Source organism: Xenopus tropicalis, chromosome 10 (assembly GCF_000004195.4).
Source record: "Xenopus tropicalis strain Nigerian chromosome 10, UCB_Xtro_10.0, whole genome shotgun sequence".
Classification (NCBI taxonomy): domain Eukaryota; kingdom Metazoa; phylum Chordata; class Amphibia; order Anura; family Pipidae; genus Xenopus; species Xenopus tropicalis.
Genome location: NC_030686.2, coordinates 35149159 through 35221247, shown reverse-complemented (window position 1 = coordinate 35221247; position 72089 = coordinate 35149159).

Below are 72089 nucleotides of genomic sequence, written 5' to 3'. Positions count from 1 at the left end.
GATGGTGCCTATAGTAGCAGTGGGGGGATAATAGCCTCTGGGAAGGGACTGGGGCTGTGGGATAGCAGGTATAGTAGGGAGAGATGGTGCCTATAGTAGCACTGGGATAATAGCCTCTGGGAAGGGACTGGGGCTGTGGGATAGCAGGTATAGTAGGGAGAGATAGTGCCTATAGTAGCAGTGGGGGGATAATAGCCTCTGGGAATGGACTGGGGCTGTGGGATAGCAGGTATAGTAGGGAGAGATGGTGCCTATAGTAGCAGTGGGGATAATAGCCTCTGGGAAGGGACTGGGGCTGTGGGATAGCAGGTATAGTAGGGAGAGATGGTGCCTATAGTAGCAGTGGGGATAATAGCCTCTGGGAAGGGACTGGGGCTGTGGGATAGCAGGTATAGTAGGGAGAGATGGTGCCTATAGTAGCAGTGGGGGGATAATAGCCTCTGGGAAGGGACTGTGGCTGTGGGATAGCAGGTATAGTAGGGAGAGATGGTGCCTATAGTAGCAGTGGGATAATAGCCTCTGGGAAGGGACTGTGGCTGTGGGATAGCAGGTATAGTAGGGAGAGATGGTGCCTATAGTAGCAGTGGGGGGATAATAGCCTCTGGGAAGGGACTGGGGCTGTGGGATAGCAGGTATAGTAGGGAGAGATGGTGCCTATAGTAGCAGTGGGATAATAGCCTCTGGAAAGGGACTGGGGCTGTGGGATAGCAGGTACAGTAGGGAGAGATGGTGTCTGTGGGTGGGTGGTATAGGACAGTGAGATGACATTTGCTGTGGCTCAATTCCAACTGAGGGCCCTTAGGTTTGACAGTACTGTTTTATATTAATAAGGGGGTTACAGCACCTGTAGTGTCCTATTCCCACCAAGGTGGCCACAAAGGTTATGTTAAAAGGATATGTGTGTTGTTCAATGAGAATGGAAAATCTTGAGTTATTTTTTTTGTGTTGAAATCCGATGAGAGCTTGTGATGCATTTCCACTCTAGATGGAATGTTTTACCATTTTAATGCAAAAAAAGCAGATTGGTTGCCATTAGCATGTGAATACTGCACGGAGACTTCTATGAATTGAAATTCTTTGCGCTCTTTTCTACAGGAAAACACTCGACTTTTTTTTTCTTTCTTTTATTTTTCTCAATTTCCTGTCTGTGTGCTGCTGTGTTTTTTTTTTTTGTGAAGGTGCTAAACCCAAGCAAGGAGTGTAATGTACTGCATGTCTTTGTCAAGTTAATTAGGTCAAACCAGAAAAAAAAAAGATACTTATCAAAAACAATGCAGAAAAATCTCAAGGGTTTGGTTTATTTTGGGTCAACACAAAAGGCAGTTTGGTCAACTGAAAAATTCACAGAAATAGGTTTATGCATTTTAATCTCATCAGATATTTATTGCTCTAATTCTGGTGACAGATTTGTTTTAAAGATACAGTATTCTGTTATAATCACCATGTCTGTGAGTACAGAGTAGGAAATAGTATTATTTTTATGGGTTAGGTGTCAGGGACGGATATAGATAATAAATAATGTCTGTAAAGCACTGCAGAATATCCACCTTATATAATAAAGAATAGTTATAAATACTATTATATTATAGTGTTTTAGGAAGACAAATAGACATATATAAATAAAATACATTATTAACAATTGTTTAACAATTTTACAATATTCATTGTTACAATTTAAGTATCAAAATTAAAATATATTTTGTGCATATTGTGTTTTACCACTGAGATTCTGTCTATCATTTTAACACAGGGTGCTCTCTACCTTAGGCAGCCACTGGTGCCACAGATCCTATCTGATATCCATTGTAAGCAGCAGTCCTGCCCTGCTTTATGGCTGAGATTCTAGCTATCTGTATAACAGAGCATTCTGTCACAGTGGCACAGATCCTATCTGATCCCCATTGTAAGCAGCAGTCCTGCCCTGCTTTATGGCTAAGATTCTAGCTATCTGTATAACAGAGCATTCTGTCACAGTGGCACAGACCCTATCTGATACCCATTGTAAGCAGCAGTCCTGCCCTGCTTTATGGCCAAGATTCTAGCTATTTTTATAACATTATTCTCTCACAGTAGCACAAGCCCTGCTGATACACCAGCAGAGTCCTGTCTCGTTTACACCCTGACAGGTATAGTATTATCCAGTCAGCGCACACACAAGGCAAATTTTAATGCAAAGACATTTTGGCACTGCTGTTCCCCCCCGTGTGGGCAGTGATGGGCTGATGCTGGCCCTGTCAGTCTGCATACAAGATGGGGTGGATGGCAGCCTGTGGTGCTGTATAATAATGGTTATACATTTGATAATGCTTTTCTATGAGCCAGTATTTTATATATTATATAAGATGTAATATATACAATATAAATGTTTATATTTATTTATATTTGTATAAATATATCTCTAGAGCAGAGCTCCCATTTCAACCCTGCAAATCCTTTGTTCCACTTGTGTGTACACTGTCCTGACTGAATTCTGACCCCTTGTGTGAGTAAATATCCCTCCCAGCAACAAAAAACAAATCAAAACAAAAGAATTTTCATCTCCTCTGTAAGCTTGAGAAACAAACAAATGCCCAGGAAACCTTCACACCTGTTTGCCTGCTTGAGATCAGGAATGATCGTTGTGACCAGGTGATCACTGACCAATCTGGTAAATCAAGGACCTCCATGTATTTGTGAGTGGGGTCCCTCACTGCTGTGGCCCTGTGTGTGTACAAATATATCCAAAATAATTACTAAAGATCAATACTGAACTTCTTACATCAGACATTCTGAGAATCTGCTTAATAAGATACAGAATACACAGTAGTATTTGATTTAGATAGTGTCCTTGTTTCTTGTGACGTAGACAGGTTTAAAAATTGCTCGGTTCAAGGCATATTGGCCATTGAATACTTTTTACAGTTGAAAGCACTAAAGAACAAAACGGTTTTTTTTATAAGATCTCTTACATTTTATTCTTCATTTTATGTATTTCACCTTTGACGACAAGTATAATTTATAGATGTAGGGAATGGCCATGGAAGCCAAATGTGCACCATTGTTGTTAGCATGGTGGGATTTCTGAGGATTTATTGCTGTACACCAGTAATGTATTTATGTATGTATATCTTTATAAAGCACTACTTATGTACGTATCGCTGTACAGTAGAATACATTAATACAAACAGGGGGTTATTAAGATAATAATAGATAAATACAAAGTATAACAATAAATACAAATAACCACATGAGCAACATGTTGCTCACCAACCCCTTGGATGTTGCTCTCAGTGCCCCCAAACCAGGGAGTTATTTTTGAATTCCTGACTTGGTGGTGAGTTTTGGTTGAATAAATACAAGATTTACTACCAAATAAAGCCCCTGTAAGCTGATAGTGTGCATAGAGGCTACCTAATAGCCAATCTTAAGGTGGCCATACACGTAAAGATCCGCTCACCTTGCAAGGTCGCCAAGTGAGCGGATCTTCTCCTGATATCCCCACCTATGGGTGGGCGATATTGGGGGCATTTAGGCTAATTCGGTACATGCGGCGGCGCGATGGATGGCCCTGGGGCAAAAACGATCGAATTATAATGACTGGAATAGGCACAGTCGGTTGGGACTGAATTTTTTAACCTGCTCGATCGATATCTGGCTGATTTCAGGCCAGATATCGGTTGGGCAGGCCAGTCGTTGTTTCCCCTACAAGGGCCAATAAGCTGCCCATATCACCAGCTACAAACGGCCCGTGTATGGCCACCTTTAGCCCTTATTTGGCGCCGCCATTAACTTTTATGCTGCTTGTGTTGCTCTCCAAGTCTTTTTACATTTGACTGTGGCTCAGGAGTAAAAAATGTTGGGGGCCCCTGCTTTACACTTATATAGAAATGTGTTGATGTGCTTTCGGATTTCCGATGCCTGCCACCTACTCTAATTCTCTCCTACTCCTAGAACCACTGCCAACTATGATCAACTCTCCTAATTGTCAAGTGAGCATTTGGAAATGATGCCCCTGAGATTCAAAAGCCCCCCACCAGCACACTAAATAGTGACTGTCTGGCATCTTACAGCAAACTAAATATATGTATAGTATAAAACATACTTACTATAACCTAAGTTTTTTTTAACCAAGAACATAAGTTCTTTTTAACCAAGTTTATCCCAAATTCATAACTCCATATTGACCAAATCGAGCTCCACTATGCTGCCCCTGGGGAGTCAATGTAGGATACAATGTAAAAGGGTACTGTTCTGTATTTAGAACATGTATGCTATAAAAACCTTCAAACGTTGAAGCAGAAAATATCCCTTCAGGAAAGGAAGTTCTCTCCCTTCATTCTCTGTCCCTGCCAAGGGACATCTTGCAGAGCTTGGAGTCTGTATCCCCAATCGAAGGAGGAAATGCCAGAGCTGAAAGGAGATTTCGGCACCAAGGTGAATCACAACCGTAGAACAGAACGGAAGTGACTAATCCTGAAGTGGTTTAATCATTAAAACATAAAGCATTTTTCATGTTTTTCTATGAGCTCATCCATGTCTGCTGGAATCTTCTTGTGTTTACAAGATGGATTTATGGATTGTGATTTGCTATAACTAGCTTTCTGTAATTACTAACAGGTCATTAATGTAGAGATCAATTAGCATTGAAACAATTGGAAATTTAATGTGATTTAAGTATTGATCCTGGGTAGGGCAGATGATTTAAATGGGGAATTGTCATAAATACATTGCACCCACAATGTAAAGGTAAAATCTGTTTCTACAATAGATTTCAGTATTTATTCTCATGTTTTTTCACATAGGACTTTTCGTTCCATAACTTTTACTTTCCTGTATGAGTGTTAGTAACATTGCAATACAGCGCTGTGGTGCATTCTTTCTCTGGAAAGGATCACCCAACAGGTTAATGGTTTTATTGGGGGGTACCCAACAGGTTTCACCTGAAAACCATGGAACCTGCAACCTATGAGCTATGGTTATTCTCTTTGCCAGTGTATTTAGCCAGTACTTGAAACTGCCCCCAAGTTCAGATTGATCTGCTATAGTACCAGATGGTATCCTAGTGGTCCCAAATTCCCATAAGCCCTTACATATTTCTGTCATAAGCCTTAATAAATATTTGGCACTGTCTCCATCCAATTATTGTGAGAGTGAACCCTGGATGTCGGGCATTGGGCTCTAAGGGCTCTGGCACACAGGGAGATTAGTCGCCTGCGACAAATCTCCCTGTTCGCGGGTGACTAATCTCCTGAATCGCCATCCCACCGGCGACAATGTAAGTCGCCGGTGGGATGGCACACGCTGCGCAGGCGATTTCGGCAAATCGCCGAAGTTGACTCGCGAGGCATTTTCAGCAATTTGCCGAAATCGCGCCGCCGCGTGTGCCATCCCACAGGCGACTTAAATTGTCGCCGGTGTGATGGCAAGTGATGGCAACTCGGGGAGATTAGTCGCCCGCGAACAGGGAGATTTGTTGCGGGCGACTAATCTCCCCGTGTGCCAGAGCCCTAAAGGGCCCAGTCTGACACCGACTGCCCCTGCAACTTCTGACTGTTGGCAGAAGCACTTATTATCAGTTAAGGTGTCCATACATAAATTGGAAGTTTATTGGCCCAATTATGGGGCAAGATATCTGATCTAATTGTTGGCCCCAGGGGCAATGATCATATCAGCTCTATCTGACAGTGTATAGCCTGCTTAAGCTGCATGCTAAGGAATTACTGTTCTTTTATCTTCCCGCTATTCCTGCCAATACTTCATTTCTGCTGCTTACATCTCCCCGCATCCATCGCTACTCATATTCTACTATGCTAAGTGACCTCAACAATACCTGTTCCAATAATTACCAGCAATTTACCATTGCCGTGTTGCTTCTCTGCTTATTCTCCTGTCTTATATTTTTTTCCATCATAATAAAGACTTGGTTATAAGGGTGAAGACCCACGGAGCTACTTAGTTGCAGCTACTTTTCACAGCTACTAAACACCCAATACTGAGAATTGCCTCTGCTAAAACACACGTAGAGACAATTATCAGTAAATGATCAGCATTGTCTATTTTAGTAGCCACGACAAGAAGCTGCTACTAGTAGCTCTGTGCGTCTTCACCCTTACTGTTCTTACAGTCTACTATTGGGACCTAATCCAGCAGTGTTTCTGGTCTCTAGGGAAAAAATAGTTAAATTCCCATGACTACAGGTGCTGGGATGGAACTTCTGCACGTATGTTCATGCAAGGGTATCTGTATCACTTTATACCTCCAAATCCAACCAGAACTATAATCATTATTGACTCCCAGCTTAGCCTGAACCTGACACACATCTCCATTAGTATTGCTAGAACTCCTTGCTTTGGGTTTTGATGTGGCTCTATGTCTCCAGCGCTCAGGAAATGAAACCTACACAGTATCAATTTGTACATCATCATTCACCATGGCTTCGCTTTATATTTCACTATTATTAAAATCAGCTTTCCCCCCATGAGCAAGGGGCACCAGAAAGTGATCATTTCTTCTCTAATGAGAGAGATCCTGCCCCGGAGGCCAGTAACTGAGAAAGGATGTGGAAACTGCTTCACTAAACTGAACTTTTTATGACATCGCTACCAGATTCTCATCTGGAGAATGAATTCCTTAAAGGGAAAATGAAGTTAAAAAGATGCGGCTGCTGAAAAGAATAACACGTGGCCATAGTGGCAGATATGGATGTCATATTTTCCATATGTTCATTATATATTTTATATACAGGCTTCCTCTCAGCAAAGTGGGGGAAGCTATTTCCATTGCGATACTAGACATACCTATAGTCTCACTTCCTGGAAGTGAGGTTACTAGTAGGACACTTATTCCTCCGTCTATTAAAAGCTACATAGCTCTAATATTACAAGCCAAGTCATAGAAACATCTTTATGTTCTGTACATGGACATGTATTTGTGTTCCGTATAGTTTATACTTCCCTTACATTCAGAGTATCAGATTTTCCAGTCTACCATGGAGTCTTGTACAAGACTGAAACTGTCAGCGGAGTCCAGGGAAACTAAACCAAGAAAAACAATATACAATGCCCCCCCCCCATTATTCATAATAAATAAACAAAATGGCTCACTACAGAACAAGGAGAGAAAACTACCCCCCCATAAACAAACAGGGCAGATGGAATTTACACCCACCTCCATGCAAGCAGAAAGGAATGTGTCCTGCTGTAAAAGACCCCATAGATAATCATTTTATCACTTTGGCTTTTTAGCAGAGGGGCCTGTTCGTCGCTGTGTATCAGGTTTATCCGCTGATGTATCTGGGTGGAGCCAGGACATATGATAAATATAGGTAATCACATTATATATAGTATATATAGATAGTATATAAATATAGACAGTATATACTGTATATACTATACAAAGTATAGTATTCATAGATATTTGGTGCAAAAAAATGATTTCATAATATCATGTTATTTTCTGTATTTTTGTGATAAAAATTGACTGTTGTTAAACCTTTTGCATATTATATAAAGGATAACTATTTTCTAATACTACCACTGTGCTTGTGATTATTTGTGTCTATTTGTATTTGGAGCCAGGACATATGTCAGAAGTAAACCTAGAACCCCAGCACTGCAAGGCTGCAATAGTATCCACTGCACCTCTGAATGTTATCTCAAACTTACCCCATATATTATTATTATTTACACTATAGGGGTCACACACTATCTGTAAGGCAGGGTGCAAGGAGCAAAAAAAAAAAGTTTAATTTGGTTTTTACACTTTGCACCCTGCTTTATTTCAGAGCACAGTGATCTACATGTGCCCAGTGGCATAACCATAGAGGAAGCAAACTCCCTGGTCGCGGTAGGTGGCCTGGGGGATAGGGGGCCCTGGATCTGCTTTATCTCTAAGGTGGCCATACACGTAGCAATAGCGATCTTTTGTGCAACCATTGCACCCTCCATTGACGTTCAGGGCTGAATCGTCAGATATGAAGGTAGAAACAATAGAAATTCTACCTCCACCTGGCGATTCAGCCCTAAACATTAATTTTGTTCAAAATCTTTTAACCTGCCTGATCAGCGAGACGACCAATATCCGAAGCCTTCGCGATATTGGTCAAATCGTTGAACTGCCATATCGTACGAACCAAGGTTTCGTGTATGCCCAGTGCGTGTATGGCCGACTTTAGTCATAGAAATCCCCCCTCCCCAGCTGCACTTACCTACACAAGTGCGAGCGAGCAGGGAGTGGGTGGACGCAATCGATTTGGTAGGAGGATGAAGAGAGAGCTGGGTTAAGTCTGTGAGCGCCGGGCCCCTCCGAAGATTTTTTCAAATAGTTGTTATGCCACTCCATTTGCCCTATGGATACAGTGCTATCTGCAATTGGCAGGACTGCATTTATGGGGGGTACATAGGCTTTGAATGAGGCACTATTCTTTAAGGGGATGCTGGGAGTTGTAGTTTACAAAATAACTGCAGAATGTCAGGCTTAGCATTCCTAGTTTTCCTGCATTGGTTCCATGGTCCCTTTTATCTGACTCTGCCCCTGCATATTTAGAAACAAAACATTTATATCCCAAAGTTTGTCTAAAACAAAATGTTTCCCTGTCCCACGAAACTGAAGCCTCATCCAATTTTCCATTGTCTGTCAGTAGTATGTGGCTGAAGGTTGGTCATTTCTTTTCTTTTTTTTTTTTTTTGGAAGTAACATAATTCCTCATAAAACGAACATGTCTTAAATTATCCACTTTTCCTGGATCTATCCAAACATTTGGAAACATTTAAGGTAGTGTTTATCGACTCTCTTGTGCGGTCTGCGAGACATGTCATGTTAAAATATAGGTTTAGATTCACAAATTCCATATTAAGAAAAAAGAAAAAAAAATGGAACATCAGCATTTTTTTTTTTCAAAGAAAAAGTTACTAAGATTTAGGAAATAAATCCAAAACAGTTAAAATAATATAGAATTTTATAAAATGGAGTTTTGAAAAATATGTATAATTGTAATAATAATTATTTATTAAAATCATCTTTCTCCAAAGAAATCAGTTTAAATATAACATGATGTCTCTTGATTTCTCCAGTTACCCTGCTATAGTTCCAGGGGTACCCAGGGCATAAATAAGCACTCACCCCAAATCTCCCCCTAACTGGTCTTCAGGCTGGGCCCCCTTAGCTCATAACAAGGTTACAGATATATAGAAACATTGGGGTAACAGTCACCCTGCTATAGTTCCAGGGGTACCCAGGGCACAAATAAGCACTCACCCCAAATCTCCCCCTAACTGGTCTTCAGGCTGGGCCCCCTTAGCTCATAACAAGGTTACAGATATATAGAAACATTGGGGTAACAGTCACCCTGCTATAGTTCCAGGGGTACCCAGGGCACAAATAAGCACTCACCCCAAATCTCCCCCTAACTGGCCTTCAGGCTGGGCCCCCTTAGCCCATAACAAGGTTACAGATATATAGAAACATTGGGGTAACAGTCACCCTGCTATAGTTACAGGGGTACCCAGGGCACAAATAAGCACTCACCCCAAATCTCCCCCTAACTGGCCTTCAGGCTGGGCCCCCTTAGCCCATAACAAGGTTACCGATATATAGAAACATTGGGGTAACAGTCACCCTGCTATAGTTCCAGGGGTACCCAGGGCACAAATAAGCACTCACCCCAAATCCCCCCCTAACTGGCCTTCAGGCTGGGCCCCCTTAGCCCATAACAAGGTTACAGATATATAGAAACATTGGGGTAACAGTCACCCTGCTATAGTTCCAGGGGTACCCAGGGCACAAATGAGCACTCACCCCAAATCTCCCCCTAACTGGCCTTCAGGCTGGGCCCCCTTAGCCCATAACAAGGTTACAGATATATAGAAACATTGGGGTAACGGTCACCCTGCTATAGTTACAGGGGTACCCAGGGCACAAATAAGCTCTCACCCCAAATCTCCCCCTAACTGGCCTTCAGGCTGGGCCCCCTTAGCCCATAACAAGGTTACAGATATATAGAAACATTGGGGTAACAGTCACCCTGCTATAGTTCCAGTGGTACCCAGGGCACAAATAAGCTCTCACCCCAAATCTCCCCCTAACTGGCCTTCAGGCTGGGCCCCCTTAGCTCATAACAAGGTTACAGATATATAGAAACATTGGGGTAACAGTCACCCTGATATAGTTCCAGGGGTACCCAGGGCACAAATAAATACTCATCTTAAATGCCCTAACCCAGGTATTGAGCTTCCATAGCATCATTGAGGTAACATATGCAAAGATATATACATTTAACCCTTTAATTGCCATTGTTTCTTGTGGTATTTTTTGAAAATAAGAGTTATGAAAGTCACCCTGACTGTAGAAAATCAAACAAACATTCAGTTCATTTTATTTGCCTATGTGCTTTCATTCTGTCTGTGTGTACAAACAGGCAATGATATATTGATTTTTTTTTTTAGATTTGTTCAGACTGTAAAGGGATAAAAGAAATATAAAAATTGCTTTTGTTGCTTGGGTTGAACCTTAGAGCCAGAGATTTAATTATTAATAAGCCAAAACTGAAATTAAGGAATTAATGGGTGGACACATTTTTCTATGGAGGTGGAGGTTACACTACAGTAAAGCTGCTTGTATCAGACGCCATATGGTGAGTTATATAGGCCTATAGACAGACTTGCAGACTGTAAGAATACAAAACAATAGTCTAAAAGTCATGATAGAACCATCTTTAAACACACACTAACGTACTTTGTGCAACTAACGTTCTTTGTGCAACTATTGCTTGTTATAAGCAAATCATTGAAGGCAGTCACATGTAGACATGAGGGACCCCTCTATAAATAAAGATGATCATTAGACAAGAACTTTGTTTTTGCATTTTAGATGCGATGTGTCTCTGTCATTTTAGAGAGAGCAGTATGTGACTGGGAGCTGGAAAAGGGCGTCCCTCTCCACCCATTGTTATTGTCTGTCTTTGACAGCGATTGGGCCCAGGGGCAGTAATTGAACTTCCCAAATAGTTAAATGTAGTGTGACTGTTTGACTTGGGGTGCCAATAAAAGCTGCTGACTCAGCCCAATATTGCCCAGCTCAAGGTGGACATACCGGGGAAAGATCCATTCATTTAGCAACCTCACCAATAGAGCAGATCTTTATGTGTATGCCCAGCTGGGGCTTCAGTTGCAATACTTCGACAACCAAATACCCCCCAAAACAGACCCGGACTGGCAATCTGTCGATTCTGGCAAATGCCAGAGGGGCTGCTGTAAGATGCCATAGACACTCAATATTTATTGGGCTGCTGGGGGGATGTTTGGGTCTCTGTGTACTTGAAATTACAGGGCCTATTTTAAATATTGGCAGTCAGTTCAGTTGTGTGTCGGTATGCCGACCAATGTGCAGTGTACTTTGCCATCAATGTTGCCCCTATGTTGGTGACACCATTCTGCCACACATCCATGCCAACATCCCCTTAGCCACCATGCCCTAGGATTCATCATCACTGTATCTCCTGATAAATTTGCCCTAATCAATCCCATCCCTCAGAGGTACAGTGGGCTCTTTCTTTAGAGCTAGGAAAATATTAGTTCCATTACAGTAACAGAGTATGGTGTTTTTACTCAAAACAGCACCCCCATAGATACTTGTACCTATAATTTAGTGATGTCATAGATGATGTCAAAGTCATGTCAAAACTTGATCCGTCTGATCGATCAGACAAAAGCCACAGGACCAAGCAACCTCACGCTGTGGCCAATTATGGTCTCTAGAGACCCATATATTAAATTAAAATAATTTTTGGAAAAGTCTGGAAATTGCTAATTCTGACCATCCATTCACTGATCTCAGGACACTTAAGAGGTTAAACCATTCTGGTGTCAGGGCACACACTGAACATGAAAACCATTGTCTGCCTCAGTAACCCAATCAGTTACAATAATTACCATTTTCAGGAAGCTTTTGATGACTAAACAAAAAAAATGCAAACTTATTTGCCTGAGGCTTAGAAAAAAGAAAAATCTCCATTCCACCCACTGTGCACACAGAAGGGCCACATTCACGGGAGATAATAGGAGTGATGTAACTTTTTTTTTATGTATTGCCATTTATTACAGGTATTATTTGTCTCTTAAAGACATTTTGACTCTTTTGTTAATCACATCACTTATTTTGCACAGGCTTAAAGGTCATGGGGTGACTGTATGTAATATTATTATTGCAACATATTGTGATACAATGATACTGTAATGCCGAATAAGTGTTACAGGTAGTGTCTGGGTGTATAACTGTATGCATGGTTATTATACATTATGTAAACTAATCCACATGTTGGGCTAAATCGGTTGATCAGATCTTTGATCAACCCAATTCCCAAGGCCAGGGATTACTATAGGCCTGTAGGCCAGATTTGGCCCTCAAAAGGGTTTTTATGGCCCCCTCTCTGCTTGAATACTCCATAGACTTCATTGTATGACATCATCATTTTCTGGCCCTTGGACATGCTCTATAAGAAATAATTGGGCCACTACATGTAATAAGTTGGACAGCACTGCCCTAAGCCAATGATTGGATGATCAATTGGGGCTGGTAAAGACATTGTACCAATTCACTTCTTGGTCAATAGGATTTTAAAACTTGCAAAATTGATTTCGGGCTGATTTCTGGGAAGACTTTATTCTGCTGTAAATCTGTATCTATGAGTCGGAGCTGACACATACAGCCTGCCTGACTTTATTCTGCTGTAAGTCTGTATCTATGAGTCGGAGCTGACACATACAGCCTGCCTGACCTTATTCTGCTGTAACTTACAGCAGAATAAGGTCAGGCAGGCTGTATGTGTCAGCTCCGACTCATAGATACAGACTTACAGCCTGTAAGTCTGTATCTATGAGTCGGAGCTGACACATACAGCCTGCCTGACTTTATTCTGCTGTAAGTCTGTATCTATGAGTCGGAGCTGACACAGACAGCCTGCCTGACCTTATTCTGCTGTAAGTCTGTATCTATGAGTCGGAGCTGACACATACAGCCTGCCTGACTTTATTCTGCTGTAAGTCTGTATCTATGAGTCGGAGCTGACACAGACAGCCTGCCTGACTTTATTCTGCTGTAAGTCTGTATCTATGAGTCGGAGCTGACACATACAGCCTGCCTGACTTTATTCTGCTGTAAGTCTGTATCTATGCATTTGAGCGGACACATACAGCCTGCCTGACTTTATTCTGCTGTAAGTCTGTATCTATGCATTTGAGCGGACACATACAGCCTGCCTGACTTTATTCTGCTATAAGTCTGTATCTATGCATTTGAGCGGACACATACAGCCTGCCTGACTTTATTCGGCATCTATGGTTTGGAGCTGACACTTAAACTGTAAATTATTTTTTATTGTAGGATTTTCACAAGGGTAAAAAAAGAGACATTCCTATTGGTACCAAGAAATACAGTCCCCCACACAAATATAAAAACAGACAATATTATAGTTTTTTTTTTACAATGCAGTGAGACTTTACACAACATTAAACAATGTTTGCAGTTTTGATGACAGTATCTCTTTCACCCCAACCTTGTGTAAACACCCCTCCTGTGTATCCAAGGGGCAGCACTAAAGCTAAATAGTCTATCAATTAACATAACCCTGAGTGCCATTTTCAGCTGTAATCTGAGCACATGAATTCTGCAGGATCCAGAAACAGGAGTGAACCATCAAACAAAAGGCTTCTGGAATGGAGATCAGTCAAAACCTTGATATATTTTACCATACAATGGGCAAGTTCTACAGCCACCCCCACAGGCCTGCTTGCTTTTCATTACTTGGAAATTACAAAGTGTTATCAGCCCATCAGGAGATGGTGATAGGGAAGAGGGTAGAGAAAAACAAAAAAACAAAACAAAAAAACAGTTCTCCAAATTGTGGGGCTGGCCACTTAAAATTCCTTTTAACTGGATTCATCTGAACTGATCTCGTTTAATAGATTTTTTTTAAAAATGTATTACATTGATTAAATAAGTAAAAAAGTAAAATCTTTCTCTGACTGCCTACCATATGAGTTATTATAAATGTATAATTCAGTATAAATAGAATATCAGCAGTGTGTTCCATCAAACAGATATTTATGTAGAAATGTGTGAATAGTCATTAATTATAAATAAGAGGTAAATAACTAAATAATCATTATATATATATATATATATATAATAAAGTGATGAATATAGAAAGACTTTTGGGAGGCAATAAAAGTAGGAATAGTACAAGTTGTGCTAATAATAAAGGAGGCACTATGTCAAAATATTTAGTTTTTTGGGCCAAAAAAAACAATTATTATTTACCCATAATTAAATGGAAAAACACTTAAATATTATTTATAGATATACAGGTATAGGATCAATTATATGGAACGCTTGGGACCTGGGGTTTACTAGATAAAGTATCTTTCTATAAGATAAAAATCTTTAAAACATTAAATAAACCCACTTAGATTGTAAGCTCTACGGGGCAGGGACCTCCTTCCTACTGTGTCTCATACCACATGGCACTTATATATATATATATATATATATATATATATATATATATTGTATTTATTTATTATATCGCTTGTCCTCCCTGTGTGTAATTTTGTATTCTGTGAGATTGTACAGCGCTGCGTACCCTTGTGGCACTTTATAAATAAAGTTATACATACATACATACATACAAAAGGATTGTTTTGCCCCTATTTGGATTAATGCAGCTTAGTTACCATCAAATACAAGGTACAGGTATGGGATCTGTTATCTGGAAACCTGTTATCCAGAAAGCTCGGAATTACGGAAAGCTCGTCTCCCATAGACTCCATTTTAATCAAATAATTCGAATTTTAAAACTGATTTCCTTTTTCTCTGTAGTAATAAAACAGTACCTTGTAATTGATCCCAACTAAGATATAATTACTCCTTATTGGGGGCAGAACAGTCCTATTGGGTTTATTTAATGATTAAATGATTCCCTTTTCTCTGTAATAATAAAACAGTACCTTGTAATTGATCCCAACTAAGATATAAATAATTCTTACTGGATGCAAAACAATCCTATTGGGTTTAATTAATGTTTTATTCTATTTTTTTAGTAGACTTAAGGTATGGAGATCCAAATTACGGAAAGACCCCTTATCTGGAATACCCTTGGTCCTGAGCATTCTGGATAATGGGTCCTATACCTGTACTGTTTTTTTGTTACATAAAAAATATATAATTATTTGCTTTTATTGGCCAAGATAAGACTTCCATAATATGGACATTTATATATATATATATATATATATATATTTTTTTTTTTTCCTATCACAATTCTGTATCTATCATCCAAGTATGTATCTATCTGTACCTCTCCTGTACCCTATAGCTATCTGTAATGCCCCATGAATCAAACAATTGCAAGCTCTCTGCCCCCCATGGTATGCAGGGCAAGCACAGGGATGTAAGAGGAGATGGGATCACTCAGCAGATCCCAAGCTGAATGTTTATGGCCTACCTCACTCAGATACAAATAAATCAGGCCTTTTGTAAATGCAATAAAACTATTGTTTAGTCTGATTGTTTCATACCTCAGAGCTGGGCTTTTCTGTGTTTCGGGCTTATTGCAGCAATAAACTGTCTAGACAGCAATTAACAAAAGTGTTTTCTTTTTAGCTGTTTGATGTCTTATGGAAAGGGGGAGATTGGTTATTTGCCTATTCTGTTCTGTACACACAGATACACAAATATACATGAATGCACCCACACACACACACACACACTGATTGTTAGAAAGGAAGTACTGTATGTTTTAGTCTGCATTCTGTAAATTAGCAATAATACATGTACGTCTGGCAAATATAGGTGCTATGGGGCCCCCACTAATATGCATAAGGTGAAAATGAGTGTTTAGGGATTGATTGCACCCTAAAATATGACCAACTGATGGAAATCAGTGTATGCTCTGCAGTACAAACTTGACCATTATCCCTGTTCATAAAAAAGAGAAAAAAAAAAATTAGAAACATACAAACAATGTTATGTGCACACAATAAGCTGTACCCTCATACTGTACTGTCTAAGGGAAACAATATGGCACCTCCCTCCCATATGTATAAATACAAATATACAGAGAAGGAATGTTCTGGGCACACAATAAGCTGTACCCTCATACTGTACTGTCTAAGGGAAACAATATGGCACCTCCCTCCCATATGTATAAATACAAATATACAGAGAAGGAATGTTCTGGGCTGTACCCTCATACTGTACTGTCTAAGGGAAACAATATGGGACCTCCCTCCCATATGTATAAATACAAATATACAGAGAAGGAATGTTCTGGGCACGCAATAAGCTGTACCCTCATATTGTACTGTCTAAGGGAAACAATATGGGACCTCCCTCCCATATGTATAAATACAAATATATAGAGAAGGAATGTTCTGGGCACACAATAAGCTGTACCCTCATACTGTACTGTCTAAGGGAAACAATATGGCACCTCCCTCCCATATGTATAAATACAAATATACAGAGAAGGAATGTTCTGGGCACACAATAAGCTGTACCCTCATACTGTACTGTCTAAGGGAAACAATATGGCACCTCCCTCCCATACGTATAAATACAAATATACAGAGAAGAAATGTTCTGGGCACACAATAAGCTGTACCCTCATACTGTACTGTCTAAGGGAAACAATATGGCACCTCCCTCCCATATGTATAAATACAAATATACAGAGAAGGAATGTTCTGGGCACACAATAAGCTGTACCCTCATACTGTACTGTCTAAGGGAAACAATATGGCACCTCCCTCCCATATGTATAAATACAAATATACAGAGAAGGAATGTTCTGGGGACACAATAAGCTGTACCCTCATACTGTACTGTCTAAGGGAAACAATATGGGACCTCCCTCCCATATGTATAAATACAAATATACAGAGAAGGAATGTTCTGGGCTGTACCCTCATACTGTACTGTCTAAGGGAAACAATATGGGACCTCCCTCCCATATGTATAAATACAAATATACAGAGAAGGAATGTTCTGGGCACGCAATAAGCTGTACCCTCATACTGTACTGTCTAAGGGAAACAATATGGGACCTCCCTCCCATATGTATAAATACAAATATACAGAGAAGGAATGTTCTGGGCACACAATAAGCTGTACCCTCATACTGTACTGTCTAAGGGAAACAATATGGCACCTCCCTCCCATATGTATAAATACAAATATACAGAGAAGGAATGTTCTGGGCACACAATAAGCTGTACCCTCATACTGTACTGTCTAAGGGAAACAATATGGCACCTCCCTCCCATATGTATAAATACAAATATACAGAGAAGGAATGTTCTGGGGACACAATAAGCTGTACCCTCATACTGTACTGTCTAAGGGAAACAATATGGCACCTCCCTCCCATATGTATAAATACAAATATACAGAGAAGGAATGTTCTGGGCACACAATAAGCTGTACCCTCATACTGTACTGTCTAAGGGAAACAATATGGGACCTCCCTCCCATATGTATAAATACAAATATACAGAGAAGGAATGTTCTGGGCACACAATAAGCTGTACCCTCATACTGTACTGTCTAAGGGAAACAATATGGCACCTCCCTCCCATATGTATAAATACAAATATACAGAGAAGGAATGTTCTGGGCACACAATAAGCTGTACCCTCATACTGTACTGTCTAAGGGAAACAATATGGCACCTCCCTCCCATATGTATAAATACAAATATACAGAGAAGGAATGTTCTGGGCACACAATAAGCTGTACCCTCATACTGTACTGTCTAAGGGAAACAATATGGCACCTCCCTCCCATATGTATATAAATAATGTAAATAATATAAATTGTTTGTGACCCCTTAAAATGATAGATTTGCCCAGCTCCATAGTATGATGGTACTCAGCACTAATACTTGAAACAGATCCAGAACATAAACCTCCAGCACACACAGAGCTATTCCCGTTCCCATGTGCTGAATCTCGGCCCCATTTTTGTTGTTTATTCCATGCAGTAGTTGTGCCCCCTCCCTTCTGCCTATGAATCCTTCTCACCGCATTAAAGAATCCAGGCCTGAATGATGTTGCAGCGTTACCAGTTGTCCCGGTGACAGGGCACTGGAAGTCCATTCACACATAGAACTAAGGACAAAACCATAAAAAGGCCTGTATTGTACTTCCAAAGTACACTCCTGCCCATCTGTGCTTAATGGTTCACTCATTTTCATAGAGAAGGGCAGTTATTAATTCACAGTTAAGAGAGGAAAGAGAAAAATACTTAGTGGGTTCCCATAATAAAACAAACAAATTATATATATATTTAAATTGCAGTTTCAGCAATCTTAAAATGAAATAAAATGTAACTAGAATACAATAAAATCAAATAGAAAACTAAATACTTTGTGCTTATAATTTACTTTCTTTACAAATAAAAATGCATGTAAAAGAAAATCTAATCCTAATTATTAAATTATTTACTATACAATTATTATTATCACATATTTATAAAGCGCCAACATATTTTGCAGCACTGGATAGTGATGGGCGAAAAGTTTGGCCAGGCATGGATTCGCGGCGAATTTCCGCGTTTCGCCATTGGTGGATTGTTTCGCAAAACGGATGAAAAATTTCGCCGCGGAAAAATTCCCCGCACGTCCAAAAATTGTCGCCGGCGTCAAAAAAGAATAGTCGCGGGCGACAAAATAATAGCCGCGGGCGACGAAACAATAGCCGTGCGACAAAACAATAGCCATGGGCGACGAAACAATAGCCGCGCGACAAAATAATAGCCACGTGCGACGAAACAATAGCCGTGCGACAAAACAATAGTTGCGGGCGACGAAACAATAGCCGTGCGACAAAACAATAGCCGCGGGCGACGAAACAATAGCCGCGCAACAAAATAATAGCCGCGCGACGAAACAATAGCCGTGCGACAAAACAATAGCCGCGGGTGAGGAAACAATAGCCGCGCAACAAAATAATAGCCGCGTGACGAAACAATAGCCGTGTGACAAAACAATAGCCGCGGGCGACGAAACAATAGCCGCGTGACAAAATAATAGCCGCGTGCGACGAAACAATAGCCGCGCGCGACAATTTTTTTGTCGCACGACATTTTCGCCATTTCGCGGATCTTTTGAAAGATTCGCAAATTTTTCGGCGAAGCGAAACAGAACAGATTCGCTCATCACTAGCACTGGACAATAAATGAGTGTATAGATTGAATGTACAGATGTACCGGTATGGGATCTGTTATCTGGAAACCTGTTATCCACAAATCTCAGAATTACGGAAAGTTAATCTCCTCTATTTTAATCAAATAATTAAAAATTTGAAAACACGTTTCTTTTTTCTCTGTTACAATAAAACAGCACTTTGTATTTGATCCCTGAGATATAATTAAATCTTATTGGAGGCAAAACAATCCTATTAGGATTCTTTAGTAGGCTTAAGGTATGGAGATCCAAATTAAAGAAAGATCCCTTATCTGGAAAACCCGAAGTCCCGAGCATTCTGGATAACAGGTCCCATACATAGAGCTGTCACCTTTTGGAAAAGAGTATGCGGGGGATTTTGCATAACGCTTTCTGCGAACGCTTTCTGTGCATGCAGTAATTTAACGAGGAATACGGGAGATTCCACAAAAACTAGGAGAAATGCATTGGGGAGATCCCAAAAAATAGAAGGGGGGATTATCAGCTCTGCATACCTGTACAGGCAAAGCAGTCAATAACCTATACAAGAGGTTAAGAGGGCCCTAGACCAAAACTAGCTTACACTCACAAAAGAGAAGGGGTTGAGACACAGGGTGGGAGATATAACAATATCAGTATTTATACATCTGTACATCACAACAAATATGCAGTATTCCAGTTGTTCTGTAGTCAAAACATACAGCAAATGGATATCGGTCAGGATTGGTGGGCCACCATATACACGCAGAGGACAATCTCATACAATTCTATCTGTGCATGAAATGTCAGCTACACAGCAGAGCAGAAATACAGTAGGTATATATAAATATATATATATGTTCATAGGTAGACAGATGCACACTGGGAACCTTTAAAAATTGCTTTTATTGAATTAATACATTACAGACCAGGTCAACGTTTCGGTCTCCTTCTAAGACCTTTATCAAGACCACTATAATAAAAGCAATTTTTAAAGGTTTCCGGTGTGCACCTGTCTACCTATAAACTTGTATCTAAATGCTCATTCGGTAGCACCCGGGTCGAATAGTTATTGGTGTGGGAGGGCTGAAATTGTCTGGATTTATATATATATATATATATATATATATATATATATATATATATCATCATACATCTTCTTGATGACGATCCTGTGGTGATCGAAACGCGTAGATGGTATGCTGAATTAAATCACTGACTTGATTGACGCTATAGCTGTGAGTGCTTTCTACTGTTGAGTTTTATATAGTTAAAAAGCCATACAGTAGAACAGATAAACAATAGCTAACCTATACATTAGACTGCCACATGTGCCATTAACCATATACAGTAGCTAAGCAATACAGTAACAATAAACAGATGTACAGTAACAACTATACAGTAGCAGGGGTACAGTAGCTAGGCTATACAGTAGAACAGATGTACAGTAACAGCTATACAGTAAAACAGATATACAGTAGATAGGCTATACAGTAAACAGATATGCAGTAGATAGGCTATACAGTAAACAGATATGCAGTAGATAGGCTATACAGTAGAACAGATATACAGTAGATAGGCTATACAGTAGAACAGATGTACAGGCAGAAAGAAAGTAGCTAAGGCATACAGTAGAAAAACTGTACAGCTTAACAGATATACAGTAGAAAAGCTATACAGTATAAAAAATTTACTGTAGCTATGCTATACAGATACAGAACAACAGCTGTACAGTAGCTAAGCTATACAATTGAACGTCAGTGCAGTAGATCAAAATATACATTAGCTAAACTATACATTAGACCAGCTATACAGAATTACACTGATAACTGAACCCAAGGATCCATGTACCCAAGGATTCCACAAATATTTAAGTGCTCATTGGGGTGAGTATGCTGAGTGTAAATGATAAACAGACTGCATATTCCCATTAGCCTACTTTAGAATATAAAACAATATACATGTATGGGATCCCTTATCCGGAAACCCGTTATCAAGTTCCGAATTATGGAAAGGCCATCTCCCATAGACTCCATTATAAGAAAATAATATACATGTACTATGGATAAAGGCAATTTGTGGATCAAGCAGGGTTCAAACTAACATCTACAGATGCACCATGTTGACCAGTATATGATACATCAGCAAATAAAGGAGTCAAGACCGAAACTGTATGGCCCCACATTTACTCTCTGTGCATTTAATTACATTTAGCGCAGAGTAAAGGGTAATACAGGTATAGGATCTTTTATCCAGAATGCTCGGGACCCAGGGCTTTCCATTTGGATCTCTATACCTTAAGTCTACTAAAAAATAATTTAAACATTATTTAAACCCAATAGGATTGTTTATCCTCCAATAGTTATTCATTATATCTTAGCTGGGATCAATTACAAGGTACTGTTTTATTATTACAGAGAAAAGGGAATCATTTAACCAATAAATAAACCCAATAGGGCTGTTCTGCCCCCAATAAGGGGTAATTATATCTTAGTTGGGATCAAGTACAGGTACTGTTTTATTATTACAGAGAAAAGGGAATCATTTAACCATTAAATAAACCCAATAGGACTGTTCTGCCCCAATAAGGGGTAATTATATCTTAGTTGGGATCAAGTACAGGTACTGTTTTATTATTACAGAGAAAAGGGAATCATTTAACCATGAAATAAACCCAATAGGACTGTTCTGCCTCCAATAGTGATAAATTATATCTTAGTTGGGATCAATTACAAGGTACTGTTTTATTATTATTAAAAATTGGACTTATTTTCTTTTAATGGAGTCTATGGGAGACGGCCTTTCCGTAATTCAGAACTTTCTGGATAATGGGTTTCTGGATAACGGATCCCATACCTGTACCATGTTCACAGAACAATAAAGGAAAGATTTATATTTAAAATTTTCATAGGCAATTTTGTCTTGTTTCTTTTCTTTTGTGTTTGTGGAATAAAGCAAATCTATGCTGAGCGGCTCAGTGGTCTGGGCAGATTTTGCCTGCATTATTTATGACCCCTTAACTGTTTACAGTTATGCAGTGAAATAAGAGGAATTCACCCAAAGAGCGCACATTCTGTTAATGCAAGTAAGAGATTTTATGGCAATAAAAAGTGTTTCTCCTTAATGGGAGGTAATACTTATATAAATACATTTACTCCTTTCTCTACTTTACATAAATAGCTCAAAAAGAGAAGCAGCTCATATTTCCCTGACACAATACAAGCAGACCCGGCTAAATGCTAATCCCCCAGCCCAATATACATATACTTTGTTTCATCCCAGAAAGGCAACAATAAGGCAGAACTGCACATTTGTTAAGGAAATGCTTCCAGGACAAGAATTCTCTTAGGACAAAGGGAAAACAGATGTGGAATTTGCGTGGAATTAAAACGCTCAGATAAGTGCAGATAAGGCAATGGCAGGTAATAGATACAGGTGCAGAAAGGCTCAAGAGTTCTGTTCTCAAAGTTTAGCAATATATTAAATAGAGCAAAATATCACGGAATAACACAGAAGGTGATTTTGTTCAAGGGTTTCCTAATTTTCTGTATAGGAGGTCCTAGTTCTTCTTGCAGATTCTCTCTTTCCTATCATTATTTATTTTCCATTCCCCAAATCCACCCAAATCACCTGCCACCAATCTCTGGTCAAACAGATCCATAGCAACAAGGCACATAGCCAAATGGCAGAGGGGATGTGGATTTGTACAAAACAATATGCAACCAGCTTTAGTGAAATGACTTGGCAAATACCAAGTGAGTTAGCAAAAGGAACAAGCAGTCTAACAAAGACACCTATTTTACTAATTACAATATAAAATGTGAAAAGCTATGTTATCTTTGCAAAGCAATTCTCTGGGAAGGGACTGTGGCCGTGGGATAACAGGTATAGTAGGGAGAGATGGTGCCTATAGTAGCAGTGGGGGGATAATAGCCTCTGGGAAGGGACTGGGGCTGTGGGATAGCAGGTATAGTAGGGAGAGATGGTGCCTATAGTAGCAGTGGGGGGATAATAGCCTCTGGGAAGGGACTGGGGCTGTGGGATAGCAGGTACAGTAGGGAGAGATGGTGTCTATAGTAGCAGTGGGGGGATAATAGCCTCTGGGAAGGGACTGGGGCTGTGGGATAGCAGGTATAGTAGGGAGAGATGGTGCCTATAGTAGCAGTGGGGGGATAATAGCCTCTGGGAAGGGACTGTGGCTGTGGGATAGCAGGTATAGTAGGGAGAGATGGTGCCTATAGTAGCAGTGGGGGGATAATAGCCTCTGGGAAGGGACTGTGGCTGTGGGATAGCAGGTATAGTAGGGGGAGATGGTGCCTATAGTAGCAGTGGGGGGATAATAGCCTCTGGGAAGGTACTGGGGCTGTGGGATAGCAGGTATAGTAGGGAGAAATGGTGCCTATAGTAGCAGTGGGGGGATAATAGCCTCTGGGAAGGGACTGGGGCTGTGGGATAGCAGGTATAGTAGGGAGAGATGGTGCCTATAGTAGCAGTGGGGGGATAATAGCCTCTGGGAAGGGACTGTGGCTGTGGGATAGCAGGTATAGTAGGGAGAGATGGTGCCTATAGTAGCAGTGGGGGGATAATAGCCTCTGGGAAGGGACTGGGGCTGTGGGATAGCAGGTATAGTAGGGAGAGATGGTGCCTATAGTAGCAATGGGGGGATAATAGCCTCTGGGAAGGGACTGTGGCTGTGGGATAGCAGGTATAGTAGGGAGAGATGGTGCCTATAGTAGCAGTGGGGGGATAATAGCCTCTGGGAAGGGACTGTGGCTGTGGGATAGCAGGTATAGTAGGGAGAGATGGTGCCTATAGTAGCAGTGGGGGGATAATAGCCTCTGGGAAGGGACTGGGGCTGTGGGATAGCAGGTATAGTAGGGAGAGATGGTGCCTATAGTAGCAGTGGGGGGATAATAGCCTCTGGGAAGGGACTATGGCTGTGGGATAGCAGGTATAGTAGGGAGAGATGGTGCCTATAGTAGCAGTGGGGGGATAATAGCCTCTGGGAAGGGACTGTGGCTGTGGGATAGCAGGTATAGTAGGGAGAGATGGTGCCTATAGTAGCAGTGGGGGGATAATAGCCCCATGGAAGGTACTGTGGCTGTGGGATAGCAGGTATAGTAGGGAGAGAGGGTGCCTATAGTAGCAGTGGGGGGATAATAGCCTCTGGGAAGGTACTGGGGCTGTGGGATAGCAGGTATAGTAGGGAGAGATGGTGCCTATAGTAGCAGTGGGGGGATAATAGCCTCTGGGAAGGGACTGTGGCTGTGGGATAGCAGGTATAGTAGGGAGAGATGGTGCCTATAGTAGCAGTAGGGGGGATAATAGCCTCTGGGAAGGGACTGTGGCTGTGGGATAGCAGGTATAGTAGGGAGAGATGGTGCCTATAGTAGCAGTGGGGGGATAATAGCCTCTGGGAAGGGACTGGGGCTGTGGGATAGCAGGTATAGTAGGGAGAGATGGTGCCTATAGTAGCAATGGGGGGATAATAGCCTCTGGGAAGGTACTGGGGCTGTGGGATAGCAGGTATAGTAGGGAGAGATGGTGCCTATAGAAGCAGTGGGGGGATAATAGCCTCTGGGAAGGGACTGGGGCTGTGGGATAGCAGGTATATTAGGGAGAGATGTGCCTATAGTAGCAGTGGGGGGATAATAGCCTCTGGGAAGGGACTATGGCTGTGGGATAGCAGGTAGAGTAGGGAGAGATGGTGCCTATAGTAGCAGTGGGGGGATAATAGCCTCTGGGAAGGGACTGGGGCTGTGGGATAGCAGGTATAGTAGGGAGAGATGGTGCCTATAGTAGCAGTGGGGGGATAATAGCCTCTGGGAAGGGACTGTGGCTGTGGGATAGCAGGTATAGTAGGGAGAGATGGTGCCTGTAGTAGCAGTGGGGGGATAATAGCCTCTGGGAAGGGACTGTGGCTGTGGGATAGCAGGTATAGTAGGGAGAGATGGTGCCTATAGAAGCAGTGGGGGGATAATAGCCTCTGGGAAGGGACTGGGGCTGTGGGATAGCAGGTATAGTAGGGAGAGATGGTGCCTATAGTAGCAGTGGGGGGGATAATAGCCTCTGGGAAGGGACTGTGGGATAGAAAGCAGCACAAAGCATGTCTTGCCCTTGACCTCTCCACTACTAAAATGAATGCTTCCAAGGTAATAACAATATACAGTTTATTTCTTGTGTTATTGTAGCCTTTGCACCATAGGAAGTGATTACTTTACTAATATTATGTTTTCTCATCCTCCCGTCCCACAATTGTCCCAGGAAATATGCCTATATCCTGTTATATCATGAAAGCCACAGAACAGATTAAATTCGGATTAGGAAGTGCATGGAATAAACCTTTCTGAGGCTCCATTGGAGTTTTATGACTTCGGAAACTTGACCCGTGACCCCAGTTTCTATGATGATACAAAACTCTTTAGAAGCCTGTGACAGATAGTATTATACCCTCGTCCAAATATCCCTAATCCCATATATCACCCTGTTATGGTGCGAGGGGGCACTACAGACTTTTCATTGAGAAGTCGACAAAACTGAATATGAAAGTAGCGGACTTAGCTGCCCAGTGACTTGATGAATTAGTGGGCCCAGGAGTCAGGATTTTCACTATGGGTTATTTTTTTTGAGACAATGTCACAGACTGATGTACTGCAAGTGGCAGGAACAAACAGCGGACAGAGGGTATAGTACAACTACACACCCCTTAGGTTCTTTCAGTTCAATCTGGGTCTGTTCTTCCTGGTAAATTTGCAAGCTTTTCTTGATTTGTAAACCCAAAACAACAAATCCAATTGGGCAATGTTCTAAGAGTGATTTGGCAACTTATCTGCCAGTGTATGGGCACCCTGACCGACATCTGGTCTAAAATTGGGCAGATCTCGATCGGGTAGGTTTGATTTTCCGTTGGATTGGGGACTGCATCGGCTTGTTGATTCAGTCCTCGATCTGTCGGCGTCTGTGCCCACTGCCATAGGGTCAAACGATCAAATTAGCGTTATATCACCCACCTTTAGGTGGGCATATCGGGAGAAGATCCGCTTGTGTGGCGACCTCCCAAAACGAGCAAAACTTCCCGTGTATGGTCATCTTTACTTGGCACATGTACAGAGTAACTGGCCAACTTGAGTCGGTCCCTAAGCTCAGGTAAGTGACAGCAGCACAGAGCTGTGAAATTAATCAACAAAAAAGAAAATGGGGAGCTACTGGGGGCCTCTCCAGCGGCACACTGTGCCACTGTGACAGAATGCTCTGTTATACAGATAGCTAGAATCTCAGCCATAAAGCAGGGTAGGACTGCTGCTTACAATGGGTATCAGATAGGATCTGTGCCACTGTGACAGAATGCTCTGTTATACAGATAGCTAGAATCTCAGCCATAAAGCAGGGCAGGACTGCTGCTTACAATGGGTATCAGATAGGATCTGTGCCACTGTGACAGAATGCTCTGTTATACAGATAGCTAGAATCTCAGCCATAAAGCAGGGCAGGACTGCTGCTTACAATGGGGGTCAGATAGGATCTGTGCCACTGTGACAGAATGCTCTGTTATACAGATAGCTAGAATCTCAGCCATAAAGCAGGGCAGGACTGCTGCTTACAATGGGTATCAGATAGGATCTGTGCCACTGTGACAGAATGCTCTGTTATACAGATAGCTAGAATCTCAGCCATAAAGCAGGGCAGGACTGCTGCTTATGGTGGGTTTCTCAGGCATAAGTAAATATTTTTATGTTTTTTGACAGTGAGTGTACCTATAATTACATGTTATGGGATCCATTATCTGGAAATACGTCATCCAGAAAGCTCTGAATTATAAGAAAGCCATATCCCATAGACTTCACTTTCATCAAATGATTCACATTTTCAAAAGTTATTTCCATTTTCGTTGTCATAATAAAACAGTACCTGTACTAAGATATAATTACCCCTTATTGGGGGCAGAACAGCCCTATTGAGTTTATTTAATGGTTAAATGATTCCCTTTTCTCTGTAATAATAAAACAGTACCTGTACTTGATCCCAACTAAGATATAATTACCCCTTATTGGGGGCAGAACAGCCCTATTGAGTTTATTTAATGGTTAAATGATTCCCTTTTCTCTGTAATAATAAAACAGTACCTGTACTTGATCCCAACTAAGATATAATTACCCCTTATTGGGGCAGAACAGCCCTATTGGGTTTATTTCATGGTTAAATGATTCCCTTTTCTCTGTAATAATAAAACAGTACCTGTACTTGATCCCAACTAAGATATAATTACCCCTTATTGGGGGCAGAACAGCCCTATTGGGTTTATTTAATGGTTAAATCATTCCCTTTTCTCTGTAATAATAAAACAGTACCTGTACTTGATCCCAACTAAGATATACAGTAATTACCCCTTATTGGGGGCAGAACAGCCCTATTGAGTTTATTTAATGGTTAAATGATTCCCTTTTCTCTGTAATAATAAAACAGTACCTGTACTTGATCCCAACTAAGATATAATTACCCCTTATTGGGGGCAGAACAGCCCTATTGGGTTTATTTAATGGTTAAATGATTCCCTTTTCTCTGTAATAATAAAACAGTACCTGTACTTGATCCCAACTAAGATATAATTACCCCTTATTGGGGGCAGAACAGCCCTATTGGGTTTATTTAATGGTTAAATGATTCCCTTTTCTCTGTAATAATAAAACAGTACCTGTACTTGATCCCAACTAAGATATAATTACCCCTTATTGGGGCAGAACAGCCCTATTGGGTTTATTTAATGGTTAAATGATTCCCTTTTCTCTGTAATAATAAAACAGTACCTGTACTTGATCCCAACTAAGATATAATTACCCCTTATTGGGGCAGAACAGCCCTATTGGGTTTATTTAATGGTTAAATGATTCCCTTTTCTCTGTAATAATAAAACAGTACCTGTGCTTGAGCCCAACTAAGATATAATTAAGCTTTATTAGAGGCACAACAAGCCTATTGGATTCATTTCATGTCAGTAGACTTAAAGTAGGGTTATCCTAATCACAGAAAAACCCCAGTACCTGTAATAAATATCATATAATAAGGTGCAGCATCCAAGCAAGGATACTGGTAGCATAGTGGCTCCTTAGCCTTATGGTTTATGAATCAATGAAAGACAGTAGGGTTAAACTGGGAATGGCCCTTGCTTTCATGACTGCTGAGCCTTAACATATGGGCAGCTATGTGGCACAGAATTCACTTTATAGCTCTTCCTTTGGGGAGTTTACAAGCAATCGTCTTGAAGTTTTAATGGTTGCTTTGGTGATTAATCCGGTCTTGAGAGTCAGTGCTATTTGGAGGGAATCAGTTCCCCAGCTCTTTGCTTTCTTTTATTATAAAAACCTTTAATCTTCCTTACAAGATTGCCCCCATCTACCATAAATAACCTCATTATATGGCCACACAAAGAAAATGGTAAGAGTTCTCATGTACGCCTCTGCCTTCAAATAACACTTTTATGGGCCGTTCCGAAGTTTACAGCTGGACTATGTAAAATAGCACGTCATTTTTTTTTTCTTTAAAAAGATTAAATGTGTTCGTCTTAAGAAATACATTTATATATCTTTTTATTTTTGGAAAAAAAAGCTAGAAACACCAAGACTTCATTAATGATTTCAGTAACTTGGAATTTTTTTTTACTAACTATTTTATGAGTAATGACCAATTAAATAGATATCCCTCCTTTGGTGACAGGCATAAGACACTTTCTAAGGGCACACTTTCATTAAAAATAAAGGCTGTAGTTTAACGGGGTAGTTTTACTGTCACAGTGGCACAGATCCTATCTGATACCCATTGTAAGCAGCAGTCCTGCCCTGCTTTATGGCTGAGATTCTAGCTATCTGTATAACAGAGCATTCTGTCACAGTGGCACAGATCCTATCTGATACCCATTGTAAGCAGCAGTCCTGCCCTGCTTTATGGCTGAGATTCTAGCTATCTGTATAACAGAGCATTCTGTCACGGTGGCACAGATCCTATCTGATACCCATTGTAAGCAGCAGTCCTGCCCTGCTTTATGGCTGAGATTCTAGCTATCTGTATAACAGAGCATTCTGTCACAGTGGCACAGATCCTATCTGATACCCATTGTAAGCAGCAGTCCTGCCCTGCTTTATGGCTGAGATTCTAGCTATCTGTATAACAGAGCATTCTGTCACAGTGGCACAGATCCTATCTGATACCCATTGTAAGCAGCAGCCCTGCCCTGCTTTATGGCTGAGATTCTAGCTATCTGTATAACAGAGCATTCTGTCACAGTGGCACAGATCCTATCTGATACCCATTGTAAGCAGCAGCCCTGCCCTGCTTTATGGCTGAGATTCTAGCTATCTGTATAACAGAGCATTCTGTCACAGTGGCACAGATCCTATCTGATACCCATTGTAAGCAGCAGTCCTGCCCTGCTTTATGGCTGAGATTCTAGCTATCTGTATAACAGAGCATTCTGTCACAGTGGCACAGATCCTATCTGATACCCATTGTAAGCAGCAGTCCTGCCCTGCTTTATGGCTGAGATTCTAGCTATCTGTATAACAGAGCATTCTGTCACAGTGGCACAGATCCTATCTGATACCCATTGTAAGCAGCAGTCCTGCCCTGCTTTATGGCTGAGATTCTAGCTATCTGTATAACAGAGCATTCTGTCACAGTGGCACAGATCCTATCTGATACCCATTGTAAGCAGCAGTCCTGCCCTGCTTTATGGCTGAGATTCTAGCTATCTGTATAACAGAGCATTCTGTCACAGTGGCACAGATCCTATCTGATACCCATTGTAAGCAGCAGTCCTGCCCTGCTTTATGGCTGAGATTCTAGCTATCTGTATAACAGAGCATTCTGTCACAGTGGCACAGATCCTATCTGATACCCATTGTAAGCAGCAGTCCTGCCCTGCTTTATGGCTGAGATTCTAGCTATCTGTATAACAGAGCATTCTGTCACAGTGGCACAGATCCTATCTGATCCCCATTGTAAGCAGCAGTCCTGCCCTGCTTTATGGCTGAGATTCTAGCTATCTGTATAACAGAGCATTCTGTCACAGTGGCACAGATCCTATCTGATACCCATTGTAAGCAGCAGTCCTGCCCTGCTTTATGGCTGAGATTCTAGCTATCTGTATAACAGAGCATTCTGTCACAGTGGCACAGATCCTATCTGATACCCATTGTAAGCAGCAGTCCTGCCCTGCTTTATGGCTGAGATTCTAGCTATCTGTATAACAGAGCATTCTGTCACAGTGGCACACATCCTATCTGATACCCATTGTAAGCAGCAGTCCTGCCCTGCTTTATGGCTGAGATTCTAGCTATCTGTATAACAGAGCATTCTGTCACAGTGGCACAGATCCTATCTGATACCTGTTGGGGATGACTGAATATTATTACAAAATGTTTTATGAATGATAGGATCAGTATAACATTTTATCATAGGCAGGTACTCTAGAGAATCCCAGTTATTTGATCTCTTGCTGGTTTTGTAAGGTGAGGTGAATGGGTTTAATAGACACTACAGTGTGTTTATAAGAAGGGCTGCCATAACATCTGCTCGCTGGAGCGCACATTTTACTCTTTCAGTGGGTGATATGTTGGGGTGAGGCTTTTCTTCTCAAACTGAAACCATTTGCGTATCAGGGCAAGGCTGGCAGAGGAGTTGGCCTGTGTCACTTTATTTGACACGCAAAAAAAAAGGGAGTGAGAGATGAGATTTATTTCTGCCATTTGTAATATTGCTCTGGGACATGAATGATAGGTACAATTAAAAAAACATAATGCAGATTTCTCAACTGGGTAATTACGGGGGTGAGGGCAGCCGGTATATAATGGGTCAGCACTTGACTCTCTTGGTTTTATTTCCTGAAGCTCAATGGGTATGGGGGTGGCATAATAAAGGCCTACTGTGCAATTATAGTATTATATCTTTATCTTGTGAAAATATCATGTGGTGAAATCATAACCCTTTGCTATGTTTCTTTATTTAACTTCTATCAAGATTTTACTGGCAGTTTCAGTTTTGCCTTAGCTGTCATTGTCCCTGAGGGTGTTTATCCACAGCACCCTGGGGTGTGACCAGCTACACTGGATCATACAAGGAACCTACATATCCCAAAATGTAATATCCCATTACTATGTTACTATATATATACTACGCTAGTGTAGCACTATTGTGGCAGTGGGCTCTTACTGTTACTGAGGTCACTGCTGATTTGATTCTTGTCAAAGGCCTGGCAGAAAATGTAAATAAATATGTCATATAGTGTTTTCTCCATACAATCTGCTGCAGTAATTAACACGAATAGCTTGTGTTCAGCAGTAAGTGAGGAAATGCTTAAATTGCCCGATCAATAGAACATTCTCACTGCAACGTACTTGGGAAATACCAGCAAAAACTAATTATCTTCATATGCAGGAAGAAAACAGAAAACCTCACAGTCTTCTCTCATTAGTGACACTGATTGAAACAGAGAGCAGGCTTAGCCCAAGCGAGGGGGTAACGCATAAATGTAATAGGAAGGAAATTGCCAAGAGCGTCACCGAGACCCTAAAGTGCAATGGTGATTGGCAGTTTTTATTGTATTTAAATACTATATTATATGTCTCCCATCATCTGTGTAAAAAATACTGAACATTCCTGCTTTTATATATATATATGTGCCCAGAACATTCCTTCTCTTTATATTTGTATTTATACATATGGGAGGGAGGTGCCATATTGTTTCCCTTAGACAGTACAGTATGAGGGTACAGCTTATTGTGTGCCCAGAACATTCCTTCTCTTTATATTTGTATTTATACATATGGGAGGGAGGTACCATATTGTTTCCCTTAGACAGTACAGTATGAGGGTACAGCTTATTGTGTGCCCAGAACATTCCTTCTCTGTATATTTGTATTTATACATATGGGAGGGAGGTGCCATATTGTTTCCCTTAAGGTGGCCATACACGAGGCGATTTCGCTCGTTGTGCGATGAACGATTATATCGACAAACGATCGTATGGCGATCGAGTTCCCATACGATATGCCATCCACGGGCAACGATAATTCGGGAAAGATTTCGTCGCATCATTATCGTAAAATACGTACGATCGTACATCTACGTACGATCGAATGTCGTTGACTTCCGCTGCTGGCAATCGTGACATGCGCAGAGAACAATCGTTGAAAGACAAATGTCTGACACTCACACCAACTGGCAGATTTTATCGTTAAACGACCAAAATTTTTAAACCTGGCCGATCGATTTTGGGGACGATAATGTCGGCTCGTTTAGTGGGCCGACGATCGTTCGTACACCACCAACTATACGATAACTTAACGATAGCATCGGATTGTTCGGGAATCGGTCGTTTGTAAGTAAAAAATCGGTCCGTGTATGGCCACCTTTAGACAGTACAGTATGAGGGTATAGCTTATTGTGTGCCCAGAACATTCCTTCTCTGTATATCTGTATTTATACATATGGGAGGGAGGTACCATATTGTTTCCCTTAGACAGTACAGTATGAGGGTATAGCTTATTGTGTGCCCAGAACATTCCTTCTCTGTATATTTGTATTTATACATATGGGAGGGAGGTGCCATATTGTTTCCCATAGACAGTACAGTATGAGGGTATAGTTATTGTGTGCCCAGAACATTCCTTCTCTGTATATTTGTATTTATACATATAGGAGGGAGGTGCCATATTGTTTCCCTTAGACAGTACAGGATGAGGGTACAGCTTATTGTGTGCCCAGAACATTCCTTCTCTGTATATCTGTATTTATACATATGGGAGGGAGGTACCATATTGTTTCCCTTAGACAGTACAGTATGAGGGTATAGCTTATTGTGTGCCCAGAACATTCCTTCTCTGTATATTTGTATTTATACATATGGGAGGGAGGTGCCATATTGTTTCCCATAGACAGTACAGTATGAGGGTATAGTTATTGTGTGCCCAGAACATTCCTTCTCTGTATATTTGTATTTATACATATAGGAGGGAGGTGCCATATTGTTTCCCTTAGACAGTACAGTATGAGGGTATAGCTTATTGTGTGGCCAGAACATTCCTTCTCTGTATATTTGTATTTATACATATGGGAGCATGCGCGGGAAAAAGACACGAAAAAGTCCCAAAAATGTCAAGTTTTTCAACTTGTTGCACGATAAATACAACTTTTTTGCATTGTCACACAAAAGCCAGTGTCAAGTTTGGAAAACCCCTGGTCTGATATGACTTTCCCTTTGTAAGCTCTACGGGGCAGGGACCTCCATCCTCTTGTGTCTTTGTCTCTTATCTTATTGCAACTGTATCTTGTATTTATTTGTGCTTATTGTAATACTTTGTATTTTTCTATTTTAATACCCCCTGTTTATATTAATGTATTCTACTGTACAGCGCTGCCTACATAAGAAGCACTTTATAAATAAAGTTATACATACATAAATACATACATACAACACTTAAAAACCAAATAAAATATTATTGAATAAAGAGATCTTGCTAATCTAATAAATGTACATGAAAGGTCACAATCACGGTAGGAAAACAAATTTCTGCTCAGCAGCTTTGGGGCAATCACATGCATTCTCCCTGCTGTAATTATTAACTTAAATATCATTTTCTGATTGGATAAATTAATTGTTAACTACAACCCCCTGTAATCAACCCATGGGGGTCACACGTGAATCGGTGGGAAGGAGGCACGAGCGCGACTTCCACCGATTTAGCGCCCTATAAAACTCTCCCAATTCCACTGTAACAACAGCGTCTGGATTAAATATTAAGTTTGAGGAAAATCAGAGTACAACATGGACTTCTGTTTCCCTTGATTTGGGAATGCAAGAAAGATTAAGAGATTAGTGTGGGGCTTGTTTAAGTAATCGGACACAAACAGATCAGATTTCACTGTATTTCCCCCCCACTATGTGAAATGTGCACATTGTGACTTGTGTTCTATATGCCCCTATAAGGCCACAATGGGTAGAATCTATTAACAATTCCAGCCAGAAACATAAATTTGCGGTCATATGAATCTGTGTTTGCCCCAAATGTAAACAGAGGTAGAACATTTTGTATTTAATGGCTACACACACACACACAGAGAAAAAAAAAAATATATATATATATATATATAGGTTATGCACATTTGTTGTGATTTGTTGGCTGGGATGAAATACAGATTCTGGATTACTTTCTACAATGTACGGATCAATAACACTTCCACTATTCATTAACTTTAATTAGCCAGAGAGCGATCCCACACCGCCACCTTTATTTTTCTGGCAACAAAGGGCGAATACGATTATCCATTGTTAATAATAGTCATTCATTCAGGGAATGATTACCATTTTTGCATCAAGAAAGGAGGCCCCCACCCCCCCATCAAGGGGTTATATTTTTAGGGAGTTTTTTTCAAAGGCTGAACTTAGTGCACATATTTATTCAACCAAACATCCCATTATCTGACCATATTGGAAATAAATGGCTTTCATAAGGCTTTGTAGCTTTGTACAGGGTCAGACCAGCCTACCAAAAGATCTCCTGGTTGGCCGACATCTTAGGCATTTCCCATCAGCCCCTTCTTATTTCTACCTAAAGCCTATATAAGAAACTCTGAAACATTTGGCAGTATCTCCATATAAATGTTGTGAGAGTGGGGCCTGGATGCCAGGTTCCCTGGTGGGCCCTTGGTAGCCTAGCCCAAACTTGAACGTAAATAAAGGTAATACAGGTATTGGACCCATTATCCAAAATGCCCGGGACCAAGGGTATTCCGGATAAGGGGTCTTTTTCGTAATTTGGATGTCCATACCTTAAGGGGCCCATTTACTTACTCACGAACGGGCCGAATGCGTCCGATTGCGTTTTTTTCGTAATGATCGGTATTTTGCGTTTTTTTCGGAAAATTATCGCGACTTTTTCGTTACCAATACCAACGCGAGTTTTTCGTAGCCATTCCGAAAGTTGCGATTTTTTTTGTAGCGTTAAAACTTGCGCGAAAAGTTGCGATTTTTTCGTAGTGTTAAAACTCGCGCAAAACATCGCGCCTTTTAAGTTTTAACGCTACGAAAAAAGCGCAACTTTTCGCGCAAGTTTTAACGCTACGAAAAAATCGCAACTTTCGGAATGGCTACGAAAAACTCGCGTTTTTTCGCGCAAATCGTATTGGTAACGAAAAAATCGCGATAATTTCCGAAAAGTCGTAAAGGCGCCGAAAAAATCGCAAAAAATACGAAAAAGTCGCAAAATGTTTTCCAATCGGAATTTTTCCAATTCGGTCGGAATTCGTGTCTTAGTAAATCAGCCCCTTAGTCTACTAAAAAATCAATAAAACATTAATTAAACCCTATGGGATTGTTTTGCATCCAGTAAGGATTATTTATAATCTTAGTTGGGATCAATTACAAGGTACTGTTTTATTATGACAGAGAAAAAGGAAATCAGTTTTAAAATTCTGAATTATTTGATTAAAATGGAGTCTATGGGAGACGGGCATTCTGTAATTCGGAGCTTTCTGGATAATGGATCCCATGCCTGTACCTGTATAAATAATATAGCTCTGTCATCCAATTGGCAACCAGTTAAATCATTATTTTTTTCCTTCTACTAAACACAAAATATCTTCCAACTTCAGACATCTAAAGGGTGAGCAACAAATGGTGGAGGTGATAACATTGACTGACTAGGTGACACCTATATGAAACCACATGTTGTCTCTTTCTGTGTCTTTAATAAACCTACTAGCCATATATTGTCTGTGTGTATAGTCAGAAGATGACTTTGGGGAAGCCCAGAGCTTAGAATAACAGCGTCTGGCTCCGGGGGGCTGGAACCTCAGAGCCAAGTGTGAGATGGGAGTTTTGTCTGTGTAAATATATGAAAATGGGAAGGAAATATCTGTCTTTCTGTTTGTAGAGTGTATTCCACATTTATGTACATGAGCAAATGAGGACTGGTTTATTTGCATCAACTGAACAATGAGCAGCGGATCAGCGTGTTCTGGTTAATGTACAATGTTGTGTCATTAGACCTTAGCAAACACATTTGTATTAGTACAAGTGGCCGTGCTTTAGGCTAACGTCACATGAGAGTAATGTCTGCTGGCGTCTTTACTCTGCCCCAGAAATGCCATAAACTGACCATGGCGCTGCCATTGTGTCCAACCTTGTAGAAAGCAAAGATACTAGTTTTCCATTAGGGATTAGGTAAATTCATGGTGCGTCTGTGCAGGTAAATAATGTTTATGTAGGAAAATCGGACACAAAATAAATGACGCAAACAGCACTAAGTGGTTTGGCCAGTCTGGTTTGTCAGGAACGTCTCAGCTCTTAATAATGGTGGAGGAAAGCCATAGGTTAATTAAAAGGACTTCTGTAAATAACAAGGACATTTAAAGTCACTGAGGAGTTCTGAGCTGCGAGCTGAGTTATATGTGGAACTCAGGGTATCACTTGTATACCCCCAACTGTAAATTATAAGGATATCAGAAGTCACTGAGGGGTTCTGTGACCATATAAAGGCACAAGGCTGCAGGCTGAATTTTACAGGGAACTCTGAGTATCACTCATGTATTATAAGGGATAATGTACCCCCTACTGTAAATGATAAGGATATTAGAAGTCACTGAGGGGTTCTGTGACCATATAAAGGCACAAGGCTGCAGGCTGAGTTATACAGGGAACTCTGGGTATCACTCATGTACTTTGTATTATAAGGGATAATGTACCCCCTACTGTAAATGATAAGGAGTTATACCTTATTAGTGTATAGTATAGTTTTACAAAATCAATATTCATAAAAAAACAAACTTAATAGACCCCCTAAAGAGGGAAATACATATAAATAATAACAAAGATGTCAGACTGATATATTACAAAAGTAAACTAAGGATGTGTATGTGTATGCTGATCAAATAGCCTGTTCTTGCATTAATTCAGTATGGAAATAAATGCTTCTAATTCTTCTTTCTCTTGAAAGACATGCCATTACTCACAAGGGTTTAACTCTATGGCAAAATGTTCTGATGGTACATCCACAAGTGCCCCTTTAATTCACTTAGCTGCTGTAATGAATCACTGGTTCAACTTTATGATTGGGTAATCAGCCATGTTCAGCCATGACATCAGGTAGAAAGGAATGCAAACCCATTGAAAGAGGGAATATTAATAGAATAGAATCTGTGAGCCCCCCCCGGCCAGAATAGAAAAGAGAAATCAGGAGACAATCTGTTGGTTGATAGCACTTGTCATCCTCTATGAAAAAAGTAGAATATTGTTATATTAAACTCCCCGTCTGTTAATGTTTTCAAACCTCGGACTTGTGTTCATTTAGCGTGTCATGAACCGTGGCCTAGATCCCAGGTTGAGATATAAAGGCATGAAAGCTTGCTTTGTCTGGGCTAATTTAATGTATTTAATTTAATGTATTGAAGGAAATCAAATCTTTTTTGTGGCAGAAAAAGTTTATATTTCAAAACTCAAAACATGCTATTATCAACAGGATTCCCATCTTATAATATTTTGTTTATTGTTAATTATACACTTGTACTTAGTGCCGGACAATTTCCTGTTACTAAATATATTGTGTTTTCATCAAATTACATCTTAAAAGTGCAGTGAAACTTTATTTACCTAAGCACTCACCCCAAATCTCCCCCTAACTGGCCTTCAGGCTGGGCCCCCTTAGCCCATAACAAGGTTACAGATATATAGAAACATTGGGGTAACAGTCACCCTGCTATAGTTCCAGGGGTACCCAGGGCACAAATAAGCACTCACCCCAAATCTCCCCCTAACTGGCCTTCAGGCTGGGCCCCCTTAGCCCATAACAAGGTTACAGATATATAGAAACATTGGGGTAACAGGCACCCTGCTATAGTTCCAGGGGTACCCAGGGCACAAATAAGCACTCACCCCAAATCTCCCCTAACTGGCATTCAGGCTGGGCCCCCTTAGCTCATAACAAGGTTACAGATATATAGAAACATTGGGGTAACAGTCACCCTGCTATAGTTCCAGGGGTACCCAGGGCACAAATAAGCACTCACCCCAAATCTCCCCCTAACTGGCCTTCAGGCTGGGCCCCCTTAGCCCATAACAAGGTTACAGATATATAGAAACATTGGGGTAACAGTCACCCTGCTATAGTTCAGGGGTACCCAGTACACAAATAAGCACTCTGGTACTCTGTCTGCTCAGTAGAAAAAGCAGAGGGAGAGGTTTAGGCTCTGGATAATTTTGGCAGCACTGGGTGGAATGAAGATTGAATGATTTAGGATTTTGTAAACAAAGCTTTCAGCAGCTTGTCCCAGTCTGTCAAAACACAAGAGGAACTTCATTCATTAGAACTAAGTACAAAAATCATTTCCTTGTCAATTACCCTTGCACTCTTTGCTCTATTGTTGTACACAATGTATCATATCTATGAGAACATATTCTCTTTATATTACTAGTGTTGCTGCCTTCCTTAAGAAAAATGAAAAAAAGACTAAAATATGAATGCAATAGTAATATTTTGTTTATTCTCACATTTCATTTATTTACAGAAACGTGACATTGATTTTAAAACTGGAAAGCCAAATGAATTTACTATATGCAAAATATAAAGGTACATTTTTGCTTGGCTGTTTTTCAGTGAGTCTATTAAAGGATAAGGAAAGCTGCCATAGAGGTTTTGTGCTATTTTCCAGTGTGCTAGGGCTGCTGCTCAATACAGAAGCTACGGGATCACGGGATGTCCCACAGGGTAATTAGTCGCCCGCGATAAATCTCTCCTTCCAGGCGAATGATCTCCCCGAAAAGCCTTTCCACCTGCAATAAAGGCAATCGCCATTGGAAAGGCCTACGCATCGCTTTGGGTTGCCCCTGGTAGCAAAGATTTATCAAAGGAGTAACTAATTGCCCGGTGGGACATAAGCCATAAGGTGGCCATATATGTTCAGATTTTAGTCTTTGAAATTTTCGAGCCTGGCCGATCAACTAAACGGCCGATCGCCATGGTATGAAAATTATTGGAATGTTTATGGCCAGCTTTATACTCTGAATAGCTCATTTACAAATGCAGCTAAAATAGATGTAATTGTTGGGCAAACTGAAGCTATTCATTAAAGGTACTTCTGCCCAAAAATGCCCATTGCAATTGTAGTGTATTTGCACCAAATGCTATTGCTCCCTCTACATTTATCTGATTAATCCCATGCAAGTGTGCCTCTTGATACAGGGGGGATCTGGAGCTTTCACCACCCTGAAGATGGCAGAAATGATTGGGTTTCCGGTGCAGGCTGCGTCAATAGGTGCAGCAGACTTGAGCCTAAAGAATCACGTCATTTTGATGCCAAGCACCAAAAACATCACAATTTTGACTGCAACTTGTGTCGTTTCATGAAAATACACATATGCAACTCTGCGTGTAGTGCCTAGGCAGAGGCACCTGCCTAGGGTGCAACAATGTGGGGTGCCAGGCAGGTACTTCTTCTGCCTACTGCTAGTCCGCTCTCAAGGGGGGGGGGGGGTGTGTGTGGAAGGGTGCTGGGGTTGCTTAGGGTGCCCTGTCGGGTTGACCCGCCCCTGAATCATGGGAAACTGCATTGTTTGGTAAAATGCATAGGGGGTTATGTAATAAAAGGCACCACATTTGCATAGGAGCTGTAAGCCATAGCAACCAATCAGCAGGTAGCATTTACGCGTCTCCTGTTTAAAGCAAACATCTTACTGGTTGCTAAAGGTTACTGCTACGGGGCAAACTTTTTTACATATGGGGGATATTGAATTATTTCTGAAATTGCACTTAGTTATAAATGACCCCTGTAATCTTGAACCCTAAATATTGCCCCAAAACACTGAGATGAACCTCTCTCCCTGAGTGCATGATCTGTCCCTGCAGGGCTTCCATAGTTTCCAAGTTGCGCTGAGTTCATTTGTATCCCTGCTTGCCTGATATAGGGGTGGCACAGATATTTAGGTGGCAACATGGAACATGTGATATTGATTCTTTATACAAGTTGTACAATGTAATTTGTTAAGGATATGTCAGATGATGACTTATTTACCAAACAGCCCTATGTAAGTCGAGTTTCTGATTAATACAAAGTTCTTTCCCAAAAAAAGGCAGAACTTATGTAACCCTCCCACTAATAATAGACCCCTATCATTAGAAATGGCACAACATATTCTGCGGCATAAAAGCACGTTGTATTGTTATTAGACAAAAGTTGTGTTTTCCTGCCCATGAAAAGATACAATTGGTTCTCATTTCAATAAAAGCATTTTGGAACAATGACACAATGTATCTGAAACGTCAGCAACATAAACAGAGCAGAGAAAATGTTTCCCAGCTCAGCAGAAAAATAGAACGGACCATTTCATATCTGTAATATGGGGCTGTTATGTTCTCGAAGCGTGTGTGTGATTGTGTGACAATGTGTGTGAATGAGAGAAGGTGTGTCAGAGTGTATTCATGTATGTATATATATATATATACTGTATATATATATATACAGTATATATAAATGCAAAAATAGCTGCACTCACTTATTGGAAAGAATGCCTGGGTGCACACTGCAAAAAGTAATACGAAACGTCATACAAAGCAGGGCACTCATGTGGCTTTAACGTTTTGTTTAAAATAAATAAAGTTTATTTGTTATTCTAACATTTGGGTCTTCCTTGAGACCTTTGTCAAGGTAACAACAGAGTGAAAACATCTGTAAGTGGCAAAATGCACCCATTGCACTACCCTTATGGACCATCCTAACAAGGGGCAGTTGATAAGGATTAAATGGGCAAAAACTTGGGGTGACACAGGGTGACAACAGAAGTGCAACCTGTGAATGCCTATAACCCCCAGAAGATACACAAATCTGGGTTAGCAGTGCTGGACCAGGTGATAATAGAGAAATTGGGTGGTTGCTAAGTGATGCAGCCATAATAGAGTTGTGCCGTTGGTAGGGGTTCTTACCCTTGTGAGACCCATCCATGTTTATTGAATAGGGAGGATGGTGGTCCATTCCGCAATTAGTTTATGATCCAGCAGCCCAGTGCATTTCGGGAGCGATTGCGCCTAACATGAGCCTTGCAGCCTTATAGTAGTCCAGTGTACACACTTGTTAAATTTGTAAATTAAGATTTTCTTATATTTTTATACTTTGCTTTGTTTTTAGGATCTGGCTAAACTGAATGTAATCACCTACAAGCATTCAGTGATATGATCCCCTGGAACATGGAGAAAATACAAGCTCAAATATGCTTTTGCTACTAAGATCAGGCAATTTATTACATCCAGTTTGCTTCTAATAATGTATCTTCTGTCTCTTTAATCTTAATAGACACTGAGACTTTCACTTTTATCACTTTTTTTGTGGTTTATCCCTTTTAATCTGTCCTGTCTATGCCAGTATAATTTACTGCATATGGCTTTTTGACAGGGGAAAGTGTTGGAAGGGTTAATGTCTGCTCTGCTCTCATTTCCCTACAGAAATAGGGGTTGGTAGCACTAGATAGGTACCTAATATATAGGGACAGAGACAGGGGAAAGTGTTGGAAGGATTACTGCCTGCTCTGCTCTCATTTCCCTACAGAAATAGGGGTTGGTAGCACTAGATAGGTACCTAATATATAGGGGCAGAGACAGGGGAAAGTGTTGGAAGGGTTACTGCCTGCTCTGCTCTCATTTCCCATACAGAAATAGGGGTTGGTAGCACTAGATAGGTACCTAATATATAGGGTTTTTATGTGGTTTTATTAGAAACTTCACAAAAGAGAATTAACAGAACTCAGACCGACATGCCTTCCAATAATTTCAAGCTACAACTAAAAATTCACCCCCCCAGTCCACTGGCGAAATGTCCTGATGAAGATCGACAGAGACAGGGGAAAGTGTTGGAAGGGTTACTGCCTGCTCTGCTCTCATTCCCCTACAGAAATAGGGGTTGGTAGCACTAGATAGGTACCTAATATATAGGGACAGAGACAGGGGAAAGTGTTGGAAATGTTACTGCCTGCTCTGCTCTCATTTCCCTACAGAAATAGGGGTTGGTAGCACTAGATAGGTACCTAATATATAGGGACAGAGACAGGGGAAAGTGTTGGAAATGTTACTGCCTGCTCTGCTCTCATTTCCCTACAGAAATAGGGGTTGGTAGCACTAGATAGGTACCTAATATATAGGGACAGAGACAGGGGAAAGTGTTGGAAATGTTACTGCCTGCTCTGCTCTCATTCCCCTACAGAAATAGGGGTTGGTAGCACTAGATAGGTACCTAATATATAGGGACAGAGACAGGGGAAAGTGTTGGAAGGGTTACTGCCTGCTCTGCTCTCATTTCCCTACAGAAATAGGGGTTGGTAGCACTAGATAGGTACCTAATATATAGGGACAGAGACAAGGGAAAGTGTTGGAAGGGAACTTACTGCCTGCTCTGCTCTCATTTCCCTACAGAAATAGGGGTTGGTAGCACTAGATAGGTACCTAATATATAGGGATAGAGACAGGGAAAAGTGTTGGAAGGATTACTGCCTGCTCTGCTCTCATTTCCCTACAGAAATAGGGGTTGGTAGCACTAGGTAGGTACCTAATATATAGGGACAGAGACAGGGGAAAGTGTTGGAAGGGTTACTGCCTGCTCTGCTCTCATTTCCCTACAGAAATAGGGGTTGGTAGCACTAGATAGGTACCTAATATATAGGGACAGAGACAGGGGAAAGTGTTGGAAGGGTTACTGCCTGCTCTGCTCTCATTTCCCTACAGAAATAGGGGTTGGTAGCACTAGATAGGTACCTAATATATAGGGACAGAGACAGGGGAAAGTGTTGGAAGGGTTACTGCCTGCTCTGCTCTCATTTCCCATACAGAAATAGGGGTTGGTAGCACTAGATAGGTACCTAATATATAGGGACAGAGACAGGGGAAAGTGTTGGAAGGGTTACTGCCTGCTCTGCTCTCATTTCCCATACAGAAATAGGGGTTGGTAGCACTAGATAGGTCCATAATATACAGTGGTGTGAAAAACTATTTGCCCCCTTTCTGATTTCTTATTCTTTTGCATGTTTGTCACACTTAAATGTTTCTGCTCATCAAAAGCCGTTAACTATTAGTCAAAGATAACATAATTGAACACAAAATGCAGTTTTTAAATGAAGGTTACGTTATTAAGGGAGAAAAAAAACTCCAAATCTACATGGCCCTGTGTGAAAAAGTGATTGCCCCCCTTGTTAAAAAATAACTTAACTGTGGTTTATCACACCCGAGTTCAATTTCTGTAGTCACCCCCAGGCCTGATTACTGCCACACCTGTTTCAATCAAGAAATCACTTAAATAGGAGCTACCTGACACAGAGAAGTAGACCAAAAGCACCTCAAAAGCTAGACATCATGCCAAGATCCAAAGAAATTCAGGAACAAATGAGAACAAAAGTAATTGAGATCTATCAGTCTGGTAAAGGTTATAAAGCCATTTCTAAAGCTTTGGGACTCCAGCGAACCACAGTGAGAGCCATTATCCACAAATGGCAAAAACATGGAACAGTGGTGAACCTTCCCAGGAGTGGCCGGCCGACCAAAATTACCCCAAGAGCGCAGAGACAACTCATCCGAGAGGCCACAAAAGACCCCAGGACAACATCTAAAGAACTGCAGGCCTCACTTGCCTCAATTAAGGTCAGTGTTCACGACTCCACCATAAGAAAGAGACTGGGCAAAAACGGCCTGCATGGCAGATTTCCAAGGCGCAAACCACTTTTAAGCAAAAAGAACATTATGGCTCGTCTCAATTTTGCTAAAAAACATCTCAATGATTGCCAAGACTTTTGGGAAAATACCTTGTGGACCGACGAGACAAAAGTTGAACTTTTTGGAAGGTGCGTGTCCCGTTACATCTGGCGTAAAAGTAACACAGCATTTCAGAAAAAGAACATCATACCAACAGTAAAATATGGTGGTGGTAGTGTGATGGTCTGGGGTTGTTTTGCTGCTTCAGGACCTGGAAGGCTTGCTGTGATAGATGGAACCATGAATTCTACTGTCTACCAAAAAATCCTGAAGGAGAATGTCCGGCCATCTGTTCGTCAACTCAAGCTGAAGCGATCTTGGGTTCTGCAGCAGGACAATGACCCAAAACACACCAGCAAATCCACCTCTGAATGGCTGAAGAAAAACAAAATGAAGACTTTGGAGTGGCCTAGTCAAAGTCCTGACCTGAATCCTATTGAGATGTTGTGGCATGACCTTAAAAAGGCGGTTCATGCTAGAAAACCCTCAAATAAAGCTGAATTACAACAATTCTGCAAAGATGAGTGGGCCAAAATTCCTCCAGAGCGCTGTAAAAGACTCGTTGCAAGTTATCGCAAACGCTTGATTGCAGTTATTGCTGCTAAGGGTGGCCCAACCAGTTATTAGGTTCAGGGGGCAATTACTTTTTCACACAGGGCCATGTAGGTTTGGATTTTTTTTCTCCCTAAATAATAAAAACCCTCATTTAAAAACTGCATTTTGTGTTTACTTGTGTTATCTTTGACTAATAGTTAAATGTGTTTGATGATCAGAAACATTTTGTGTGACAAACATGCAAAAGAATAAGAAATCAGGAAGGGGGCAAATAGTTTTTCACACCACTGTATATAGGGAATGTTTTTTACCCTTTACAAGCCAAAGTCCTTTGATCTGGAATCTCCATCTGTTGCCAGGAAACCTGCAGTACAGCACAGATCAAAGCAGAATCCTGGAACATAGAATTTATGCTGTGTTGTTGCTGCCATGAGTTAAGGTAAGACCAGAGACAATATTACTAACCGCTGTGCTGAACAATGGAAGGGACAGTTGAAACTGCTACTTTTTTTTATTCTGTAGTATGAAACATCTCTGAGTCTGTTATTTATCAAACCAATAAGAAGACGCTGATTCCTGAACTTACGCTTTTCCCTCTCCCACCTTCTATAAATTCATCTTTCCTGATCTCCAGAAGATTTCACCCAAACTGAGATGACTTTATGGCTCAATAAAAGCAATTTATTCCTCCAGCATTTCACTTGTCATCTGAAGATTTATCACCTGTGCCAGAGAGGCCTCAGCTTTGAAATCAACACCAGCGTTTATTCCCTGACGGAGTTTGGAATTCTGTAACAAAAATAACACCTAAACCCTGCCTTATTAATTAAAGAGATCCCGCCCTGGGTGCAAAAGGCCTCTTGGCTTTATTGCTGCCTATTATATTTTTATTTAGGTTTAGTTAGGAACGTGCGCTAATCCTAAATGGGCAAAGCCTCATGTCCTCATGTTTATATATATATACATATATGTCGTAGAAATCGGCACTCACCAGTTCAAAGGGCAACGGCTGGGTGCTAACCCAAAAAATGCATCCAAGATAAAAAGTGCTTTCTGAGTGCTTTCTATATCTTGGATATATATATATATATAGCATTATTGTATACACAGCACTAATATACAGTAATAGTACAAACAAATGGGAGGGGACATTACTATAAATAAGAATAAATATAAGTAGCAAAGACTAAGTGGCACAGACACAGGAAGAAGAGGTCCCTGCTGTTAGAACTTACAGTACATCTAGAACTATATCTAGAATCCCCGGTGCCTAATGGGCCTTTGCTGGTCCTCAAAATTACATAACTGATTTCACCAAACTGGGCTGTAAATGAGCTCTACGGGGTGCAACTTTGTGCCAAGGGAACTTATTAACAGACCCTTTAGACTTAGGTGGCCCTCTAGTTATCTAATATTTAATTTGACCTCCAGATCTGTATATTTAAAAGACAATGTGCTCCAAAACCATATCTAGTTTAATTCTTCTACATGTGTTCGGCACGGTTGCACAGACCAGATCCATTTGGGTGCTTTAAAGAACTGAATCGCATACAATTGCCCCTCTTGGGTGCAAAAAGGGTTCTGTATTTTAGACCACAAGAGCAATGGTCAATGGTCATTTAAGTCAGTAACTTTCAGACTTGCTTGTTTCAAGACCCCACTTGGAAGTCCAAACTTTGAGTATGGCCATCAGGGACAGGGCCAAGCCGACCAGGCACCCTGGGCAACGGGCACACAGCCCAACGCTGGGCTTCCAGAATTATTTTGTAAATCTTTTCTTATTTATTATCTAACTGGCTTTCAGGTTGGGCCCTACCAGGCCCCATGGTTTGGATTCCTCTGTTTTAAGCTCCTCAAATCTGATTGGATGAAATGTGAGTGTTTCAGAAAGATGCTGGGATCCCATGGGGATCATTTTGCAAATCTCTTAGCTTGGGCATTGGCCATGTTAGATATTCCCTATAGTGTGTTTCAGCATTTCTAATAATATTTTTGTCCCTCTACATGGGCCAATAGTGAAGAGTAACCTGTTTGGCCACTTAAATCTATTGTACCCGTGACAAATACACAAACATGTGATGGGTGCCACTGTAACTAAGAACAAAGTCATAGAAACTGTCAGCCATACCCTGCCACCGAATCCAAACTGCACCGGGGTTGTATTTCCCTCCGTAGATGCACATTATAACACTTGTTACTGTTACATGCATTAAAATGAATTAAGCCTGAGTTATGTTTGAGGCATTACTCCCTTTAAGTCTAGGTACAATGTTAATCCTATGCTATGATTTTGCGTAAAATACAAAGGGATTTTCCTGGTTCTTGAAATAATAGGATTATAGATTACAGATATGTATTCAGAATGGGCTTTTTAACCATTGAGCATAATTTGTATTCCTATTTCTATTGAAAAGAGATGTTTTAGTGGAGCTTATAAAATAAACAACATAAAAACACATATTGAGCATCTTCATCATCATCATTTATTCATATAGCGCCAGCAAGTTAAGCAGCACTTTACATTAATTTCTAATGAACAATTTACAATACAATAATTTAACAAACAATGGTTACAGAGTAAAATTAGAGCTCAGTAGAGCTTACAATCTGAAGGTTTGCTCATAGCCTGTACAGAGAAATACTATAAAACTATAGCAGCATAGGTATTCCCTGTACTAAGCACAATTCAGCAGGAACAGCCCCCTAAGTTTGCTCATAACCCGTACAGAGAGATACCATAAAACTATGGCAGCATAGGTACTCCCCTGTACTAAGCACAATTCAGCAGGAACAGCCCCCTAAGTTTGCTCATAACCTGTACAGAGAGATACCATAAAACTATGGCAGCATAGGTATTCCCCTGTACTAAGCACAATTCAGCAGGAACAGCCCCCTAAGTTTGCTCATAACCCGTACAGAGAGATACCATAAAACTATGGCAGCATAGGGATTCCCCTGTACTAAGCACAATTCAGCAGGAACAGCCCCCTAAGTTTGCTCATAACCCGTACAGAGAGATACCATAAAACTATGGCAGCATAGGTACTCCCCTGTACTAAGCACAATTCAGCAGGAACAGCCCCCTAAGTTTGCTCATAGCCTGTACAGAGAAATACTATAAAACTATAGCAGCATAGGTATTCCCTGTACTAAGCACAATTCAGCAGGAACAGCCCCCTAAGTTTGCTCATAACCTGTACAGAGAGATACCATAAAACTATGGCAGCATAGGTATTCCCCTGTACTAAGCACAATTCAGCAGGAACAGCCCCCTAAGTTTGCTCATAACCCGTACAGAGAGATACCATAAAACTATGGCAGCATAGGGATTCCCCTGTACTAAGCACAATTCAGCAGGAACAGCCCCCTAAGTTTGCTCATAGCCAGTACAGAGAGATACTATAAAACTACGGCAGCATAGGGATTCCCCTGTACTAAGCACAATTCAGCAGGAACAGCCCCCTAAGTTTGCTCATAGCCTGTACAGAGAGATACGATAAAACTATGGCAGCATAGGGATTCCCCTGTACTAAGCACAATTCAGCAGGAACAGCCCTCTAAATCTGCTCACAGTCTTAGGAGTATTGACATTATAACTATAATGTTTACACAAATATAATATTATGTATTGCTTCCATGTAGAAATATGCATTTTTGTAATGCAGATGTCCATTTAATTTATGGGGGGGGGTCTACCCTCTGACCCCCGTGTGTTCACACTCCATTGCGAATCTGACAGTTTGTTTGGACACCTTGGGGGTTCTGGCATGCCTTGTTCATTTCACTATTACTTCCAATACATTAAAGGGAGCCAATGAGAGAGGAGCTAACTGGATTTGTATATTTGACAATAACAATGGTAAACACCAGTCTCGCCATTCCTCCGATATAATCCTGAATGTAATGGCAGAATGTACCTTATTATAAAGCAGCCATGTGAGAATCCTTCAGGGATACAGAAATATCCTTCACACACTAAACAATAAAACAATTTTTTTTGGCCTGAGGAATGTCTAATATGGTGCAGAAGAAGGAAATGATTAACATTCAGGTAGATGATCTACGGGAAGAATCATTCCGCTTTGCTTAGCTCAGTGCAAAATTGTATCCGTTAAATTGGGAATCTTGTAGGAGATGACAATAAAGGGCACATTTATCAAAGCACGACTGTGTACGATTAAGAAAAATGTAAATTTTTTCTAATTTATAGAACCGTGCATATTTTCCCACAATATTTTTGTTAATTTTCTCTACTTTTTCGTGCTTTGCGTCAATTTGTGTGTCAAAATCATAATTGTTGCAACGACTACGAAAGTTTCGGGTTCATTCAAGCTTCGGGTTGGAGCTGCTGAGTGCCATTGAGCCCTATGGGAGACTTTCCTTGGGCCGGGTTGGAGCTGCAGAGTGCCATTGAGCCCTATGGGAGACTTTCCTTGGGCCGGGTTGGAGCTGCTGAGTGCCATTGAGCCCTATGGGAGACTTTCCTTGGGCCGGGTTGGAGCTGCAGAGTGCCATTGAGTCCTATGGGAGACTTTCCTTGGGCCGGGTTGGAGCTGCAGAGTGACATTGAGCCCTATGGGAGACTTTCCTTGGGCCAGGTTGGAGCTGCAGAGTGCCATTGAGCCCTATGGGAGACTTTCCTTGGGCCGGGTTGGAGCTGCAGAGTGCCATTGAGCCCTATGGGAGACTTTCCTTGGGTCGGGTTGGAGCTGCAGGGTGCCATTGAGCCCTATGGGAGACTTTCCTTGGGCCGGGTTGGAGCTGCAGAGTGCCATTGAGCCCTATGGGAGACTTTCCTTGGGTCGGGTTGGAGCTGCAGAGTGCCATTGAGCCCTATGGGAGACTTTCCTTGGGCCGGGTTGGAGCTGCAGAGTGCCATTGAGCCCTATGGGAGACTTTCCTTGGGCCGGGTTGGAGCTGCAGAGTGCCATTGAGCCCTATGGGAGACTTTCCTTGGGCTGGGTTGGAGCTGCAGAGTGCCATTGAGCCCTATGGGAGACTTTCCTTGGGCTGGGTTGGAGCTGCAGAGTGCCATTGAGCCCTATGGGAGACTTTCCTTGGGCCGGGTTGGAGCTGCAGAGTGCCATTGAGCCCTATGGGAGACTTTCCTTGGGCTGGGTTGGAGCTGCAGAGTGCCATTGAGCCCTATGGGAGACTTTCCTTGGGCTGGGTTGGAGCTGCAGAGTGCCATTGAGCCCTATGGGAGACTTTCCTTGGGCCGGGTTGGAGCTGCAGAGTGCCATTGAGTCCTATGGGAGACTTTCCTTGGGCTGGGTTGGAGCTGCAGAGTGCCATTGAGCCCTGTGGGAGACTTTCCTTGGGCTGGGTTGGAGCTGCAGAGTGCCATTGAGTCCTATGGGAGACTTTCCTTGGGCTGGGTTGGAGCTGCAGAGTGCCACCGAGCCCTATGGGAGGCTTTCCTTGGGCCGGGTTGGAGCTGCAGAGTGCCATTGAGCCCTATGGGAGACTTTCCTTGGACCAGGTTGGAGCTGCAGAGTGCCATTGAGCCCTATGGGAGACTTTCCTTGGGCCAGGTTGGAGCTGCAGAGTGCCATTGAGCCCTATGGGAGACTTTCCTTGGGCCGGGTTGGAGCTGCAGAGTGCCATTGAGCCCTATGGGAGACTTTCCTTGGGCCAGGTTGGAGCTGCAGAGTGCCATTGAGCCCTATGGGAGACTTTCCTTGGGCCAGGTTGGAGCTGCAGAGTGCCATTGAGCCCTATGGGAGGCTTTCCTTGGGCCGGGTTGGAGCTGCAGAGTGCCATTGAGCCCTATGGGAGGCTTCCAAAATCATGCACTGAAGGTTCAAAGTCAGAAAGGTTTTTCGCCGTTTAAGATCGTTCAGATACGAAAATTTCGCAACTTTCGGATCGTACCACAACATTTTCGTACGACCACAATATGAATGTTCGTGCAATGAACTCACATCCGAAGATATCGTATTTGCTCCGAATTTGTGTCATTCGTACTTTAAAATAGCCTAAATTCGGACTTTGATAAATCTGCCCCTGAATGTCACAAAATGCAAACTCGTCGCCATAGTGCAGTGCAAATTCCAGTGTAAATCCGTATTTATTATAAGCTACATTTGACTGAAATAAAACACTTTTTAAATATAATAAATTAAAAATGTATTACTTTTCACCCTCCCCCTCACATCATCTGTCTCTCTTCATTCTCTCTTCATGCAGTAGGTGGAGTCAGGTTTTGATTGACAGTTTGGTGTAATACATTCTTTACGGGGTTGTACCCTTTGCCTAGAAGAGGTATCAGAGCAGGGTTGGACTGGGGGGTGCAGGGCCCATCGGGGCTACTGCCCAGGGGCCCAACACCCCCCAGGGTGCCCCTGCTGGCCGCATCCCTGCTGCGCTCCATCCCCCGATGCCGCCCCCCCAACCAAGCCCCTGCTGGGGCCCCCTCCCGACGTTCTCCCCTGAGAGCTCCTAAGTGAAACGCGTCAGAGGAAGACACCAACAGCTAAGTGAGTGACAACAGGAATTGGGCCCAGTCCGACCCTGTATCAGAGCTCACTCTTTCCAAAAAACCAGCTTTGGCAGAATTTCTGTTTCTCTACATGCAGGGTTTGTACCAAAGTTAGTTATTTTGTTTGTGCTGGAATCAGTTATTTACACATCTGCTAGGCGAGGAAGTCCCCCTAAAAGAATTATTAGACCTATGTGTCAATCAAAATCTGACTCCAACCTCTGCATGAAGAGAGAATGAAGAAAGACGAGTGCGGTGATGGAGTGGGTACCCATGCAAGGACGAATGGGGAGTGCGTTTACAGTGCGCAATACTTATGAGCAGGGACTCCCCACTTGTCACCATCCTACATTGTCAGGCAATTTCAGTTCAGCTGAACTAGGGGTGCGCACTTCTGCATACATCTAGTTCTGACAGTGATTAAGCTGATAAAAACTGTTTGTGCAACAGCTTAGATTATAAGGGCGAAGACACATGGGGTGATTAGTCACTGTGACTTTTTGAAAAGTCACGGTGACTAATCTGCACAGCGAAAACTCGTGAGCATTTAGTAGTGGCGACTTCTATTATAGTCTATGTAAAAAAAATCACTGCGATTAGTCGCGGCGACTAATCGCCGGTGTGTTTTCGCCCTAAGCCCCACGGGTGCAGAGAATGCTGTGAGTAGTGATAAGAGAAATTATTCCCCAGGCATGGATTTGCTTCAAATTCCCACGTTTTGCCACTGGCAGATTTATCCACAAAACGGGAAACAAATTGTTGCATGCGTTTTTGGTGCCCATCATTTTCTGCATTTCGCAAATTTTTTGGCATTTTGCGAATCTTTTCAAAGATTTGTGTATTTTCCGGTGAAGTGAAAAGAGACAGATTTGCTCATCGCTTGCTGTGCGTGATAAAACATAATCTCTATGTAACATGACGGCCCTACAATGATGACAACACTTCTCAAAATATAAAGATTATTTGCACCTTTCTAAAAAAAAAATCAGCTCTGTCTACATCCTACTTGAATTGAATTTTATTATGCACCAATGTGTAAGCCTTTGCCGGATTTTACAAGCTGAGCGTAAGCGTGACTATATCGCCGATTGCACCAGTTCTATTAAACTAAAGAGAAAAGTGTGTGACTACAAAGTTTTAATAAAAGGAATAATCTTGCTGGGGTGCATTTCCTTTTCCAACCATGTGAGCATCATATAGCGTTCAATAACAAGGTCGTAAAAGCATTTTATTCAGTGGAATTCCTTCCCAGAAGCCCACAATAACTGGTGCCTTCCCGTAAGTGACTAGTGAGCAGGGCTGGGGGGCTGGGAGAGCAGCAGTGTTGATGATAAGAGGTTAGGAAAGATTAGTCAGACAAGGTTTGCTCTGTTTATTTATGTGCTCGAGTTTCACTGTATGCATCTGACATTTGAAAGCACTCATTCTTTAAGAGTGAACAGGAGGACAGAAATCACCTACCACATTTTATTTGGATTAACTGAGTGCCCCTGATATGACTTATATTACACCTTGGAGATTGTATGGCCTTCATAGGAGATGCTATAGCAGATAGTTATAGAAAATGACGCACGAATGAATTGATCACCCAAGAGCACAGGTCCATATGTGCCCCAGTTTAACATTAAGGACCGGTTGTATCAATACTTATCCAGTGTGCTTGTATGAGCACCTAGGCCAACCAGGGTTGGACTAGTCTGTAACAAGACCTAATTCCACCATAAGCCGATTTAACTTCTATAGTATTTGCCATTGGCTCCATCTAATTGTTGTGAGAGGCTAAGCCCTGGATGTAGGAGATGTAGGAGATCCAGTCCAATACTGTGGTCATCAGCTTGTGAGACCATCCTGTGAACTCCTTGACAATCCGGTCTTCTGATGTTTCTGCTTGGTGCATGAATTGGGCATTACTAGATGAAGAAGTAAGAGGAGCCATGAGTTCTTGCTGGGCTTTGAGCCAGACACACGGGTTAGTGCTAATTGGTTGACTGTCAGCTCATATATATATATATCTGCTTTAACTTGGAGCTGAAGTCCAATCTCCAGCTCTTACAAGAAGTCTGTGTTGCTCAGGCTGTGTCCATTTCCAGGGCTGAAGGGCAGTAGTATAGGGTGCCTTTTTTGTCTAGACCCAAAGTTACTCTTCAAGTATCCATTAAATAAAAAATCTTTTGCTATGCATTTATTAGAGTTAGGGTTCTCTCCATTTGCATTCGCTGTCAAGCTTGCCCTCTTCCTGACCATTAAGGCTGAAATGGACATACTGGGCTTTTGTTTAAATTGAAAGCTTGCTAAAGACCTAATATTCTTTTGTGCTTAGGCAAAGAGATGCGGGGAAGGGAGGGGGGGGGGGGTTGTGTAAACAAAACTGAGGTCAAATACCATTCATTTTTATGTACACAGCCATATGAGTGACCACCACCAATACAAAAAAAAAAAATAGTAATCCGGAATGAAATTAAATGTCTTTTTGTAACTGTCCCTTTAGGGCCAAAGGCACAACAGTTGGTTTGAGTCACCTGTTATTTCTTGTGAGTCCCATGTTATGTAATCTTCTGCTCTTGTTTCCTTAAAGCAATGGTTCCCAAATTGTTATGTAACACATAGGAAAAATATTTTATACATAGAATTGGCTCTGAATTTATCCTGCAATGTGTTCTGGGGTATTATACATAGAATTGGCTCTGTATTTATCCTGCCGTGTGTTCTGGGGTATTATACATGGAATTGGCACTGTATTTATCCTGCTGTGGGTTCTGGGGTATTATACATAGAATTGGCTCTGTATTTATCCTGCCGTGTGTTCTGGGGTATTATACATGGAATTGGCACTGTATTTATCCTGCTGTGGGTTCTGGGGTATTATACATAGAATTGGCTCTGTATTTATCCTGCTGTGGGTTCTGGGGTATTATACATGGAATTGGCACTGTATTTATCCTGCTGTGGGTTCTGGGGTATTATACATGGGATTGGCACTGTATTTATCCTGCTGTGGGTTCTGGGGTATTATACATAGAATTGGCTCTGTATTTATCCTGCTGTGGGTTCTGGGGTATTATACATGGAATTGGCACTGTATTTATCCTGCTGTGGGTTCTGGGGCATTATACATGGAATTGGCACTGTATTTATCCTGCAATGTGTTCCGGGTATTATACATGGAATTGGCACTGTATTTATCCTGCCGTGTGTTCTGGGGTATTATACATGGAATTGGCACTGTATTTATCCTGCCGTGTGTTCTGGGGTATTATACATGGGATTGGCACTGAATTTATCCTACAATGTGTTCTCGGGTATTATACATGGAATTGGCACTGTATTTATCCTGCTGTGGGCTTTGGGGTATTATACATGGGATTGGCACTGAATTTATCCTACAATGTGTTCTCGGGTATTATACATGGAATTGGCTCTGAATTTATCCTGCAATGTGTTCTGGGGTATTATACATGGAATTGGCACTGTATTTATCCTGCAATGTGTTCTCGGGTATTATACACGGAATTGGCACTGTATTTATCCTGCAATGTGTTCTCGGGTATTATACACGGAATTGGCACTGAATTTATCCTGCAATGTGTTCTCAGGTATTATACATGCAATTGGCACTGAATTTATCCTGCAATGTGTTCTCGGGTATTATACATGGAATTGGCACTGTATTTATCCTGCAATGTGTTCTCGGGTATTATACATGGAATTGGCACTGTATTTATCCTGCAATGTGTTCTCGGGTATTATACACGGAATTGGCACTGAATTTATCCTGCAATGTGTTCTCAGGTATTATACATGCAATTGGCACTGAATTTATCCTGCAATGTGTTCTCAGGTATTATACATGGAATTGGCTCTGTCAAATTATGAATGAATTAGTGCCAAAAATGTTCCAACTAGCCTCCCCTATGCTTTTTGTTCCATGTGCCATTGCCCTAAGCTCCTGCTAGCAGGGCTCTCTCACTATTGACAACTATCCATACGGAATTAGAAGTGGGCATCAATTCTTTCTATGTAAATAATAACAATACATAAAGCCCATCTTGATGGTCAATTAGAGGAAGATTTAACAGTTATTTAAGTGATATTCTTGAAACTATGGCTTCATGGCTGAAATAGCATTGCTTTCTAATGGTAGTAGCCTTGTTATATAAGAAGGTGAGCCCTGAACAAATATTGTGCCTCAAGTTGGGATTTGAAATAAAGAAGTTGAAAAACCACTGTCCTAAATACAGACCTACCTGTGCACAAGGGACTTGCTATACTATTTGGTAACTACATACAATATTAGATATTGTCTGCCCATGATATTACATCACATTTCTCATACGTATGTATAGAAACCTCTGTACCTGTTTTTTTCCTTGTAATAGAGAAACCACAATAACAGCCTTCACAGAAACAGTGCCTAACCCAAGCAGGCTTCAGATGCGTGTGGTATAGTGTATACTGCCTATGCCACATCAGCCCTGCCTTATTATATAGATGTGGTTCCACAAATTAACCTGCTGTGTTTGAACAGCTGCCTATAAAGAAGATTCATCCTTAGGTTTATTACACTTGGAGAGACTTTTCACATAACAGACATGTCTGGAATTGTCTCGTCATGCGAAATCTTGAGGAAGTTGATGGTACTGAGTTTTATTATTGTTTTGGGAAAAATCAGTTTAATTTTGCACTTTGCCCATTGGCTTTACAAGTGCTCACTCAAAATGCATGCACTCACCGGGTTTGGCCAATGGGCGGAAGAAGCAGCCTGCTAGTCAATATGCCAGTATTTTCTGCCCACGTCTGCTCCATAAATGTATTGCATGAATGTTCAGCTCTTTTAACACCTTAATCACATAAACTAAAAATATATATAAATTATGAAGGACCTTTAACCCCAGTTAAAAGCTTTTAATCAGCCTTTTCACACTTGATAGCAATGAGTATTGATGTGCTGTCATATCTGTAAGCAGGTAATGAGGAATAGGTTTTGCTGATGGCTGACGCTGTTAACAAGGTAATTGAATTAAAATACAGAGAATATAAGCAAAGGAATATATATATATATATATATATATATAATATTGAGATGTTTTATACCAGTAAAACCAAGGTTCCAGGCTTTATACACTCATGTAATAGAGTATCTAAGCCAGAATATAGCATGGCATTTCCCTGTACATACTTTTAACACATTTAAGGGACTGTTTCAGCAAAATTGTATATTGAATAGGCGAATAACGGTATTGAACTTGAATAAGGTAACACCAAGCCCACCGGACAGGGGTATTCTTTTAAAAACTGGTCTTTAATCGTCCATTTAAATATACAAAGCCTGACGCGTTTCATGCGCGTGCGCACTTAATCATAGGCTGCCTATGATTAAGTGTACACGCGCACGAAACGCGTCAGGCTTTGTGTTTTTAAATGGACGAATAAAGACCAGTTTTTAAGAGAATACCCCTGTCCGGTGCACTTGGTGTTACTTTATTCAAGTTTGCTATTCATCCCTGGCTACGGGTTCGAGGCCCTGAGCCTGATGATGGCCTGATGATAAACCTGCCCGGGCCAAGCCATGTCAAACCCCACTCCCTTGACCATTGGACCAAACTTTCATGCTTTTCTTCTGGTAAAGCTTTATCCAATCGTTTTACCTGTGATCCCGTGATTAGATCACAATATGATTCTATGCAATCCTCACCAGATGGTGATTACTAACCAAATATCATCTGGGCAGGCCCTTGTTTGCTGCCAACTGTGCCAGAAGCAGCTGAATCAATGGCCAGTGTTGGTCTGTCTATGGCAATGGCAGCTTAGCAAGGCCTACAAAGACACAGGGATGGGGAAATTCTGCAAAAATGGGCTAGTTTGTATGATCCTAATGGTCTGATCCGTATATGAAGCCATGGGGAAATCCATGCAGCTATTTAGAAGATTAGGACAAGACTATGGGCACAGACTGCATTCCATCTTTTATATCTTTGGCCTCATGTTATTTCATTGCCAGCAAACATTACTTTACATTGGCCAGAAGGCAACAGTATGACTACATGCTTAAAAAAAAGCATCATCTTTACCTGTGCTGGAAAATAGTGAGAGCTACGTAGGCTTGCCCACCCAAAAAGAGACCAATTGCCACGGTAACCTATAATTTAAAGCCTTCTTATCCATAGCAACTTACTCCTGATTTTTTGCCTTTATAAGTATCCCCCTTACTATGCGACCAGATCAGTTTGCTGCTGTGTTCCTTTTGAAATGTTGCTTTCTGTAGTGCAGCACTTTTCTAAATAAATGATGATGATTAGATGAAGATCATGGTGTACACAGAGAGCTTTTCAAATATACACTTATAAGTAGAGTGCTTTTATGACTATCTGAGTAAACAGGAAAGACCATTTCATATGTACAATAAAGCGCAATTATATATATATATATATATATAAAAAATATATATATATATATAATTTTTTTTATGTGTGTGTGTTTTTGCTCCATTCCAAGTGAGTTCATAGTTGAGAAGGCCTGGGCGTTGCTCTCTTCTAGTATGCACCATTTAATTGGCTGCTAACAATGCAACTAATTGTTTCATGTTTCACCCCCCCCCCCCCCCAGCTCTGTTGGCGGATTTCAATAGGTTGGATCTGGTGGAGGCTGGGGAAACTTCATTTATTTTTTTTAACATTTTTTTCAATTATGTAGGCACCTGAGGGTTGTCCCCCCAGGGCCCCTGCAGACAAAAAGTGTAATAATAACAAGAGATAATGTATATCTTGTTTAGTTTGACATAGGCAATGAATCACCAATTCATTTTCATAATAAAATAGAAAGTTAGAAAATGAAAGCTACGGTCTGATTGGTTGTTATGGCTAAACAGCTGAATGGAGCAAACGGACCCACTGTGTTGCACATCAACAAAACATTTAGAAGAGCGTTATATCTTTAAAGGGGTTATGTAATAAAAGTTTCAATATTTGCTACAGATCTAGTAACCCATAGCAACCAATAATCAGGTACCCTTTACTGGCCAAGTTAAAGGAATACAGTCATGTTATATCATGTTTTTGTTTTTTTAAATCATTTAATAGAGCTTCTCCAGCAGAATCCTCCATTGAAATTCGTTTTAAAAAACACAAACAGAATTTTTTTATATTTAATTTTAAAATTTCACATGGGGCTAGCCATATTCTTCATTTCCCAGGGCGCCACAGTCATGTGACCTGTGCTCTGATAAACTTCAGTCACCCTTTACTGCTGCGCTGCAAGTTGGAGTGAAATCCCCCTCTCCTCCCAGCAGCCAATCAGCAGAACAATGGGAAGGGAGCAAGATAGCAGCTCCCAGTAGGTATCAGAATAGCACTCAATAGTAAGAAATCCAAGTCCGGCTTGGGACTCCTCCAGTTACATGGGAGTAGGAGAAACAATAGGTTAGCTGAAAGCAGTTCTAATGCTTTGGACCTTTTCTTGCATTGTATACATTTCAGTAAATCACGCCCCATAAAGAAAATGTTTGTGAGGGCTAGGAAAAGTTGCCAATGACTAGCCAAATACTGTATTATACACACCTACCTGCCAATGAAACCAGAATTACAATTTCAGCAAGCTTCACATATTTCAATAGAAATTTCAGCAAAACCAATATTTTTTCACTCCATTCCCAAGCTTATATATCACCCAAGACATTTTATTTAACGACTGAATCCTACATCTGTATGTGAGTGTTGCCGTTGCTTTAAGAAAGAATTGCATGCAGCAAACTGTAACGTTGAGTAGAAAAAGTTTCACATGATTATAACCCCCCAAAAAACCCCATTTGGTGCTCGGAGTCTGGAGAGGAATGAAAACATCTCACTGAAACTGAAGGTTTTTATTATCAGGTCGTAAATGAACAAATGACATCTGTCAATACAATGAGACTTTTTGGTTGGGGGGGGGACAGGTCTGCAGAGGAAATAACTTCTATAACACACAGAGCAGGGGTCCTAAAGGGACAAACTGCTTATTTATGAAAGTGTCGCCTGGATGTGCCGCTCCCTCCCTCCTCTCATTTATTTTATTTTATTATTTTCTATTTGCACATTCACTCTGCAGCACAATTACCCCGCTGTAAAATTGCCCCTTTAAAGCCATTTCTTCCACTCTTGTATTAAGATAAATACAATTGCTAGCCCTTTCTTCCAACTTAATAGCCTGGGAATACAACAAGCTGCTCTGTTTGTCCATTTATTTATTTTTTGTTCCGGCCAGGGAATTTCTCAGTTGCCGACGACTCGGTGCTGTGTTTATATTAACCCTCAGCCCACTAGCGCTTGTCCTACTTGGCTTATAAAATATTTCAGTGCATTGGTAAATGGTTTGGGTGTTTATGGCTTTCGGGAAATATTTACAGTGTGAGCATTACGGCACAAATACCATTATTGCTATTATTTTTCTTGGAACCGGGATGAAGCCTTTTCGCCGGCTGCTTTGGGGAGTTGGAAATCTCATGCAAAGGTTTAACTGCTCAGTAGCTGGAAATTGCTCAGTACAGGTATGGGACCCATTATCCAGAATGCTCGGGACCTGGGGTTTTGCGTATAAGGGGTCTTTCCATAATTTGGATCTCCTACCGTAAGTCTACTAAAAAAATGATTTAAACAGTAATTAAACCTCAAAGGATTGTTCTGCCCCCAATAAGGGGTAATTATATCTTAGTTGGGATCAAGTACAGGTACTGTTTTATTATTACAGAGAAAAGGGAATCATTTAACCATTAAATAAACCCAATAGGGCTGTTCTGCCCCCAATAAGGGGTAATAATATCTTAGTTGGGATCAAGTACAGGTACTGTTTTATTATTACAGAGAAAAGGGAATCATTTAACCATTAAATAAACCCAATAGGGCTGTTCTGCCCCCAATAAGGGGTAATTATATCTTAGTTGGGATCAAGTACAGGTACTGTTTTATTATTACAGAGAAAAGGGAATCATTTAACCATTAAATAAACCCAATAGGGCTGTTCTGCCCTCAATAAGGGGTAATTATATCTTAGTTGGGATCAAGTACAGGTACTGTTTTATTATTACAGAGAAAAGAGAATCATTTAACCATTAAATAAACCTAATACGATTGTTCTGCCCCCAATAAGGGGTAATTATATCTTAGTTGGGATCAAGTACAGGTACTGTTTTATTATTACAGAGAAAAGGGAATCATTTAACCATTAAATAAACCCAATAGGGCTGTTCTGCCCCCAATAAGGGGTAATTATATCTTAGTTGGGATCAAGTACAGGTACTGTTTTATTATTACAGACAAAAAGGAAACAATTTTTAAAAATGTGAATTATTTGATTAAAATGGAGTCTATGGGAGATGGCCTTTCCATAATTCGGAACTTACTGGATAATGGGTTTCCGGATAAGGGGTCTGATACCTGAATATAAAAGGTGTGTGGGGGAGGAATAACAGAATAATATATTGGGACCTCTGGACTACCTATCTAATAGAATATTCTACTTAACTAGGTTATTATTAAAATAAAAAGGGTTTTACCTGTGCCTGGAAATAATGTGCAATATTGCATGTTGCAAAATGGGAAAAAAGTTGGGTTTTTTGTGCTTGCATATCTGCAACAGTCCTGTCTTACTTTATGGCAGGGGGTTTTACACCATATATAGGGGCCCATTTATCAAAGTCCGAATTTCGGACATTAAAAAGCACAATAGGAAAAATTCGGATCATATGCGTTAATAGCGTGAAAATTTTGTATCGTGGTTGTTCGAAAATATTGTGGTACGATCCGAAAGTTCCGAAATTTTCCAAATGATTGTAATCGGTGCGAAAACCTTTCTGACTTTGATCCTTCAGCAGCTCCAACCTGGCCCAAGGAAAGTCACGATACCGACGCTTGAATGAATCCGAAACTTTTGTATTAGTTGCGACAAATACGATTTTGTCGCACAAATTGTCGCAAAGTACAAAAAAGTTGCAGAAATGAAAGAAAAAATCATAGAAAATACTCACAGTTCTAAAAGAAAAAATATATATTTTTTCCATTCGGACTCAAACGTACTTTAATGAATAGGCCCCATATATATCATTTATCCCAAATGCTTATTAATACAGTGCATTGTCACAGGGAGGGAGATTCTATTTATTTTTTTATTTTTTCCCCCAGTTTAACATTTACTACTAACAGCTCCAGTCATGCCGTGTCAGTAACATATTGCTAATTGCTGACTCATGCTGGGATCGGCCAATTAGAGCAGGTGAAATCTGTCAGCGACTCACAGCATGAGTGTTGTTTTTGCAGCCTGGGGGGAAAAAAAACTAGGTTGAAATGCAGAAATAAATCATGGACTGCATAAATAACTGCAAGGAAACTAAAGACTTTAAAGGGGTAGTTCACCTTTAAAGGAACTTTAATTATAATGTAGACATTAATATTTTATTTTTCTGTGTTTTTTTTTAGTTATTTAGCTTCTTGTTCAGCAGCTGTCAAGGTATTTTAGCAGCCATCTGGTTGCTAGGGACTTATATACCCTAGCAACCAGGCAGGGGTTTAAATAAAAGGTTGGAATATAAATAGAAAAGGGCCTGAATGGAAAGATCAGACCCCCCCCTGAAAAGAGGCAGAAGAGAAAGGGCTAATAATTCAAAAACTCTAAAAAAAAAAAAAGAAATAATGAAGACCAATTGAAAATATGCTAGGAATATATAAAATCAATACAATTTATATCAATATTATATCAATATAATTTATACAATATAAACATTTTTAAATGAGTTTCAGAAGAAAAACAATCAATTTATTCTAATATTAGATTACTAATAAATTTGCCCCCCCCTGTGCACTACAGATCAGTAAATATTTTTTTATAATAGCAAAGGTTCCCCTATAATCATTTTCTTTGTAGCAAGTGCAGGGCCGGATTTCTCTCGGAGGCGCCCCGAGGCCGCCCCTGTGGGTGTCCCCCTCTGCGCATGCGCGAACGCCACCCCCAGTGCGCATGCGTGAACGCCACCCCGTGTGCATGCGCAAACGCGCCCTCTTCCCAGTACGCATGCGCAAACGCTCCTTTAAACTCCCATACGGAGCAGTGGGGAGAGGTCCCGACTGCTCCGTATGGGAGCCAAATTTAAAAATATTCTTGCGGTGGGGCGGCATGCCGCCCCTAAACTTCTGCCGCCCTAGGCCCTAGGCCTTTGTGGCCTCTCCACAAATCCGGGCCTGAGCAAGTGTTCTGTTGTGAAGAGAGCAGAGAAACCTGTTTCTAGTCACTGTAGGTACAAAAAGCAGTTGCCACCCTCCTTCTATGGCAGAATCCATAAAAATATAAATAATATCATTTATGTTTGTATCTAATGCTACAAGTGATCTATAGATTGTATCTGAGGGGCCAATCACCTGAGTGTCATGCCGATGCATGAACTGACCAGTCTCCACAGTACTTGGGTATCAGATGGGATCAATGGGCCGTAACACAAACATTGCATGGGTTTGTTTCATACAAATGTATCAGTATGTATATGGTAAGATCATGGGCCTTATTTAGAGTTGCCACCTATCTGGTTTTGACCCGGACTGCCCTTTCAAAAATTGGGTTAAAACCTCCTACCTGGTTTCCCAAATTAGGAAAACCGGGCAAGTCTCAGTAACATTGACACGGTGATTGGGCAATCACTGATCGCCATGTCATAGCCCCACCCCCATGATGGCATGGCCCCACCTCTCCCCCCCCCCCGGGATGTCACTCCAGGGTCAGACTGGGCCACCGGGACACTAGGAAAAACCCGTTTCACTTATCTGCGTTCAGGGGATGACGTTGGGAGGGGACCCCTGCGGGAGGTTAATGGGGCACTCAGGGGATGGAGCACGGCCGGGGGGGCACCTTGGGGGGGTGCAGGGCTCCTGGGGTGGTAGCCCTAGTGGGCCCTGAACCTCCCATTCCGACCCTGCGCCACCCCCTAAGAAAGCCGTCAGAGGTGGCAACCCTAGGCATACAGGTATTTATCAAAATTCAGATGTATGTATTCTTGGAGTTTATTTTTCAAACTGCCATTTTTTAAAAAGTATGATTGTTTCTATATTTATTAAATAAATACAGCTATAGAATGTACAAACGGATAAAAACACGGAACAAATAAGAATACTTCAAAATAATTGTTTTCCGTAAGAATTTTTCTGTCATTACAAGTGAATCCCCCCCCCCCTGAAGTAAATACATATTTTACAATTTGCTAAGATGGACTCCCATTGACTTCTACATCACCTCTCCAGCTTTTAGATTTTCTATTAGAGTCTTTCATGGTTTTTACACCAAGTTTTTGGTTGGAATTCCAACTGAGGGACTTGAGTTCATAGACAGAACTTCCAGCATGGCCTTTTTCTCCTTTTCTGCTGGGCCCTTGAAAAAACAGGGACCAGGTCAACCTTCTAGTTGGCACCTCACCTTCGTACCAACCCCACTGTGGCCATTACCTTCCCTCTTATTAGACAACCCCACAAGGAACAAGAGCGAACCATTGCCTGCTACAGGAATAGGGGAACGTTTCCCAGGGGGAAGAGCAGATGACAGTGGGATTTAAACCAGCAAGCTCAGCAAGTGATCTCAGTCCCTCAGCCAATGGCTACCAGGGGATGGGTTGAGAGTGGAAGGGATGAGTTAAAAGAGATCTGGTTCTAATAAAGGTAATACATGTAATTTTCAATTATTCATTTACATTAAAGACATAAGTCTCTTTTATTTCCCAAACACGCAACCGCTCATCGCTGTGGTCAAAAATGTAAAGCACTGGAACTATAAAAAAGAATACAGATTCCATCTGTGTCCCTCTTGTGCTCTTCATAGCGCCATAAAAATATCTTCTGGAACTACATAAACAATTAGACGATTAAATGGGTTTTCCATGACATCATTGCGGGAGCTTTAAGGAGTGATTTCACTGACAATTTTCTCATCATGTGCCTTTTTTTATTTGTCGGGGTTGGGGGGGGGTAAAGGGTAAGAAGACATCTGTAATACAATGAGAAAGGAAAGGCAACAATGTGCGGTCTATGGAATAAACTCCAGCTGTGTCACATGGTGTCTCAAACTGTAAGAGACCCCCAGGTACAGTAGGTGAATAGGGATTAATATTCCATTTATTAATAAAGATTATCCCATATATGAAACTGCAAAGAAAAATAGCGCTGGCTAAATGGTTTCTAAAGACATAGAAACAGACATACAGCTACTGTGTTGGGTTACCGATTAAATCTATAATTCAGAAGAATTATAGTACAGGTATAGGATCCATTATCCAGAATGCTCCGGACCAAGGGTATTCCAGATAAGGGGTCTTTCCGTAATTTGGATCTCCATACCTTAAGTCTACTAAAAAATCAATGAACCATTAATTAAACCAAACAGGACTGTTTTGCATCCAATAAGGATCATTTATATCTTAGTTGGGATCAATTACAAGGTACTGTTTTATTATTACAGAGAAAAAGGAAATCAGTTTTAAAATTCTGAATTATTTGATTAAAATGGAGTCTATGGGAGATGGGCTTTCCATAATTAAGAGCTTTCTGGATAACGGGTTTCCAGATAAGGGATCCCATACCTGTATGTATATATATATATATATATATATATGTTATCATTTTTAACCTGAGCCTCTGGTCCTATGAGTTGGCTACAGGAATTATAGGTCCTTATATAGTTGTACTCCTCTATATAACCCTTTAGAGTTGCTTTGTTTTCAGTAGCTATATAGGAATAACAGGAATAATGGGTTGGGAAAAAGAAGGGGGGATAAAAAAAGAGTTGAAATAAAAGATAGGGGATTAAGAACAAAAGATGAAAAGTGGAAGGAGGTTAGAATGTGTTGACAAATATGGTATAGGACCGGGGTGTTATAGTCTTGTCACTGAGTTTTTTGGGGGTACATTAGCTTCAAGTGTCTGGAGAGGAGATAATATTTATTAAAAGCTAGCGGAAAGGGAAAATGGGTCAAAAAAGTTAGGAAGCAAATAACAGATGAAGAAAGAAGAAGGGAGCAGACAGGAGAGGATACAAATAATAACACTGGAAAGAGATGATAGGATTGATCAGAAGAAGAGAATGGATAGTAGGCTCCATTTTCTGCTGTACCCCCCGACACCCCCAGCCCATCAGCCAGTAAAGGCTCAAAAAATCATACAAAACAGGCTAATAGGCTTAATAGGTGGTCACAACGGCAATCATCTGCTGTCAGATCCCATGTTGTTCTATAGGAAGGTCCTGAAATCTCGCCTTCTCTTTCCTCCAAGTCTATTTTATTTATTTATTTATCTCATTTTTTTTTTACTCCATTTTTATTTTTGTCAATAGTGACATCCAAGCAGAGGGAATATATTACCTCCCTTTGTGCGCCCGGAGCCCCCGCTCATTTATTATGTCTTGTGAAAGCATCAAGATGTAATTGAAAAGCCTTAATGTATTATGAAAACAGGGTCCCTTTGTAACCGTCACAAAACGCTGGCTTTTCATGGGTTTTTCTCTTTCCTTAGAATCCCATAAGCTGTGTGGACAAGGCGGCTTTTCCCCCCGTTTTTTTCCCCCCAGAAACATAATGAAAATTCTAATTGAAATTGCGAGATTGCCCGAGCCAAAAATACAGGAGTTCAATTATTGTTGATATGAAATTAGAGAAGGGAATGACAAGCCCTGGAAAAAATAAAGAAGAAACGTGATGAGTCTGTAGCTGTTAATAGGCATTAAATGTATGTATATCTTTATTTATAAAGCCCTACTTATGTACACAGCGCTGTACAGTAGAATACATTAATACAAACAGGGGATTATTAAGATAATAATAGATACAGTGGAGGAAATAATTATTTGACCCCTCACTGATTTTGTAAGTTTGTCCAATGACAAAGAAATGAAAAGTCTCAGAACAGTATCATTTCAATGGTAGGTTTATTTTAACAGTGGCAGATAGCACATCAAAAGGAAAATCGAAAAAATAACTTTAAATAAAAGATAGCAACTGATTTGCATTTCATTGAGTGAAATAAGTTTTTGAACCCTCTAACAAAAAAAGACTTAATACTTAGTGGAAAAACCCTTGTTTGCAAGCACAGAGGTCAAACGTTTCTTGTAATTGATGACCAAGTTTGCGCACATTTTAGGAGGAATGTTGGTCCACTCCTCTTTGCAGATCATCTCTAAATCCCTAAGGTTTCGAGGCTGTCTCTGTGCAACTCTGAGCTTGAGCTCCCTCCATAGGTTTTCTATTGGATTAAGGTCCGGAGACTGACTAGGCCACTCCATGACCTTAATGTGCTTCTTCTTGAGCCACTCCTTTGTTGCCTTTGCTGTATGTTTTGGGTCATTGTTGTGCTGGAACACCCATCCACGACCCATTTTCAGTTTCCTGGCAGAGGGAAGGAGGTTGTCGTTCAGGATTTCACGATACATGGCTCCGTCCATTTTCCCGTTAATGCGAATAAGTTGTCCTGTGCCCTTAGCAGAAAAACACCCCCAAAGCAAAATGTTTCCACCCCCATGCTTGACGGTGGGGACGGTGTTTTGGGGGTCATAGGCAGCATTTTTCTTCCTCCAAACACAGCGAGTTGAGTTAATGCCAAAGAGCTCTATTTTGGTCTCATCAGACCACAGCACCTTCTCCCAGTCACTCACAGAATCATTCAGGTGTTCATTGGCAAACTTCAGACGGGCCTGCACATGTGCCTTCTTGAGCAGGGGGACCTTGCGAGCCCTGCAGGATTTTAATCCATTGCGGTGTAATGTGTTTCCAATGGTTTTCTTGGTGACTGTGGTCCCTGCTAATTTGAGGTCATTAACTAACTCCTCCCGTGTAGTTCTAGGATGCTTTTTCACCTTTCTCAGAATCATTGACACCCCACGAGGTGAGATCTTGCGTGGAGCCCCAGAGCGAGGTCGATTGATGGTCATTTTGTGCTCCTTCCATTTTCGAACAATCGCACCAACAGTTGTCACCTTCTCTCCCAGCTTCTTGCTAATGGTTTTGTAGCCCATTCCAGCCTTGTGCAGGTCTACAATTTTGTCTCTGACATCCTTGGACAGCTCTTTGGTCTTTCCCATGTTGGAGAGTTTGGAGTCTGCTTGATTGATTGATTCTGTGGACAGGTGTCTTTTATACAGGTGACTAGTTAAGACAGGTGTCCTTAATGAGGTTGACTAATTGAGTAGAAGTGTCTAACCACTCTGTGGGAGCCAGAACTCTTAATGGTTGGTAGGGGTTCAAAAACTTATTTCACTCAAGGAAATGCAAATCAGTTGCTATCTTTTATTTAAAGTTATTTTTTCGATTTTCCTTTTGATGTGCTATCTGCCACTGTTAAAATAAACCTACCATTGAAATGATACTGTTCTGAGACTTTTCATTTCTTTGTCATTGGACAAACTTACAAAATCAGTGAGGGGTCAAATAATTATTTCCTCCACTGCAAATACAAAGTACAACAACAAATACAGATAAATACAAAATAAATACAGTTGCAACAAGTTAAGTGTCAAAGACACAAGAGGAAGGAGGTCCCTGCCCCGTAGAGCTTACAATCTATATGGGAGGGTAACTTACAGACATAAATAGGCAAAAATGGCCTAGAACAATATAAATACAGTCATTCTAATGACAATTGGAAAACTTTTACTGGGCATTAAAACCATAATATATAATATTTTTCTTTAGTCATAATAAGTATATATTGAAATGTGGCAGATAGAAGATGGTAGTGTCCATTATTTAATTTAGTTATTCCCCCCTTTGTTTTGCTGAGTGCTAAAGTGACTCTTGGATAATATCATTAGTATTAACACATATTTATATGTCAACATATTCCACAGCGCTGTACAATAGATGGTTGTATACATTATATTTATACATTACATGCAAAAATATATTTTTTTTTATGAAGGACAATAAGCCAGAAACCTGTCAGGCCTGTGTGTAAAATCACCGCTTCTCATTTGCCAAAGTGCCATCTATCAGTTGTGTAAATATTGGGAGTGCCCTTGGCAGAGAACCTGGAGGGATGGGGCATGCCGAGTGCTTGGAGGAGCTATTGCGCAAGTCGTAGAGGTTGAGTCTTGTGTGGCTTCTTTTTTCTATAGATATAACTAGTAAGAGGTCAAGTGAGCTTATTATCAATATATAAACTGTATTTGTTCATGAAGTCTATTAAAGAAAATAAATGCATTTACTTGAACTTGCATTTGTTCTCTCACAAAGCAGCAGTCCTGCCCTGCTTTATGGCTGAGATTCTAGCTATCTGTATAACAGAGCATTCTGTCACAGTGGCACAGATCCTATCTGATCCCCATTGTAAGCAGCAGTCCTGCCCTGCTTTATGGCTGAGATTCTAGCTATCTGTATAACAGAGCATTCTGTCACAGTGGCACAGATCCTATCTGATCCCCATTGTAAGCAGCAGTTCTGCCCTGCTTTATGGCTGAGATTCTAGCTATCTGTATAACAGAGCATTCTGTCACAGTGGCACAGATCCTATCTGATACCCATTGTAAGCAGCAGTCCTGCCCTGCTTTATGGCTGAGATTCTAGCTATCTGTATAACAGAGCATTCTGTCACAGTGGCACAGATCCTATCTGATCCCCATTGTAAGCAGCAGTTCTGCCCTGCTTTATGGCTGAGATTCTAGCTATCTGTATAACAGAGCATTCTGTCACAGTGGCACAGATCCTATCTGATCCCCCCATTGTAAGCAGCAGTCCTGCCCTGCTTTATGGCCAAGATTCTAGCTATCTGTATAACAGAGCATTCTGTCACAGTGGCACAGATCCTATCTGATACCCATTGTAAGCAGCAGTCCTGCCCTGCTTTATGGCTGAGATTCTGTATAACTGAGCATTTTGGCATAGTGGGTAAAATGCTATAACCAAAAATCAACACAAATTGCAGCATCACTAAGGGCTATATGAAATGTTGTCAGTGAATCTGTTCCATTTTGCCTTGCTGAAAAAGGACATTCCCTAACATTTCTTTATCTGATTCAACAATAAGGACTAATGTACAGAGCAAAGAGTTAACCTGTCCTTAACATGTCACCAAAAGTAGGTGTTACGTAATATATAATATATAATAACATTTTAAAGAAAATTGGCATCCATGAGGAATGATGAAACCCTTGTATTCAATACAACACTGATCATTTTTATATCAGGATAGCTATGGTAGCAGGACCTAGAGGTATAATAACTTATCTAATCAATAATGTTCTTTTGTAAAAAATTCCCCTAAAAAAAAATTCAAAACATGAAAATAAAATCTAAATCCTCAGTAACAAAGACAAGAAACAGAAGATGGATTGATGTAGTAGTAAATTTACTGCTGTTTAAAACGCTATTCCCTATTGTGCCTGTGCGAGTATCAGTTGAAAGTAGGGAGCAGAGATAATAAGAATCTCTCAGTGCTGCCATTATTGGAATGATTACGGCACTGTTACACAGATATATTGATGATGTGCTGCCTTTCTCTTGCAAAGCACCACCTATTAAAAGCTCTGGCCTCTTATAGTCCTTAAGGGGGCGAGTCTATTTGATCAAAGGAAGATGGAAATTATAAATTGTGACTATAGGATAATCAATCCTGCACTGCAGTAGAAGATATTTTTGATACCTAGTGCAACATTTTGTCTTATTATGGGGATTTTAACCCCAAAATTGGTTGAAGGATGCCCCCCCATTTCCACTAAAACTGTTTTTGCTATGGCCATTGGTTACCCTATTTTTTGACTGCTCTTTGCCTGATTTTGACGCTAGCTACCTGGCCTAATCTTTGGCTGGATAAAGGCTCTGCTAATCTCTGCCTGCCTTGACCTTTGGTTTGGACACCAGCTACACCAGGCATTCTAAAGGTCTCCATACACGGGGCGATTCTAGCTGCCAATAAAGGGGCCCCGTAATAAAGGAGGCACGAGTGAGGGCACGGGGCCATGATAAGGTGAGGAAAGGGCCCGGGGGGGAGTGTTAGTGAGAGGCATTATGGGGGATGTAGTCCAGAAGGAAGAAGGAAGGAAGAAGACAAACCGGGAGGAGCGCGGAGGTGAGCAGCCATTTTGTTTGCAGCAGCTGAAGAGGAAGGATGGACGCGCAGGACCTGATGACGGGGATCCAGCAAGCCATGGCAGGACACGGCGGCGACACGTTCAGAAGGGAGCTGATGGCGATGCTGTCCAGACGTGACGGAGGAGAGGCAGCGCCACCGGGACCAGCAGTCGCGGATCAGGAGCCAGCAGCGCAGAGGAGGCCCACGAGGCGCACCAGGCCCCCAGAGAGACTCAGCCCGGGATCACCGCGGGACCGGAGGCGAAGGAGGAGCGCGTCACCAGCGGAGACGGCGGGACGCGTGGCGACGGCGGGACCGGGACCGGCACGCCGAGGAGGTCGCAGGAGAGGGAACCAGCCAGAGGCCGGAGCAGGAGGCACCAGGCAAGCTGCGGGCCCTGGGACCAGGCGCGCTACCACCAGGAAGGTGCCGGCAGGAAGGCGCGTGGGAGGAGAGGCAGAGGAGCGGAGCGGGGGACAGAGCGCAGAAGGAGGGCCCAGCACGCGAGAAGCAGGTGGGACACAAGGAGGTGAAGGGGAGAGGCCGGAAATACAAGATGTGGGGGCTGCAGGGGAGCAAGAAGGGAACACCCAGGGGGGGACCACCAGTGGCGGCACACCAGGCCCACGGGGGTTAGGCAATGAAGGCGGCAGCCCAGGGTTGGCGGGGAGGAACCCCGGAGCACGGCCTACAGGGGACAAAGGAAGGAGAGGGGGCCAGGAAAGGATGAGAGAGAGTCAGGACAGAGAGCAGACAGAGAGGCACAGAACAGATGGCACCCCAGGCGGCGAGCAAACACGGGGCAGAGAGTCCAGGAGCAGGAGACGGTCAAGGAGTAGAGAGGGGGAGAGGAGATACGGCCAGCCAGGTGGCCGGGAGGGATACCCAAGCAGGAGGAGCCCAAGGGTCAGACGGACCACATCCAGGTCCAGGGCAGCCTACTGGGACAGGAGGGAGAGACGAGGCCTACGGGACAGGTCCCCCAACAGGAGGTCGCATAGATCGTGCAGCCGGTGCATGTGCTCACCCAGGTTGGCAGGACGCGATAGGAGGAGTCAGGACAGAACAGCAGGGAGCAGCAATGCAGCCGGGGGAACAAGGGGCAGCCAAATACGGGACACCACCCGGGAGACAGCCAACCTTGAACACCAAGGACGCCTGGGAGACAGGCGGCTACAAGATCCGATGCGGACGGCCCCTGGACACGAGACGGCCAGCGCGTCAGGAGCGGGTAAGACTGGGGCAGGGAGCGGCACAGACATACTAAGGTGCTTGAGAGAGCTGCTGGACAGGTGGGAAAACCCCAGCCCAGGAGCAGGGGGGGCGACAAGAGTGTGGACAGGCATTTCAACGGCCCTAGGCCAGGCCGAGGTGGCAGGAGCAGCGGGGGGAACGGGCCCCACCCCACAAGGGGACGGTAGTACCACAGGCAAAGGGGGGGAGGAGCCGGGAACGGCGGAGAGGGAAAAGGAAAAAGAGTCAATGACGGGGGGGGTCCCCGACACGGCCAGGCAGAACGCATATGTATCCTTTGCAGGGCCCTTAGGAGCCCACCTAAAGAAGGAGGTAAGGGAAAAGATAGAAAAAGGGGAGTTTGTGGAAATATTTTCCCTTCTCCCTTTGGAGGAGGTGGTGGAGCTCAAGGAGGATGACAAAAAGGATGGGAAAAAAGAAGAGGAGGAGAGGGCAAAACGTTATAGAAAAATACCAAAAACCTTTGGGAACTGGCTAAGAGCATTTTGCATTTTGGCTAGCGTCACAGGAGAAAAGCACCCTGAAAAATGCTCAGCGCTGTTTTGCTACCTGGAGGGTATATGGGATGCGTTCAGGGTCTACGGCGGGTTAGCATGGTGGCGATACGACGAACAGTTTCGCCAACGACTCGCCGTCAACCCCGGGATGAGATGGGACCAGGTTGACATGACCCTGTGGATGAGGCTCATGATGGCGCAAAAATCATCCCCCTTTCCCAGGCCCGCCAGCGGGGGACAGGCGGCAACCCCGCCGGCGGGTTACAGAATGGGATGCTGCTGGCAGTTTAATGAGGGGCAGTGTAGGTG